The sequence below is a fragment of the Mesoplodon mirus genome (assembly GCF_964341445.2).
Source record: "Mesoplodon mirus genome assembly, chromosome: 4".
Classification (NCBI taxonomy): Eukaryota; Metazoa; Chordata; class Mammalia; order Artiodactyla; family Ziphiidae; genus Mesoplodon; species Mesoplodon mirus.
Genome location: NC_138979.1, coordinates 57047291 through 57119379, shown reverse-complemented (window position 1 = coordinate 57119379; position 72089 = coordinate 57047291). Strand labels below are relative to the sequence as shown.

Here is a 72089-nt window from a genome sequence, read left to right as displayed (position 1 = left end):
AGTGAGTGAATTCCAGGTGGTTGTTCCTCATGCACTGTCCCCACTTAGCTCTCACCTTTGAAGTCCCCCACAAAACCCAAGCCAGCACCAGTGTTCCCAGAGGCCACTTCTCTTTAGCTGGGTGGTGGGTTTTCTCCCACATGCCTAGACTGAGGGTTCCTGGGGACAGGGACCCGGGCTCTTAGCCCTGGTTGTTCCTGCATAAAGAGCCTTCCCTGAGGCCACAGGTGGCCAGGTGCCCATCAGCTGCACAGGCTTCTGGGCTTCCCCAGCACAGGCATTTTAACCTGGGCCTGGAACCCCCAGAAAGTATGTGCAAAATGCAGGGGTGTATGTACAGATGCTCACGTGTGACATCCCAGAAAGGAGGCCCACAGCACTCGCTGGAGTCTCCAAGGGGCCCAGTACCCCCAAAATGTCACAACTACTTCTGTGACCTCCTGTCACTGTCTCATCACATGAGCTGGCCCCGTGTCTGTGACCCCAACCAGACCATGACTCTCTGTTTTCATATTATGAGCACTGCCCTGCAGGCCTGCCACACAGTACTGGCTCAATACACTGAACTGGGAGCTGAATAACTGTACATTTACTGTCCCCGAAGGTGGCCATGTCGACCCCGTTAGGGACCTTTGCCTCTTGTGTCTGGATGTGGAACAGGCTGCCCGAGTCATACGCTCCCTCTCAGCTCTCCTTGAGTCACCAAAGAGATCACATTTGTTGAGTACCTGCTGAATTCCAGGCAAAGGCTGTGCACATTCACCTATGTTACCACACAATCCTCACAACTCTATGAGGTAGATCAGTCAGGGAATTCAGATTATGCTGCAGTAACAAAGAGCCCCTCACAGTTCATGGTCTATACGAGACTTGTCTCTCACTTATGATCTTGCAGCCTGGCTGGGACTTCTCTTCCACTTCATCCTTGTTCTCATTCTGAGACCCAGAGTGACAGAGCAGCCACCATTGGAAATACTACTGACCATGGCAACAGAGCGAAGAAGGTTCTGGAGGGCCTTGCATCAGTGGTTACACAATCAGGCTCAGAAGTTACATACATCATTTTAGCTGACAAATCATCAGCAAGAACTAGTCACATGGCCCCACCCAAACACACAGGTGCTGAGAAACACCTGGCAGCAGGAGGAAAATAGCACGCATCATCCCTATCTTACATTTGTGGGCATGGCAGTTAGAAGCCCACCCAAGAGCATGCAAGGGAGCAGCTGGGCTGGGAGCTGATGCACTTGACCACTGCAAAGCTGGGCCTGTTCTTTGGTACCATCCTGACCCCTGAGAGGGGCTGCCCAGGGTCCAGGAACAGCCTGGAGCTGGCTGAAGAATCTTTAGGGGATAGGATGTGGTCAACAGGCCCTTGGGGTCAAAGCCTTGGTGGGGATGCTCTAATTTGTGGAGTGTTGAGTGAATGATAGGTGGTAAGATGTCACAGACCCCCTCTGTCCATCAGAGGGGTACTGAGTTTCTCCCAGATGTCCAGCTAGAGTCTGACAGTCCAGCTGGGGAGGAGGGATGGATGCAGATGACAGCCCAAACGTCAGTCTGTTGTAGGGGCGAGAGAAGGGGACTAGGTCAATGTGGCAGATTAGACACCTACATCTTCTTTTGCTGCCCCCTCAGTCCTCACCACAAAAACCAGAAAGGGTGACTTTTTTTTTTAAAGTATAAAGATTGGGGAACAGGAGAAGAAACAATGGCAACAAAACTTTGGGAGATAGAAACCCAAGACAATGGAACAGTAACACAGTAGTGTTACTTGAGGAAAGCCAAGCACCCACACAGCTTGCACTGCAGAATCTTTACAAGGCTCAGGACCTGGAGGCTCCAGGAGCTCTGGAGGGGCAGAGGAGAGAGGGGCTAACAAAAGGAGAACTGAGGGAAAGTCTAAGAAAAAGACAGGCCCGGCTTTTCTCTCTCCACATCTCAACAGCTGGGTTATTTTCTTGGGGGGTAACATCACAGGGTCTCTTGATGGGGGAGCACCAGCAGAAGTGGAGGGTAGGGTATATACCACCTGCTGGAGAACTGCGTGACCGTATCATATTACTTCCAACACCACCTCCACCCTAACCCTCTGACCCATTCAGCCCCCGGAGCCCTGGCAGCCAGGCTTCCCCCTCCAGGCAGAGACTGGAAAAGTCTTTTCTGCAGAATCTAAGCTGCTCAAGAAGAGGGGTCTAAAGGTCCTGACATCAGGAGTTCCCCAACCAAATGACCCAGCGGCTGGCCCACAGGGACTCTCATAGCTGATGAGCTCTCAGAGCTTCCAGTGAGCTGGTTAATTCCTCACCATGACATGTGAGACTGCGGCCAGGGGTCCCCAGACACTGAAGAAAGCCCCTGACCTGAAAGACCTCTGTCTGTCTATAAACAAACAAAAAAAGCAACCTGGAGGAATCAGACTCTGCAGTTAGAAGAAACTGCAAAACAAACAAGCAAAAGCTGTCACTAATACCCTCAGAAATATACGAGATTACAATCATGAAACAAAAACAGGATACTATAAAAAAACAATTAATTAGATATAAAAGTAGCTCTTCCTCCTCACCCTTCTCCTCTGCCCCTCCTCAACAGTTCAAAGGTCATTAGGTGGAGCTGGATAACAGGTGTCTTCTTGGGGTCGGGCACTGGGGTAGCGGCTACACAGAGTGTTGAAAACCATGTGAGGTGAGGCGGGTACCCCAACTGAGGGGCAGCCTGGTGAGAGGGGAGGACAGCATCCCTGTGGAGGAAAGTGGCTGCAGTGACCTACAGAGGGGTGTCAAAGCCTGGGTGGGGTGAGGGGGCATCGGTGGTAGGAGGTGGCAGAAGTGGGAGACTGCTTACATAAAGAAGGATTAATCAGGTAAGTAAATATATTAGAGATAATGGGAGGTAGGTTCCTCAGCATCAGAAAAGGGAGTTACAAATATGAAAAGGGACAGAACTAGATGGAACTGGGGTGGTGACTGGAATGAGAAGTTTCAGGTTAAACTAATGGATGGATGGATGGATGGATGGATGGATAGATAGACAGATAGATAGATGGATATAAACACATTATGTACTGATATAATATGTAAACACATATAAATACACATATATCCCCTAGCCCCAACCACAGAGAGGGACTGGGAGCAACAGCGCGCCAATAGCAAGAAGTACACCTAGCACCCAGATCCTGGCTTCGAAATACATTCTCCACTTTGGGAGCCAGGGCTCCTTGGAGAAATGTCTGATTCCAGAACTGGGGCAGAGAAAGTACCAGACAAGCCTGAAACATCTTGTGGTGCCAGAAAGCAAGGAAATGCTCAAAGAATGAGGGGAACGTGCCAAAAGGACACAGGTGCTACCTGGAAGGGACTCCCACTAGGCAACTCTGCAACAATTTGAGCACCAAATTATATAATGTTGGTAACAGATTATAACCCATAGAGCAGAATCAGAAACCTTGAGTCCATACTCATACAAATAAATAAATTGAACAGGATAGTTGCATGATGTCAAAGTACCTCCCACAAAATACTTATCAGTTACAGACGGCAAAAGAATAACATCGCGGTGGAGAAATCTGGCAGACACCACCCTCATCAAGTAATCAAAGTGAATGTCATCAGGAGTTGGACAAATTGAATCCTGTCCATTGGTAGGATGCCCTGAGAAGACAGCGTCAGAGAAGAGCACAGAATTCCTGCCAAGGACGCAGGACCTGAATCTAGTCATGAGAAACATCAGACAACCCCCAACTGAGGGACATCCTCCAACAGCCTGGTACTTCTGAAAATCAAAGAAATATGAGGAGAGACTTGACAACTAAATGCAAGCATGTTTCTGTTCTGGGTATTTTGCTACAAAGAATATCATGGCAAAACATAAAAGGAGGCTGCAGATGAGGTGACAGAGATGTTTCAGTGTTAACATTCTGATTTTGAGGGCTACAGTGTGGTTAAGAGTATGTCCTTGTTTGGAGGAAATAACACAAGAATTCTGTGTACTTGGGGAATCATTTCAGCAACTTATTCTTGATGGTTCAGAGAAAAAAACGACTTGTACTGTACTTGCAACTTTTCTTTATGTATGACGTTGTTTCAAAAAGGAAAATATTTAAAACGAAAACAATCGAACAAGTAACAAAAAATGAGGCCTTTCTTGGCTCAGCAGCCGTGGGAGAACTTTATATGGCATATGTCTTTGTTGGTGCAAGGGCGCCCTCTTGTGGTTTTTATAGTACAATGCAGCACCCCCGCACTCGGTTGGGTCTGGGATTTTGCTACTCTTTCCCAGATATTCACGGCCTCAGAGGTCATCTCATCCAGTCCCCTGTCTCAGGCCATGGCTTCCTCCTCACCTAGATCACCCTTAAAGAATCACAGAAAACAAATCCTGGTCTGAGCTAAGCCCATCTTAAGTGGCTGGGCACTGGCTAGCAGGGAACTGGTTCCTTCTCCAGAAATCCAGGAGTCTGGGCAGGCAGGTGGGCCCCAGGGGCCTGGGAAGTTAGGTTACACGTGATTTGTTGAAAAAAATTTAATATCATACTTTTGTGGTGGAGGAAAATGAAAGCATCCGTCACCATCTCCCTGGGAAGGGGAGTCCAGGACTATGAGTTCCAGGGTCAGGGAGAGGTGGGCAGAGTGACAGCCTTTGATACGTTTCAGGGGCCGTCACCAGGTTTGGCCCATCCAGGGGGTGGGGGGAGAGCCTGGGGGCCAGAGAGCCTTGAGGGTCAGAGAGGCGGTAACTTGGCACCTAGAAGATGGTGGGTGCCTCTCCACACCCTGCTGGGAGGGGTGGGAGCTGTAAGTTCTGAGGTGGCGTCCTGTGCCTGCTCCCCATGTGGACGGGGGCTTGATGGGCTGGTGGTGGAGGTTAGGGGGATGGACAGGGGTCTTCAGTGGCTGTAAATGCAGACAGCCCCACGCAGCAGGGGACAGAGGAGAAAGACCAGGCCCCACGTAGTCATGTGCAGAGAAAGGGGCAGAGACCACGTCAACAGCCACAGACCAGACGACAGGCCAGGCCCTGCCCTATGTCCCCAGACGCCATGTAATCAGACTTGCTATAGGATCTAAGAAAGGGATGGAACATAGGGTGCTAGAGAAATACACAAAATTGGCCCTTATAACGGGTTCAGGAGGCGTGTGGATTCAGGTTGAGCTTGATTTAGGAAAGCAAAGAACAGTGAGGTTTCTGAGATCCAAGTGTAGAGGAGACCTCAGATCAGTCCCTAAACAGGCTCCTCAGAAAGAGACCAAGCTCTTGGGGAGCTGGGGGTGGGGTGCCACAGATATTTGAAGTTAAAGCTTCATTTTTCTTTATCACTATTTTTTTAATTCATGTGAAAAGGGCATACGTTCCAGAAAATAATATGAACGCTCATATAAGAGGTCACCGTACCATTGACCATTTAGGGGTTACCTTCCACGGCCAGGGGATTGAGGACGTGATCTCAAACCCTCACAACCACTCTGCAGAGAACTACTATTACCCAAATTTTCCAGATGGGGAAACGGAAGCTTCCTGGGGGACGGTGGCTCTGCTGAGCTCTCCCAGGTGGGTCAGTGATGGGCTGGGATTAGTCTGTCTGCGTTCTGGCCACTACACCCCACGGCCTCTCTGGGAGGAGACAAAGTCCAGCTCTGTCCCTCATTCCCTGTGCATCTTTGGGACTCGGGCCCTGGTGTGGTAGGCAGGCCGGAGCCTGAAGGAAAATCGGCAAAATGGGGCCATGAAGAGACAGTTTGTGGAGAGGTCTGAGGATGCCGCCCTGTGACAGTGCCTGGTGGTGGCCTGGAGACTGCTGATGGTTGAAGCTGTCAGGACGACAGGCTGGATGTGGGACAGGAGGGGAGTAGTGACAAGCTGGGGCCCACCCAGCACCTCCATGTGTCTGGCCTGACCCCAAACCCTGGACTTCACTTCCATCTTGCAAATCTCACCGACTCAAACCCTGCAGGGAAGGGGATTCTGGGAAAGGCAGTTCTGAGCTAACTGGAGGGGAGCGGAGGTGCCAGGTTGACAGCCCAACCCAGAGCAGTGACCCGAGGGCCTCACCTCCCCTCTGGGCGTGCCGAAGTGGGGAAGTTGGTGTGGCAGCTGTGCATCTTTGGGAACCGTCCCTCCCTGCCGCCAGCCCCTCGCACGTTAGACACAGACACAGGCAGCCTGTGGGCGCCTCCTGCCCAGGGTCTGGGGCCACAGCAGATGGCCTGGGGGCGAGCGCCTGGGTCTCTGGCTCTAACATCCAGAAGGGAAGAGAGGCCGGGGGGTGGGACTCTATGGAAGTGTCCTTCTCCCACTGGCTCCCTGTCTTGTCTCCTCTGCTTTCCGCCTGTTGCTGAAGGGGCCTCCACGCCGCCCAGAGGGTCAGAGTCCTCCTTCCCTGCAGCCCCTACCCTGGGTGAAGGACAGAGAGGGGAGGCCCCGCAGAGCTGGCCCTGCCTGGGGACAGGCTCCGGGGGCCTGGGCGTCTGCTTTCTCAGAGCTGGGTCTTCTCACTCAGCCTTGTGCGTTCTCTTCCCGAGGAGAAGCCGAAGTCCATCACCCCTCTCTCCCACCAATCCCTCCCTGCCCCAAACATGCCCCGCAACTTTCCCCATGAAATTAGCCAATTGGAAAAAGTACCTTTTCCACGTGGCCCGAGTGGGCAGCCCTGAGCAGAAAGTGCTGGGGCAAGAGTCACGATCCAACCGCTGGGTGGCCAGGAAACTTTGGGTGCGTTTCCTCCCAAGCTCTGGACTTGGGTTTCCCCCTGGGATGGGCAAGAGGGTAGCTGCCTCATCCACCTGTCGGCAGGATTGGGGCACCAGGGAGAGCCCAGCCCCCAGCGCAGCGCTGAGCACGGGGTACACGCACAATAGAGCACCAAGGATTGTTAAAGAAAGAAAATGCACTCAGGGCTGGCTGGGGGGCCTGCTGAAGACGGTGAGACTTGAAAGGCTTCCCGTAGAAAGAATGGTGGTAGAAGGAGTGGTGGCTGGTCCCTGTGTGGGCCCTGCAGGGGTGAAGGCACAGGGAACCATGGAACGATGCTCTGGGTCTGGGAACCTTGGGGAGTGCGTAGGGGGAAAGCAGCTGTTAGCAGTTCGCATGCCACCCGTGTTAAAGAAAAAGCGAAGTTCTGGGCTCTGGAGCGGGGAGAGGGCACCTAAGGACAATGAAAGGCCTCAAGAGAGAAGCTGGGACGACAAAGGAGAACGGTAGTGACCATGAGTATCGCGCGGCGTCAACTACAAACACTCACAGATACAGTTTTTTCTCAGTCTTCCTCACAACCCTGTGAAGCAAGTCTTATCAGCTCCTCAACTTCATTTTCGAGACCATACATTGCAACCCCCTCTTTTTATAGAGGAGGAAACCGAGGCTCAGAGGGGGCAGTGATCTCCCCAAGGTCCCCGTGGCAGCATCCAGACTCCACCCCTCGCCTGTGGTTTGGAGCCTGTGAGCCGGGGAAGCCGGCGGGGTGAAGGCTGGGAGCTGCAGTGAGCTCTGCGGGCTTGGGTGACAAGGCTTGGGCTGGAGTGGAGGTCTGCCCTGCGGAGCCCCCGGGGGTCCAGTGGTGACCCTGAGAAAGATGGAGACTCGGTGGGCTGGGAGGCAAGGCGGACACCTGACAAAATGAAAATGCCAAAGCCATCCTGCCCGACTTCCTGCACCAAATTGCTCAGTGTGTACGCAGCCTCCTGTGGGGAGGCTGGGGGTAGAGCTAGCCCGAAGGGTCTGGCAGCAGGGTCTGATGGACAGAGCTCCGCTCAGACATTGCCTCTGACATTGGGTGAGAACTCTCTGTGTCAGACTTTTTCACACAACTCCATTCCCCCAAGAGGACGTTATAATCTCCACTCTACAGTTCAGAGCACAGAGGCCCTGAGAAGTGAAGTCACTTGCCCAGGGTCTCAAGAAAGTGGTAGAACTATTCCTCAAGCTAGGATCTTCTGTCTCTAATGCCATCTTCTTTCCAAAACATGATCCGTAATTAATGAGAATTGCTGACAACTGAGTAGGAGGCAGGTACAGTGCCAGGTGCTTTATCTGGATTACCTTTCATCTATATGACCCTCCCTCATCTTATGGAGTGGGAATCTCTGCCTCAGAGAGGTCCAGCCCAGATCTTCCTCGACTTCAAAGCCCGTATTCTTTCCTCTATAGCTTGTTTCCCAAAGCATGTTGCATGGGATGTCCATTGCTGTCTCGGAAAGGGCGGGGACGGGCAGATGTTGGTGGACAAATGTCTTGGGAAGCATTGGGTTAGACAACCATCTTTGCATTAAGACTTCTCGGAGGCTGTAATAATCTATTTTTTGAATCTCTGACAGTGGAAACTGGTGTGCTCCCACTTACTTGGACCCCCTTTTATCACAAAACATTGTATTAGTTAGGAATGTGCTGAGCTGCAGGTTGAGAAACAGCTCCCCAGTAGTAGCCAGGAACCAGCACAGAGATCGGCAGTCCAGGGCCGATGTGGTGGCTCAGACACGGCACTGGGGATCCAGTCTCCTTCCAGCTTCCTGCTCTGCCATCCTTAACACGTAGCTTCCACCACCCACCGCCCTGGTGGCAAAATGACTGCAGCCCTTTCAGGCACCACAATTACACTGCAGGCAAGAAGAGGCAAAGAGCAAAGGTGAACTGAACCTTTATATCCCAGAAGCTCCCCCAGCAGACTTCTGCTACATCTCATCAGCTGGAAGCATGTCGCATGAGCAACCTAGCTGCAAGGGAGCCTGGAAGGTTGAGCAATTTTAAGGGCCCATTATCAACCAGATGGAATTGGAGGTCTCTGGGTGAGGAAGAACAGGAGAGTGAATACCATAAAACTCCTGGGACTGGTGTTCCAAGAAACTGTTTTGGAAAATGCTGCTCTTCCCTCATGCCATCTCCCCGTATTGTTCTGCCCAGTGACAGTCAACTCATTCTTTAAGTCCTACAAATGGCCCCTCTGCAGCCAAGGCCCTCATATTCCTCCACCTCCTCCCCACCCCTTGCTCCCTGGCAGGTGACGTGGTCCTAATCAGTCCACTGCAAGTTGTGCCAGGGTGAGGAACAGGGATGTCCATCTCCCCTGTGGATAGGATACCTACCCTATCGGCTGCTGGAGGGCAGGGACATGACCCACTCATGTCTGTATCTACCATACAGCAAGCCCTGGCACAAATGTCAAATAATTGCATGAATGGCCCGCAGAAGAAGAAAGTGGTTCAGGATGCTGTGCTTGGTTAGCTGAAGCAGGCACCAATCTAAGCTGCCGTAAACGGAAAAGCAGGCATTATAATAAGGATCTGGGGGGGTGCTTCTGGGAACAGAGGGAGGAGATGTGGTCAGGGCTCAGAAAGGGATGCTGCGGAGTCCGGAAGGGCACTGGGATTCCAGGCAGCCTCTCTCCAGGTGGGCTGCTTCATCCACATGCTCTGAAGCCTGGCCTTTTCTGCTTCTCTGTCCAGGGGGCAGAAATAAGACGCCACACTTCAGCTCCCAGTGAGATCAGCTCCAGATGCAAGCTGACCCTCTTAGCCCAAATGCCAAGCCAGGGGGAAAGACTCTGATTGGCCCAGCTTGGGCCAGGTGTCACCCTGGTCCCATCAACTGTGCCCCTCAGCAGCTGGGGGGAGGGGAGGTGGGGCTCATGTTATACAATGGGTGGGAGGGATAGTAAAGGCAGACACCGCAAGGTGTGACTACCTGAATTTAGACTATAGCAGGGGTCAGCAAATTATGACCCAGGTGCTAAATCCAGCCTGCCACCATTTTTATAAATAAAATGTTATTAGAACACAGCTATGCTCATTCATTGATGTACTGTCCACAGCTGCTTCTGCAATAAACTGCAGAGTAGAATAGTTGTGCCACAGACTGTGTGTCCTGCAAAGCCAGATATTTACTATCTGGCCCTTTGCAAAACAAGTCTGCCAACTCCCATATTACAGGGAGGAGCTTGTCTGTCTAGGAGCTTGTGGGAAACTTGAGGGCAAGGATGTGTCATTTAGAGCTGCATCCCAGAAGGACACAGCACAGGTAGCTGGGTAAGCAAAGGAAGGAAGGAAGAGAGGGAGGGAGGGAGGAAGGGCAAAGGCAGAAATGGTTGCCCTCGCTGGTTCCCAGACCTCTTCTCTGGCTTTTGAGCAGAACGGAGGGATGTTGGGGAAGGGGGTTTCTCCCTCTTCGTTCGCTCAGCCCCCCACCTGCTCCTAACTGAGGTGTACTGGTACGAGCCTGATTGGGAATAGCAGGTGCTGGGACGTGGTGAACATTAGGGAATCGTCACTTGGTGGCTCTGGAGCTGCCAAAACCAAAGTGTGCTGATGGGCCAGATGTGCACTCATTACCATCCGCTCTTCCTCAGAAACGTTGTTTTTTTTTTGTTTTTTTTTTTGTTTTTTTTTGCGGTACGCGGGCCTCTCACTGCCGTGGCCTCTCCCGTTGCGGAGCACAGGCTCCGGACGCGCAGGCTCAGCAGCCACGGCTCACGGGCCCAGCCGCTCCGCGGCACGTGGGATCTTCCCGGACCGGGGCACGAACCTGTGTCCCCTGCATCGGCAGGCGGACTCTCGACCACTGCGCCACCAGGGAAGCCCCTCAGAAACGTTTTAAGGGAACATTTGCTTGTGGAGGAAACACAGCTGTTCCCAGGGAAACGCATTTCCCTCCTTTGGGCAGAGGAGTGGGGGAGGCGACCGTCAGGGGAGGGACACTGGAGACGCCTCGGGTGTGTGGCAGCGAAAGACTCTCTGGCCGGTCAAGGGCAGGGGTCCGTGAGGACAGCTCTTCAGAGGCTGGACCGTCCTAGTATGCCCACCGTGACTTTCTCCACACTCGTGTGCAAGAGAATGTCAGAGAAGGAAGCAGAGGCCATCTCTCCATATCTCAGAGAAGGAAGGAGAGGCCAAGGGAGGCCATGTGACCTCAGCCAAGGCCACACAGCCAATTAGTGACCGATCCCAGCCCCAAACCCAGCCTCTGTTCTCCAGGACCACTGCTCTCACACAGGCCTGGCTCCATCCTCGCAGCTCCGTCTGCAGCGTATCCCTGATCTCAGTCTTAGAATCTCTGTTTCCCAGCCTGTGTGTGTTTCTGTCCCTCCATCTCATTGCTAATTTCCTGTCTCTCTGTCTCCAACTCCCCATCCCTGGGCCTCTGTGTTTTCCACTTGATTTCACCTGTCTCCCTCTCTGCCCTTCTCACGGTGTCACACCGGCATCTGTGGGTGAGTGGCTCTATTTGGTCCTTCCCGCCCATCTCTCTCCCTGCTTCTCCCTCTCCATCTCTTTATGCCCGAGCCACCTGGGTGACGTCTGTAACATCTCAGGGTCTGAGGCCAGGTCTGTGTGACTTTGCCTCCTTGGAGTTGCTTGATTCCTTCCCTCTAATTCTCTCTCTCTCTGGCATCTCTTTCTGTATATTTTCAGAATAATGTTTTTCAAGTTGTGTGTTATGACCGTTGGTAGGTCATGAAACCAATGTATTAGATTGTGACCAGCAATTAAACAAGCAAACAAAAATAAAATAGAAATTACCAGAATGTGTTGAACATACTATCCTGTGAATTGTTTGTTTCAATTTTCTATCAATACATGACTGTGTGTACTGGGTTCCAATATAAAATATTTTCATGGGCTCCCCTGGTGGCGCAGTGGTTAATAATGCACCTGCCAATCAATGCAGGGGACACAGGTTCGAGCCCTGGTCCAGGAAGATCTCACGTGCCACGGAGCCACTAAGCCCGTGCGCTGCAACTACTGAGCCCGCGAGCCACAACTACTGAGCCCATGCGCCACAACTACTGAAGCCCGTGCACCACAACTACTGAAGCCCGCGTGCCTAGAGCCCGTGCTCCGCAACAAGAGAAGCCACTGCAGTGAGAAGCCTGTGCACCGCAATGAAGAGTGGCCCCTGCTCGCCACAACTAGAGAAAGCCCACGCGCAGCAACAAAGACCCAACGCAGTCAAAAATAAATAAACAAAAAATAAAATTAAAAAAAAAATAAAATGTTTGCACTATGAGATTTGATAAAACATTTGAAAACCACTGACTGGAGATGCTTTGGCCGCAAGTGCAGAAATCTCTAACTGAAACAAGCTCAACAAGATTTATTATCACCACTATAAGAAATCCAAGGGCAGGGCCCCTCCAGGGCTGGTTAATCAACTGCCAGACAACATCATAGGGAGTCAGGTACTTTCCTTTCTCCCTTTGCCTTCAGCGATCCTCAGTAAGCCAGCTCACTGTCCTCATGGTCACAAAGTGGCTACTGGGGCTCCATCTACCCCTGACAAGTCCATGAGAGAATGAGGGATTGTCTGGTGCCATACATTCCTTTTTAGAAGCCAGGAAACCTTTCACATCTCATTGGCCGGGACAGGGTCACATGTCCACCCCTTAACCAATCACTGGCAAAGGAGACAAAGCTCAGCATGATTGGCTTAGAGTACTCAAGAGGGAGTCTCTTCCCTGCTCAGAGGAAGGTGGACACCAGAGGCCTTGGGCCTTCTCCCGCCAGGATGAAGAGGGAAAAGTCTATGGGCTGGGCTGTCACCCATATCTGCCACAGCCTCTCACTGTCCCCTCTGCCTGGGTGCTGGCCTCAGTTTCCCTCCTAGTCCTGAAGGGACACCATGGTAAGTGTGGGGTAACATTTAGAGTCTCTGTATTTGTTTTCTAGGGCTGCTGTAACAAATCACCATAAACTTGGTGGCTTAACACAACAGAAGTTGATTCTTCCACAGTTCTGGATGTCAGAAGCCCAAAGCCAAGGTGTCTGCCAGGGCACACTCCCTCTGAAGGCTCTAGGGGAGAAGGCTTCCTTGCTCTTACGGCTTCTGGTGGCTCCAGCTGTTCCTTGGCTTGTGGAAGCATCCCTCCTGTCTCTGCCTCTGTCTTCACATGGCCTTCTCCTCTCCTCCCAATGTCTCTCCTCTGTGTGTCTCTTATAAGGACACTTGTCTTTGTATTTAGGGCCCACCTGGGTAATCCAAGATAACCTCAGCTCGAGATCCTTAAGTTAATTACACCTGCAAAGACCATTTTTCTCAAAAAAGGTCACATTCACAGGTCCCTGGATGGGGACATATCTTTGGGGGCCACTATTCAGGCCACTCCAGGGCCTCTGCTCACCTCAGCCCAGCCCAGCCCCAGCTCTTGCAGGGACAGGGCCTGGAGTCATAGACACTCTCCCACTGGCCCCCAAGAGGCTTGACCTCTGAGCTGCAGCATCCTCATCTGCCAAACAGAGACCTGAATGAATAAGTAACTGAGGCAAAAAGGCCTGGCAAATATCAGGAGGCAACATGTTGTCCTAATGCTTCTTGTCCCTTAAGAGAAAAACCAGGTTGACATTCCCACCCATTTTCCATGGAACTAAGGCCGTTTTGGAAACTGAACTGAGGCAGTGGGGCCTGGTGAGCTGTTAGTAAAACACCCCCAGTTCCCCTGTGAAGCTCATAGGACCTTATTCAGCCTCTGGCTCCCAGTCACTCCCTTGAGTCAAAGCATGAGGTCTCCAGAAGGCTCCTCTGATAAGGCTGCACCTGTTACCTGGGAGGGGCTAACCTAGCCACAACCACAGCTAGGGTAGGAGTGAGTTACTGCCCCTCAACCCTGCCCGAAGCCCCACAGCTCCCCAAGGGTCCCCATACATCGGACTCTAGCAATCATTCTAATGGTTCAGGTAAAGTGACTGAAGTATATTCATTCAGTCAACAAATATTGATTGAGCACCTATTTTGTGCCTATCAGGCACTGTTCCAGGCCCTGGGGATCATTTATCAGTGAACGAGACAAACATCTCTGCCCTCATGGAACTGAGGTGTCGCACAGAGAGGTTAAGTAATTCGCCCAGGGCCACATGGAGCTAAATGACCAGAATTGGGTCCCCAAGCTGTTCACCAGTGGATGAGTCAGTCGTCTTCTAGGAAAGCCTCTGGGAGGAATGGGATAATGGCAGCAATGTTGGGATGATGTATAATAAAGAATTTGGCTGGCCTTTGTCCCCTGTCCCTGGGAGGTGATTTCTAACCCCTTGGAGTTTCCCCAAGGGTAGGGGTGTCTCCATTATTCACTGTGGGTCCCTCAGACCACACCTGTTAGTTTATGCTAACGAGGTGATCCACGGTGGGCCTCTCCATGGTTTATGCTTCCGAGATGGCTCAGGGTAGGGGGCTGGCTAGATCAGAAGGACCAACCATGTGATTGGAGGGTTGGGGTTTTCAGTCAGTGATGTCAGCCCGACCTGGGATGGGGGCAGGGGCGTGGGGGCGTGGGGTCGTGGCTGGAGATAGAGTTCAGTCACATGGCCAGTGATTTGACCAATTGTGCCTGAGTAATGAAGCATCAGTAAAAACTCTGGACACCAAGCTCAGTGAACTGCCCTGGTTGGCAGTACGCTTTGAGTTGGTCACCCTTCCATGCGGAGGGTAACATATGTAACACATCCCTGAGGAGGACAGCAGCTTTGCATTTGGAACCCTCCCAGACCTCGCCCTATGTGTCTTTCCCTTTGGCTTGTTTGGATTTGTAACCTTTTGCTATAATGCAACTATAATCATCAAAAAGAAAAATATTTATGATTCCACAAATGAAGTACCTAGGGTAGTCAAATTCATAGAGACAGAGAGTGGACGGTGGTTGCCAGGGCCTGGGGTACAGAGTCTCGGTTTTGCAACATGAAAAGAGTTCTGGAGATGGGCTGCATAACAATGCGAATGTACTTTACGGAACTGTACACTACCCCAAGCCCCGCCCACACTCCTGTACACTACCCCAAGCCCCGCCCACACTCCGTCTGTTCCACTCACTCGCCACTTGACTCCCTCCTTTCTGTGTCCTTTTCAGGGGTAGGGGTGTGTGTGTGTGTGTGTGCGTGCGTGCGTGCGTGCGTGCGTGTGTGTGTGTGGGGGGGGTCATTCCCCATCAAAGCTGTGAGCTCCTCTAGGCCTGGAACTACACTTTCTACTATTTTGCTGCTTCCATCACCAAAGGGTTTCTTTGTGGATGAACTGAACAGCCTTCCTTTTCCCAGTCCAAAGCACTGGCCTCCAGGGGGCCCCTATGGTGGTGCAAACTCCATCTTAAGAGTTTGCTTCCTTGGCTTGGTGCAGGATTGTCCTTTGGAGGCACCTCTCATGGTCGGGCACAGGGAGGAGGAGAGTTTTCAGCTGCAACAGACTGCCATGGCAGCCCCCCAAGCTCACCACCCCTACCTCCGGTCCTGAGGCCACTGGAAGAGATCAGACCCTCCTTCCAGAGGGTGGCCTTGTCCCCCTGGGGATGTGGACTGTTTAATTAGAACACCTTCGGTCGGAAACGCTCATCCATTTTCGGGGAATACAGACACAGGCTTTTAAGGACATGCCATAAGTTTTACAGTTATTGGATTTTTCAACATGTTTACAAAAGCAATATTGTTAAATAGCCAACGGCCAGGCCCAGTTGTTTTTCCTCCCGTGCCTTCTGACGACAGGAAAGCATATTATCTCCCCCAGCCAGCTCCCAGGAGGTGTGTGGAACAGCATTCCATTTTGATGTCTGTTTAATTATCCATTCAGCCAGGCTTACACTAAAGCTTCTTCTCCTTTGTTCACAGCCAGATCTGTTCTGGAATGCAGCAAAGAGCTCCTTCCCCATTCCATACCCCCTGCAGTAGCTCCTGCAAGCAGCTTCACTCAAAGAAAATGCCAACCTCCTAAGAACCTGTCCCTTTGGAACAATGGATCCAAAAGGGGACGCAGGTAGTCTGGGTGACCTTGACACTTGACTTCACATCCCTGGGTCAAGGGCTCCTCCTTGTTCAGAGAAAGAAGATTGCTTTGGAAAAGCCTTTCCAAACCAGGCTACTGGACACCAGAAGCCACTAGGGAGGTTTTAAAAATAAAGGTTGGGCTTTCTTGGTGGCACAGTGGTTAAGAATCTGCCTGCCAATGCAGGGGACATGGGTTCGAGCCCTGGTCCGGGAAGATCCCACATGCCGTGGAGCAACTAAGCCCATGTGCCACAACTACTGAGTCTGCGCTCTAGAGCCCATGAGCCACAACTACTGAGCCTGCATGCCACAACTACTGGAGCCACGCGCCTAGAGCCCATGCTCCGTAACAAGAGAAGCCACCGCAATGAGAAGCCTGTGCACCATAGTGAAGAGTGGTCCCCGCTCATGCACAACTAGAGCAAGCCCGCGCACAGCAACGAAGACCCAACACAGCCAAAAATAAATAAAATGAAATTAAAATTTTAAATAAATAAATAAATAAAAATAAAGCTTGCCATGCCTGGCACTTTCAGATTCTGATTTAAAGGGCCTGGGTCTTCAAATCTGGATTGTTTTTTAAAGCCCCCCCACCAGGTGATTCTGATAAACTAACAGCCAGATTTAGAGGCTTTTGGACTGGAAATCTCTGCCTGCCTCTGACCCTGAGGTTCTGTGATGCTCTCTCTATCCTGGTGGAGGGGAGGGTGGGAGACCTGCCTTTCCTTCTTCTCTTCATGCCAGAACAAAGAGGAGCTCCACAGCCGCTCAGCTGGCTGAGCTTGAAGAAGCTCACACCTGGTGAAAAGTCATCTTGGGGAAGCATCCAGGTGGACAGGGCTCCAGAATCATCCAGTAGCTATAAATAAACTGGGAAGTGCCTATGAGCTGACGCCAGGGTTTTGTGAATGATCTTACCGTGGAACACCTGCACTGGCTTAGCAGGCATCTGAAGGGCCCGGAAAAATGTATCCCTGTCCAACTTTTGTTGGGAAAGCGCCTCTGGATAAAGGTGGACTCCACAACTATGGCTGGCTTGGAGAGAGGAGATGGATGCAGAGAGGAGGGTAAGGGGTGGAGAGCTGGAGGTGGGAGCCCCCTCCCACTCCCCCAACTCCCCAGCCCAGCAGCACTGGTTTGTCCCCAGAGAAGTCGCGGATTCAGCTTCCCTACCCATCCTGTCTAGAGCATGGGGACAACCACAAGGGCAGTCACACTCAACCTAAGGCTTAACCTCACTACGGCACTTAATCTGTAACACACTTGCCATCCATCATGTCCCTCCGTCCTTACGACACCTCTGTAAAGGAGGAAGGGCAAGCCCATCTGACAACTGAGGGGATGGAAGGGCCAAGACAGGCCTGAGTGACTTGGAAAAGATCACAGGCTGCCAAGTAGAGGAGCAGGAATCTGCCCTCAGATCTTCTGATTCCAGGTCCAGAGCCCACAGCCTCCTCTAGTATAATACACCACTTGGCTGTCATCTTTCTCAGAGTGTTTCCACATACGTGACTCTGTCTGACTAACTGAGGTAAGCGGGGAAGGTTTCAGATCCTCAACCAACAACTGAGGAAACTGAAGGTCCAGGAAGTTAAAGGGCCCACAGAGCTGTACCCCTTGTAAACCAGGAGCTATAAGCTGGTAACGCTGGCGATGGGGATGGGTAGCAGAAAGAACGTAAGGTTTTGAATTGCACTGTAGCTCTTATAAGCTGTGACCCTGGGCAAGATATTTACATTTTAAGCCTTGTCATCTATGTTAAAGGATAATTTTTTTTTTTTTTTTTTTTGCGGTACGCGGGTCTCTCACTGTTGTGGCCTCTCCTGTTGCGGAGCACAGGCTCCGGATGCACAGGCTCAGTGGCCATGGCTCACGGGCCCAGCCGCTCCGCGGCATATGGGATCCTCCCAGACCGGGGCACGAACCCGTATCCCCTGCATCGGCAGGCGGACTCTCAACCGCTGCGCCACCAGGGAGGCCCAAAGGATAGTTTTTTAAATGTAGAATTTTTAAAAATGTAAAATAACCACTTTAATACAAATGTAAAGATGAACAAATGTCAAAAAGATTTTATTTAGCTAATTTTTTTTTTTTTTTTGCAGTACACGGGCCTCTCACAGTTGTGGCCTCTCCCATCGTGGAGCGCAGGCTCCGGACGCGCAGGCTCAGCGGCCATGGCTCACGGGCCCAGCCGCTCCGCGGCATGTGGGATCTTCCCAGACCGGGGCACGAACCCATGTCCCCTGCATCAGCAGGCGGACTCTCAACCACTGCGCCACCAGGGAAGCCCTTATTTAGCTAATTAATGAAGGAACCAGTAAGGTGCTAAATACTGGTTCAAAGGAGAATTCAAAGACCTTACACACATAAGGCAATCTGAAATGAAGTTATAAACTGGTGCAAAACTGTCAATAACCTCAGGGCAATAGTCATTGGCATTCCAACAGGCAAAATTTATTTGCATCCCTGGACAAGAATCATTTGCATTATTATCAGTTTGCTACAACTTCTGGAGTTGCAAAAAAGCTCAAAGACAATACAGTAAAGAGGTCATCCAGAAAGGAGCCAACCAAGACGTCAAGCAATCTTTTTGTTTTTGCTCATTTCAAAGACTTTCACAATTTTTCCTAACATAGTAAAATGGGGATGAGGCAAAGGGCTGTTGGGAGGATTACACAAGATGGTGCGTTTCCTGCTGGCGTGATGCAGATGCCTGGTAGGGTTCCCTTCCCTGCCCACATCAAGGATCTTCCCTTCTAGGATGGCTTCCTGATTACTCAAGCCCAGAAGCTTTCTTGCTCTGCTGAGTCTGGTACAGGGGAAAGGGACTGGGCCTTGATGTCACCCAGACTCAGGGTCTGGTCCTGGCCCTGCCACATCCTCGGGCAAGTCATTTCTCTGCTCCTTCGGCCTCAGTTTACCAGCAGTAAAAACGAGGAGCTGGACCAGATGACCTCAAAATTTAGCTTGATAAATCTTGACTGCACATTGACTTACCCAGCACAGCCAGAACTGTGGATTTTCTGAGACCAATTCATGGCATAGTTGACAAACATGGACTTTGGAGCCACACAGATGGATGTGTGAATCCCAGTTCAGTCCCTACTATCTGTGTGACCTTGAGTAAGTAGCTTAACATCTCTGAGCCTACACTGCTTATCTGTCAGATGAGGTTACAACAGGGGCTCCAAAGGTTGCTCTGAGGTATGTGCTACCACATAGTTAATGCTAGGTGTCAGTTTCCATTCTTCACTTCCCTACACCCACTGAGCCCTGCTTTGGATCACAGGGTCAGATATCCCCTGCCTCTGCCCATGGTCACTCAGTAGTTCCAGAAACAAACCCTCCCTGCGTTCACCTCTGACCATGCGTTGCAAGAGCGACTACACTTCACTCCAGCACTTGGGCAGTTGAAGTCTTGCCATGGATCTAGGCTGAGGACACGGCTAATGCCAGAGGAGAGAACTCAGTCCTTAGAGGGGGCAGGCAATGGGCTGGGAGAGGTCCCAGGAGGTAGAGCTCACTTTGGCAGTGGTGCTAGGGTTGGCTTCCAGGACGAGGTGACCCTTGAGTGAGCACTACAAGACTTAGACTCAAGAAGGTGCTTCACGGGCACAGGGGCCACTCAGACAAAGACTCTTCGACCATCACCACCCTGATGACCTGCCTCCCCTGCTGCACTGTGAACTGCATGAGAAGCACTGTAAAGAATGCACTTTGCACCCCCAGCGCCGGCCACAGGGGAGCTGCCTCACAGCGTTTGAGAAATGAACAAGGGGGCGCACGCAGAGCCCACACCCACATATAAATCAGTGGTTCCCAACCGGGCAATGTTGCCCCCAGGGAAACCAGGCAATGTCTGGAGACGTTTTTGGTTGTCACACCTGGGGTGGAGGGGTACGAAGGGGCTGCTGGCCTCTGCAGGCCAAGGAGGCTGCTAAATATCCTCCAGTTCACAGGACAGCTCCCACACAAAGGTTTCTTCAGCCAAAAACGTCGAGAGCGTCAAGGCTGAGAAACCTTGGTGTGTGGGGACAGTGAGCACATAGGGACACAGTACTTCCAGGGGATGCTGGGTGGTGGGGCACTGACAGCATTTACTAGAGAAACCGAGACCCGAAGCGAGTGAAGTGACTTTCTCTGGGTCACACCACAAGTTAGCAACAGCCTGAAAAGACAGGCCCGTCTTTGGACGCATCAACTAGGGCCTTTTCTGTCACCACGCCCCTCACAGCCTCTTCACCCCTGTTGTCACGTCTCAGCATCATCCTTGCCTCACCTCCCTGATACAGTTTAATAAGAACACTTCATTAGCAGTGTCTTGAAAAACACCAGATGGCTCAGATCTTTGAGACTCTGAACATGTCACTGACTGCAGGATTCTGAGCCCTTTTCCCAGGCCTGCGTTTGTGGAAGTATTCCCAAACAAGAATTAACTTCAGAAAAAATGTACATGTTACCAAATAAGTAAAGGCAAGCAACAGTGAGCTAGTAATAAGACACCTTGGGATGTTCATGATGCTGGATTTCTGGACAGTTAAATTGGTTAATGCATCTCCCTTTGGCCTGGGGATCAGTCTTGGCAACAGTCAGGGATACGGCGGCCACCCTGTTACACGTTACAGCTTACATGCCTCACTGACATCACTGAGGTCCCGCTCTCCAGGTAAGAGCCTGATTCATGGATGGCAGAGTGGAGGAGACAGATGACTCTGTGCCCACTATTCGAGCTGCCTGGCAGGCCTCACCCTCTCTTGCACCCTCTCATTTGCACGCAGAGCCCCCCAAACAAGCAATTATATACATGCAAGTGAAAGTAATTTACTCAGTTAAATATCTCCTGTCACTAATTCATTAATTCCTGTAATCAATTATTTCCCGTAATTCGTGCGCGTGGGGAAAATCCTCACGTCCTGTCTCCGTGGGGAGTTTCATTTGAGAGGCCACAAGCGGTTGGCATGGCCCAAGGAGGACTGATCAGAGTGGGAAAGGGGGATGGTCACTGGGCAGAATGTGTGCAGCAGACATCTGAAGCGGGTGGTTTCCTCTCTCAGGGCCGGGGTGAGGCTCAGAGCTCATGAGCATCATGAAAACCCGGCCTGGGCGGCACCTCTGTGAATGAGATCTAGCTCCCCTTTCAGTTTCCTTGTCTGTTAAATGGGAGCTAATAACCTTCCTTCCACCCATCATCTCTTCCTCCCCGGTGTGTACAGACTCTGGGCTGGGCACAGGGAAGATAACTGCAGAAGAGGAAGAAAGAAGAGGGATGGAGAAGGGGCCCAGCACGGGGAGGCCCCAGAGAGAGGGTGCAAGCTGGGTGAGTCAGGTGAGAATACTATTCAGTTGGGACAAACCCTCAGGCCCAGGCCCCACCTGCGAATTCATGGCCTTCCCCTCGGGCCCTCAACACCCATGACCTGCCACTCTCGCAACCAGGCAGTAACCAAGGCCAGGCTTTCCCCTGAGGTCCCTGCCTCCTGGGATGTCATGTCCTCCTGGATCTGTGGCAGCCTTCACACCTCTCATACTCCTCCTTCTACCATCTGCGTGTCCCCTGCCTTCTCATGGTTGTTGATGTTTTCACTGTATTATCATTGGTTAATTTTCACACGCGCTCAAAAGCTAAGCTGTATCACTACACACTCATTAGGATGGCTATTACCAAAAACAAAAACTGAAAATAAACGTTGATGAGGACGTTGGAGAGACTGGAACCTTTACATTGCCGTTGGGAATGTAAAATGGTACAGCCACTGTGGAAAACAGTGTGGCAGTTCTTCACAAAATTAAACATAGAATTAGCACTTGGTCTGGCAATTCTAGATATATACACAAAATAAGTGAAAGCAGGGACACAAACAGATATTTGTACACCCATGTTCACTGCAGCATTACTCACATTAACCAAAAGGTGGAAATACCCCAAATATCCATTGATGGATGTACAGAGAAACAAAATGTGGTATATACATACAACAGAATATTGTTCAGCCTTAAAAAGGAATAAAATTCTAGGGCTTCCCTGGTGGCGCAGTTGTTGAGAGTCCGCCTGCCGATGCAGGGGACACGGGTTCGTGCCCCGGTCCGGGAAGATCCCACATGCCGCGGAGTGGCTGGGCCTGTGAGCCATGGCCGCTGAGCCTGTGCGTCCGGAGCCTGTGCTCCACAAGGGGAGAGGCCACAACAGTGAGAGGCCCGCATAACGCAAAAAAAAAAAAAAAAAAGGAATAAAATTCTGATATATGCTACAACATGAATGAAACTTGAAAACATCAGTGAAATAAGACAGACACAAAAAGACAAAGATTATATGATTCCACTTATTTGAGGTACACAGAATAGTCAAATACATAGAGACAAAAGTATAACGTAGGATACCAGGGGCCGGGAGGAGAGGGGGATGGGGAGTTATTGTTTAGTGGGTACAGAGTTTCAGTCTGGGAAGATGAAAAGAGTTCTGGAGATGGATGGCTGTTATGGTTGCACAACAATGTGACTATATTTATGCCACTGAACGGTATACTTAAAAGTGGTTAAAATGATAAATTTTATGTTATGCATATTTTATCACAATTTTTAAAAACTGAAGAAAAAAAATAAACCTAATCTTTGAGCTCCTTGTGGGCAGGGCCTGTATTTTTTACTTCTTTGGACTCTGTTCAGTGATACCAACAAAGGCAATGCCTGTGTTGAGAAGGGGAGGAGAAAGGGAAGGGCATTTCTGGGTCAGCGGCCCACCAGGTTCAGAGATGGGAGCTCTGGGGTCCATCCGCTTCTCTGCCACCACAGCACCCATCTCCCATGGGCCCTTCTTCCAGATCCGCGGTCCTGACTCCACCCTCTCCTGGCCTGAAGCAGGCACTGAAGCCACACATCCCAGGCCTCCATGTACCCTACCAGACCTTCCCTGCTCCAATCCTGCTGACCTGGAAGGCCACATTACTCACCACTCCCCCGTATCCCTCTGTGCTCAAATCACACCCAAAAACGTTGTTCCTAGTTTTGCCATATTCTCCCCACCTCCATGTGCCTTTGCAAGGACCATAACTTGCAAAGTCAAGTCTGGAAAGTCCTGCCTTACCTGCTACCTGGTAACACCCACCTCATCCTTCACAGTTCACACCACACCTGCTCTCTGAGGCCTCCCCTGAACTCGTGTGCCCTCTTCTGCGCTCCCACAGTGCCCAACTCAGCATCTCAGCACCTAACACCCAGATCTGTAATTGGCTGGACGGCGGGATGGTGGAGCAGTCAGCACCGACTGGATCCATCCCTCCTTTTTCTTCCTTTCTTAGAGCCCAGGTTTTGTTCAGTTGATCCCTTTCTGCCTGGCCATGTCAGTGACTGCAGCCAGAACCACGGGGCAACTCCAAGAAGATGAAGCCTAATTAGTTTACACCAATCACAGTAACCCATTCCCTCCCCCGGTATTGGCTGGGGAAGGGGCATGTGATCTAATTCTGGCCAATGAAATGTGAGGGGAAATTTGCATGTTTCTCTGCGCTTAAAAAGACGTGGGACCGGGACAAGAGGAAAGAGGTCCTTTTCCGCCTCTGGGTCTGCTCGTCAGTATTTGTCAAGTGAAATTGCTGCAGCCAGCCTGTAACCCTGAGGAACGACATCACCTACACATTGGGGGCGGGAGGGCAGATAGATGCGTTATCAGGCAGGGTTCAGGCAGGAGGTAGGAACCATACCAGTTATGTTAGGGAGAATTTATGGTGAACAATTGTTTAACTAGAGAATGTTAACTAAGCAACAGAGAGGATAAAAAGGGAGGTAGCAAGATACAACTTTTAGGGTTGGGAGAACAAAGGAAAGAGGCTGGAATCCTTAAACACTTACTTAGAGGAGGGATGCGTGGAGCTGAAATGCAGACCTCTGGGAAGGGGCTGCTGCGTGCCTGGTGCTGGCATCTCTGAGCTTGAAGGACGAACCCACTGGGGCCTGGACCCAGGCTCTGAGGAGGGGATGCAATGACGCTGTATCTGCGAGAGTCAGAAGAACAGCAAATTCATTCAGCCTTCAGAGGAATGGCCTCTGCCGTGGTGAAGAGACCTTGCCGGAGCGATGCTGGCAGGAGTGGGAAGCTCTCGGGAAGGTAACAGGAAGTCCTTCCTCCAGCCTTGCAGGCTCCCTCCAGCGCCCACTATTGACGGACTCTGACAGGGAGCAGCTGGCAAAGCAAAAATGGGGTTGGTGGCGTTCCAGTCCCTGAGTCACAAAGCGGAGTGTAGGAGGGTGTGTCCAGAGCTGAGACAACAGCCTAAGAACTGACACAAACGGAGAGGGCCTGAATCCTGGTAAAAAAAACAGGGAGGGGCTTCCCTGGTGGTGCAGTGGTTAAGAATCTGCCTGACAATGCAGGGGACACGGGTTCGAGCCCTGGTCCGGGAAGATCCCACATGCCGCGGAGCAACTAAGCCCGGGCGCCACGACTGCTGAGCCGGTGCTCTACAGCCCGTGAGCCACAACTACTGAGATCGTGAGCCACAACTACTGAAGCCCGCGCGCCTAGAGACCGTGCTCTGCAACAAGAGACGCCACCGCAATGAGAAGCCCGCGCACCACAACGAAGGGTAGCCCCTGCTTGCCGCAACTAGAGAAAACCTGTGCACAGCAACGAAGACCCAAAGCAGCCAGAAATAAATTAATTAATTAAAAAGAAAAAAACAAAAACAAAAAACAGGGAGCTGCCCTACCTCAGATTTCCTGTCATGAGAGAAAATCACGTCCCTGGGCATAAGCTGCTCCTGGTCCTGTAACTGACCCAGCATGTGTACAGCCACAGCGCTGCTTTAGCTCTGTTCCCCCACATGGCCTAGTGCGGGCCCTGCCGACTGAAAACATTGATGAGGTTCAACTGAAGCCCCGTGCAGCTAGTGTGGTGCCCAGGGGCTGGGACTCTGACTCCTGGGTTCAATCTCTGCTCTCCATATGCCATTTCAGGCCCGCTTTCACCGCTGCCAGCCTCCATTTCCTCATCTACACGATGAGGGCATTAAGAGCAGGTGTCTCATTGGATCCTGGTGCAGACTTAGCCAGAGGGTCTGTGTCGGTGCTGATGCGCGACCCCCTCACATACACTAAGCCCTCTGTTGGCTACTGTTATCAGTCTTCAGCTCACATGCTGCTATTTTGACAAATGGGCTTCAAACTGGCTCCCAAAGAACCCAGTTCCACCCCGCGCCTCACAGGTAGAGCCGGGCTCCGTGCCGTACCTCCCTGGCCTCCCTCCCGTCACTGGCTCCATAAGCTGCCTCGTGCCTGCCCCCAGGCCGCCTCCCTGTGTCTCCGGGTCAGAGAGACACCTTCTTGTTGCCATGGCTCTGTCACATGTGCTACATGACCTGCAGATGCCATGTCTGCTGTCAGCCTGGACTTCCTTTCCTTGCAGCCACATATGGTCCGGCTCTGTATTCTGCTGCCCTCCCAGCAGCTTGTCCTCTCCCCGTCCCTGGACCCTCCATGGCCCCCATAAGATGGATCAGGGTGCTTACTTCCATGGAGTTGCTCTTCAGCAGTGTATTGATTTCCTAGGGCTCTTGTGACAAATAACCACAAACCTGGTGGCTTAAAACACCTGACATGTATTCTCTCTGAGTTCTGGAGGCCAGTCTGAGATCAAGGTGTCAGGAGGGCCACGCTCCCTCTGAAGGTCCTAGGGGAGTACGCTTGTCTCTTCTGGACCTGGTGGCCCCAGTCATTCCTTGGCTTGTGGCAGCACCTGTCCAATCTCCACTCTGTCTTCTCCTGGCCTTCGCCTCTGTCTCTGTGTGTCTGTTCTGTCTGTCTTTGGATTTAGGGCCCACCTCAATCTCAGTCCTCACCTTAATCACACTTCTACAAAGACCCTATTTCTGAATAGGTCACATTCTGAGGTCCCAGGCAGGTAAGAATTTGGGGAGGACACTATTCAACCCACTGCAAGTGGCAAGGTCCACATCCAGAGAGGAAAGCGGAAGATGGAGCAGCAGCTTCCCCGCCCGGACAAAAGGGCTCCTTCTGGAGACAACTGTCACCTGTGAGGCAACCCCAATATTTCAGACCCTGTAACCACCCAGGCCCTGGCGGTCAGCGGCCACTGCTGGGCCCTCTCAGGAGGTTATATGATGCCCCCCTTGCATCTCACCTACAGGTTGCTGGTAAGGTCTGTCTGTCAAAGCACACACTGTAAATAAAGCCTTTTCCATTTGGGGCCCAGTGGCAGAGCAAAGGGAAAAGGAAAAGAATTAAACAAAGGCAAAACCTTCATCATCCACAAAACAATACGCAAAAACCAGGGCATTCCTCTGGACCATCGACAAATAATCCAGACCACAAAAATAATACATTAGACAGCTTGTGTAATGGTAGCATGTGAAAGACCGTGGAACTTACTAAAATGAATTTTCTTCATTTTAGTTTATTAAAATTGCACTCATCTATCTCCCCTGTTAAATATTTTATTTTTTCATATTAATGGCTGCAATTTCAGCCTGTGCCTGTTTCTGTCATTAACACTGTACAAACTTAATATCATTAGTAGTTTTTCCCTTAATTATGTGACTAGAGAAGAAAAACATCAAAGTTTCCGTGAAATTGGAATAGTATATCTAAATTGCCTCATGTTTATTTTAACATTAACAGTAAGTGAAGCTAATGGGCTTTTATATTATTAAAAGCACTCATTTGTGTCCTGCCTGTTCTAATATATAACAAAGCTTTAAAAGATGTTAAATAATTAGTTATTTAATAGGGATGGGTGGAATAGATCAAGCAAAAGGAAACGTTGAGGGTAACCAATGCACACAGTTGAGGGGTCTGTCACTTTTAGGCCTTTCAGATGGGATTCTCCCTCTCCGCAGGTTCCGTGCCCCACTGTTAATGTGAGAGCTCTAATTTATATCGACCCTGGAGAGTTGAAGCGACAAAATCTATTGCTGCAGCCTCGCAGAGGACACACGTGTGGGAGGCGATAATGTTTGCAATTATTTCTGGGCAATTTGCATCCATAATTCAATACCTGCAAAGGCCCATGTTAGGCTGGGGCTTGGGAGGTCCTCTGCAGGTGGGAGCCATGTAGCTGCTGTTGGGCCACTTCCTCCCTTACAGCCTCCTCACTGCTTCCTGGTAGCAGGGTTTCCTCGGCTTTAGAGGATGCTGATGGATGGAGGCATTGCTCTGCATCAGGAGCCCAGGGAGACTTAGGGAAGGACTCTGGCTGGTGGATCTAAATGGGGTGCCAAACTGTGGTCATTCTCCGGCTCAAAAACCTGCAGCGGGGGGCTTCCCTGGTGGTGCAGTGGTTGAGAGTCCGCCTGCCGATGCAGGGGACACGGGTTCGTGCCCCGGTCCGGGAAGATCCCACATGCCGCGGAGCGGCTGGACCCATGAGCCATGGCCGCTGAGCCTGCGCATCCGGAGACTGTGCTCCGCAACGGGAGAGGCCACAACAGTGAGAGGCCTGCGTACCGCAAAAAAACAAAAAAAACCCTGCAAGGACTCCCTGTGGCCTGCTCAGTCCAGGCCAAGCTCTTTGCTTGGCACTTTAGGCCCCCCTTATCCGACCCTAGCTCTTGCTCTTTCTAACATCTGTACTCTGTACCATCCAGTTGCTTTCCCCACTGGGCCCAGAACATGCCAAGTTGTCCCATCTCCTTGCCTTTGCTCAGCTGTTGCCCTTACCTGAAACCACATTCATCCTTTCTTCTGTCTATCCAAATTCTAAGCATTCCTAAGCATTCAAATTCCAGTTCCTCCATTAGTCCTCTCTCTGTCTCCTGAACTCCTAGAGCAGGGGTTCTCAAACTTGAGCATGCATCAGAATAACCGAGGGGGCTTGTTACAACACAGATTGCTGGCCCCCGCCCCTAGAGTTTTTGATGCCATAGGTCTGGGTGGGGTGAGAATCTGCATTTCTAACAAGTCCCCAGGTGATGCTGATGCTGATGATCTGGGGACCACACTTTGAGAACTACTAGAGCATATGCAGCCAATCAGGCACTGTGCTTGTACTGGCTTGAAAGGTTCTCTGATAATAGAATGCAGCCAGGATTTGTCTCCTCAAATAGACAGCAGGTTCTTTGAAGGCAGGGACTCTGGGCTACTTCTTTATATCCCTCGAGACATCCTTAGCTCAAGGATGGGCTCATGGTGTTTGAGCCAATGACTCCTGATGAACAGATTGGCTAGTTACCATGAGTTTCATTCAATCCTTGATGAAATCTCCATTTTACAGGTGAGGAAGTTGAGGCTTAAGAGAGATGAAGTAAGTCACTGAAGGTCACATAGCTATTAAGTGACAGACAAGATTTGATCCCAGGTTCATATCCAGAGCCCTGGCCAATGTTTCTTAGTTGAGTGATTTCAGACATGAGGACTTGGGAGGACAAAGCACCTGTGTTAGAAGGAAACTGACTTCTTTTATCACTGCTGTGCTAAGGATTTGGGACTTCCAACAGGGTTGTATCTAGTAATGGGGAAAAATTGAGATGATTTCCCTTCTGTGGACTTAGTGCTCCTTTAGTCTAGGGCAGAATACACATGGTAAACTAGCTGCTACTCTCCTGCACTCCTTCAGTCAGCTAATGCACTTGGACACCCTGATGTAGGGCAAGTCTCAGAATCCTTCACACTGCACCAACTGATTGGCATTTCTATGGCAGGATGAAATATATTTGCCATTCATAATCTAGTCCAATTTCTCCACCATGCTGGTGAGAAAACTGAGACACAGAAAGGAAATGCAACTTGGCTACACTGCAAATTAGTGATGTGGATTAGTTATCTCTTGCTGCGTAACAAATTATCCCTAAACTCAACAGCTTGAAATAGCAGATATTTATTGACTCATAGTTTCTGTGTGACATGAATTTGGGAACAGCTCAGCTGGTTGGTCTGACTCAGGGTCTCCCATGTAATTGCAATCAGGATGTTGGCAGGGGATGGAGTCATCTAAGTCTTGACTGGGGCTGGAAGATCTGCTTCCAAGGGAGCTCACTCACTTAGCTGTTGGCTGACAGTCCAAGTTCCTCATCACATGAACCTTTCCGTAGGCTGATTGAGTCTCCTCATGACATGGCTTCCCCCAGAAGAAGAGATCCAATAGAAAACAAACAATGAGGAATTTACAGTACCTTTTATGGCCTGGTCACTGAAGTCACATATCATCACATCCATTTTATTTGATTTGTAAGAAACAAGTCACTAAGTCCAGTTCACATTCAAGGGGAGGAGAATTTGGTTCCATCTCTTGAAGGGAGGAATACCAAAGAATCCATGGACATCACATGATGGGACAGGGTCTAGAACTCAGATTGCCCAATTTTTTTCAATTGGGAAATTAGTCATGCAAACATACATTAAATACACATATACAGTGTAAAGCAGTGTAATTATAAAATGAATACCTGAGCAATCACCACCCAGATTACTAGACCTAGAACTTCGTCAGCACCCCTGAACTCCTGTGTGCCCCTTTGTGATTACAACTGCTTTCCCCCCAAGATATAACCACTATGCTGACTTCTATGCTTTTTATTTTCTTGCCTTTCTTTATCATTTTACCACCAATTGTGAGCCACTAAACGATATAGTTTAATGTTTTCTGTTTTTTGAGCTTCATGTAAATGGAATTGTACTGTAATGATTCTTTGGTGTCTTGCTTCTTTCACTCATTACATGTGTGAGTTTTATACATGCTTTGGCATGTAGCTGTATTTTGTTCTTTTTTTTGGTTGTTCAAAGGCCTTCTTTATCTTTAATAATACTTTTTGCCTTAACGACTATGCTGTTTGATATTAATATAGCTGTACCAGCTTTCTTTCAGTAAGAATTTGCATGATATGATTTTTTTCATCCATTTGGATGTATTCTTGCACTTTATATATTTTTCAAGTATTCTTTAAGTAGCCTGATAATCTTCAGTTTTTTAACTGGAACATTTACTCCACCTACATTTAATGTAATTCCTGATATATTTGGATTTATTTCTACTACATTATTTTGTGCTTTCTATTTACTCCACTTTTTCTATAGTTCTTTTACTTTCCTTTCTTACCTTTTTTGGATTAATGGAATATTTCTGACCATTCAGAACTGCTCTTTTAATTAGTTTGAAAGGTATATCCTGTTTCTATTCTTTCAATAGTTAACCTAGAAATTACAACAACATGTGTTCAAAATTTATCAATAGCTACTATTAATCAATAATTTTACCCTCGTCCTAGACTCTACAAGCATCTGAGAACACTTTAAATCCATTTTACCTCTGATTTATGTGTTTTTATATTTTAAAGTCTATATTTTAAAATCTCACACAACACTATTATTATAGCTTAAAGCAGTTGATGTTCATTGAGTCTTATCTACACAGTTACCAGTTTCTGTGCTCTTTACCTCTTTATACACTTTAGTTCCTCCTTCTGGGATCACTTTCTTTCTCCCCTCAGTACAACCTTTGGCTTTGCCTTTAGAGGCAGCACTGCTAATGGCAAGTCTTTTTCTTCTTTTTTATCTGAAAAGCCCTAATGTTACTTTATCCTGGAAAGAAATTTTCACTGACTACAGAATTCTATTTCAGTGGTTGTTTTAAATCAACCTATGCTAAGCTATTCTATTATTCTGGCTCCCACAGTTGCTGCTGAAAGTCAGCTGCTAATCTAGATATTTCTTTTGAATAGATTGTAACCTGTATTTTCCCTTTTCTGGCAGCTTTAGAAAGCTTTTCTTTGTCCTTGGTGTTTTCCAGTTTCACTATGATTAATCTACATGTGAACTTCATTTATTTGACCTTCACAGGATTCATTCAGCTTCTAAAGCTATCAATCAATATCTTTCTTCAGGTCTGGAAATTCTTAGCCAGTATTTCCTGAATAATTGCCTCTTCCCCATTCTCTTACTCTTTTCCATTTGGAACTCTGATTTCATGTATATTAGATCTTTTCATTTTATCTCCCATACCTCTTAATTCCTCTTTCCTATTCCCCATCTCCTTTTCTGTCTGTTGCATTCATCTTGTTCACTGATTCTCTCTTCTGCTATGTCTAATCTGCTATTATACACATCCACTGAGTGTTTACTTCAATTATTATGATTTTATTTCTAAATATAATATTTCCTTCTTTTTAGAATCTAAGTTTCTTTCTCTTTTTTAACATTTTTCTGTTCCCTGAAGATATTATCTTTTTACTCCTTTCAAATAGTAAGCACCATTGTTTTATATTTTGTATCTGATTATTTCAATATCTGAAATCATGTAGATCTGTTTCTGCTGTTTCCTCAGCTTCTCATTTCTGGAGCCTTGCTTCCTTGTGTACTCGGTTATTTTTTTGTTCATTTTCCTTGGAAAATTATTTTTGGTAATTTTTTGAGGTCTGGGATGAGAAGATCTGTGTTTACTTCTGCCAGGTACCATAAAGACATTACCAATCCAAGACACTTTGTTTTGTTTGTTTTTTAATAGACAGATAGATTTGTTTATTTATTTATTTATGGCTGCCTTGGGTCTTCACTGCGTTGCTGCATGTGGGCTTTCTCTAGTTGTGGTGAGTGGGGGCTACTCTTCATTGCAGTATATCAGCTTCTCATTGCAGTGGCTTCTCTTGTTGCAGAACACGGGCTCTAGGCATGCAGCCTTCAGTAGTTGTAGCACACGGGCTCAGTAGTTGTGGCACATGGGCTCTAGAGCGCGGGCTCAGTAGTTGTGGTGCATGGGCTTAGTTGCTCTGTGGCATGTGGGATCTTCCTGGACCAGGGCTCAAACCCATGTCCCCTGCGTTGGCAGGCAGATTCTTAACCACTGTGCCACCAGGGAAGCCCAGACACTATGAATTAAGTTCATGGCTATAGTTATTCTGACCATTCAGGTGATAGAGACTCAGGCTGCAAATCCACTTTTCAGGAATGGCTCTTTTCCCACCTGCCCTGCTCAGAATTAAGGCAACCCTTCTTACAGTCCCTGGGTGTGCAAGGGAGTAAGGCAGTCTTTCTTCTGATTCACACTTACCCTGAGGGTTTCCCTTTGGAGTCTCACCTTTATGAAGGAGGACATCCTGTCAATATTATATTCTGCATCTCTGGTGAGCCCTGAGTTTTATCTTCTCTCCCCAGATACCCTCAGCCACGTCAAGACCGAAACTAAAGTTTGTTGGTTGGGCAAATGCCCACAGGGTACAAGTATTATAGCTTCAGTGCTTTCGGAGTTTCCACTCTCACTTAGCTGTTGGCCTTGTAGCTTCTTATCATCTTGTCAGCTCTTTAATGCTTTTAAGAAAATATTTTTCATTTTATTCAGCATTTCTAGTTGTTTCTACCATGAGGGTTGATCTAAATAACCCAACCTGCCATTAGCAGGTGTTTTCTCAATCAAAGAAACCAAAACAAGAAATGGGATGGTCCAGTCCAGTGGGTGGTGGGGTGACTGGGTGGTAAGGTGATAGGGTGGTGGCTGTTTGTCAAAAAGTCCTCCTGGGCTGGCCCTAGCTGCCCTGTCTGCAGGTGCCTGGCCTGACTGCTCTGCCCCGGTTTCCTAAAGCACTTGTCCTACTTCTTGCTACCATACTCCAGCTCTTTCTTATTTAAAACCCTTGCTCCTCAGGGTTTCCAGAGGCTACCTTCAGCACTGGCAGCACCCTGGCAGCTGGTCACAGGCGAGCAAGGAACAGGAGGGAGCCTGGTCTTCAAGGCCAGAGCCAGGCCTAGGGGCTACGGCCCTGCCAGCCTTGACTCCAGCTTGGAGTGGCCAGGAGAACAGGACTCTGCCAAGGTCTGAGAAAGCACCTGCAAAAGGAGTCCTCCCCCTGGAGCCCCAACTCAGGAGATGAGCCCTCAGCCGGAAGTGGAGAGCCAGCACAGAGGCCCGAGGCTGGGCCCGAGGTGCCACCGTCACTGAAGCAGGCAGCACAGGCTGGGTACCAGTGCCGTGTCAGCTTCCGGCTCTCACCACATCGATCATCCAGTCCTTAAGACATATTAAAATGGATTTAAAAAGACATTTTGCATTTTGTCTCCTTAACGCCCACATTACTGCCACACATCGGCTTTTGTTTTAATTAAAATCGGTTTTGAAATCCTCCATGAAACTTCAGTGGGATTGTTAAAGGCGGCAATTTCCTTATCGGCAGTGCATCCCCACAACATACTGTAATAGTTATTTTGCAACAAAGCACAAATCTTATTAATTTAGCTCAATCAAATCAGCACCACGTTAATTTATGGGGCTGTAAAAATCTGGCAGTGCCGCTCTAGATCAAGGAACTTAGGGCAGGCAACACACCAAGTGGGATGTTTATTTTGTACAATGGTCCCTAACTGCATTTCTGTGATTTAAAAGCTTTCCAAGGCGTGCGATGATAATATTACATGCATATAGAATTGTGTGTTTGCTATGCCTCATTACTCCCCACAGAGACCCAAAGTCATTTGGTATTCAACTCCTACCTAAAATATTTCCTTTTACATACAAATATTTTTTCTGCTTTAAATGGCTTCTCTATGTTAAATTTTTTTTTTTCCTGGGGCTGTGAAGCAAGATCGTTTCCTACGTGGGATTCTATTTTGGTCCCGTATTGATCTTTAGTGGTGGTTACCTCCTTTCCTCCTTTCCCTCTGGCCAATCCCTCCAAATTCGAAGCAGGTGAAGGTTTCCCTGGGTTTGATTTTGCATTTTCTGCCCTTCCCCCATCTTGTTTCCTGATTCCTGCTTCCTGGTTTACTCTCACTGATGTCTACTTCAGTGACTAGGAATGCTTCTCTCTTGCTCACATCTTAATAACAAAGCTTCACAGGGGCTTCCCTTGTGGCACAGTGGTTAAGAATCCACCTGCCAATGCAGGGGACACAGGTTCGAGTCCTGGTCCGGGAAGATCCCACATGCCGCGGAGCAACTAAGCCTGTGCGCCACAACTACTGAGCCTGCGCTCTAGAGCCTGTGAGCCACAACTACTGAACCCACGTGCCACAACTACTGAAGCCCGTGTGCCTAGAGCCCGTGCTCCACAACAAGAGAAGCCACCACAATGAGAAGCCCGTGCACAGCAACAAAGAGAAGCCCCCACTCGCCACAACTAGAGAAAGCCTGTGTGCAGCAACAAAGACCCAAAGCAGCCATAAATAAATAAATAAATAAATAAACTAATTAATTAATTAATTAAAATTAAAAAATAACAAAGCTTCACAGTAATAATTATAATGATTTGCCAGGAGATACAGCATAGCAGCCAGTGGAGGATTTGAAAGGCAGTGTGGGATGGAGAACTGCAGCACTTGTGGGGTAGAAACGGGGAGATGGAGGCTCAGAGAGGGCAAGTAACACGAGCAAAGTCACACAGCAAGTTAGGAAGAACACTGGACTCTGGGACTCAACCCGGATCCTCTGAGCCCCAATTTTTCCGTTAATAGAATAAAGACCCTAAGAATTCAAGATGGTCACTCACATGAAGGGCCTAGCACAGGGCCTGGCATACAGGGGGTCCTCAGCAATGTTAGATACGGGTATAACGGTACTGTCCTTCCTCCACCCCAGGTCCTGTCTTTCAAGTGCCTGGATCTGAATTGCAGAGCTCGATGATGCTCAGGCATAAGCTAAGGGCAGCTGACATCTCACATGCTTATGCCTGCAGAGCTTCTCCAGTGTACAAAGATGAGTCCACCTGCTCCAAGAAGGCACACACCTGCTCTGAGGATACAGACTAGGCACTGAAATACAATGTTAACTGATGGACTCAAGACAACCTGTCAGGGCTTCCCTGGTGGCACAGTGGTTAAGAATCTACCTGCTGATGCAGGGGACACAGGTTCGAGCCCTGGTCCAGGAAGATCCCACATGCGGCGGAGCCACTAAGCCCATGAGCCACAGCTACTGCGCCTGCACTCTAGAGCCTGTGAGCCACAACTACTGAGCCCACACGCTACAACTACTGAAGCCTGAGTGCCTAGAGCCCGTGCTCCGCAACAAGAGAAGCCACTGCAACGAGAAGCCCGCGCACCACAACGAACAGTATCCCCTGCTCGGGGCAACTAGAGAAAGCCCGCACGCAGCGATGAAGACCCAACGCAGCCAAAAGTTAATTAATTAATTTTTTAAAAGATTATTAAAAAAAAGACAATCTGTCAAAAGACAGGCGTGAAACCCCATTTAATAGAGAAAACCGAGACTGGCAGTAAGTTTGGATGACTGCTCTCGGGTCAGACAGCTGATGGCTGAGGAGAGATTCCAACCCAGGACTATGGACTCCAAGGTCAGTGCCCTTTCTAGCACACTGGCTGCCTCGGGCTTCCTGGGTGGTCCACAGGAGCCCAGGGAGATCGTGGCTGAGGCTTGGGCAGGAAGCAGGTTTCCTGTTGGTGGTATAAACGGCTGCTGATGTGACAGCATTTAAGAGGCCCCAGAAAGCAACCCTGGTTCCCTTCCGGACTGTGGCCAAGCCTTAAAGAGAAGTGTCCTCTAGGTTAAGTCTGTGCTTTTCCCCACATATGTGTTTATTTATTTTAATTATATAACCCACACTATTCACCAACGGTCCTTCTCTGTCCCATTAGTGAGCATGAGTTTCTGGTTAGTCTAGACAGCGGGAGAGCTCCCAGTGCCTGGCAGGGGTCTTTGTGTTGGGGGTGGAGACTCCAATGTGTGACTCCCAGATGCCATCGTATCTTTAGTGATGAGGACATGGAACTCACTAACTTCAGAGACAGTCCACACCATTGCTGGACAAAGCTCTGGTCTGAAATTGACCTTTCCTGGTGGAACCCAAACCAACACTGTCCGTAAAGCGTTATCACTTCCTTATGAATGGCCAGGCATGCACTCTTGATCTGCCCAATGCCAAGAGCTTCCAGAGTCACCTGGAGAGGGAGACTGTGACAGCCATGCCAAGCGCCAACTCATGAAAGTTAGCTGAGGCCAAGAGAGCTGTCTCTATGGACCTAGGCAAGTAAGGTCCCATGTCCTAGGAACGGGGAAAAGCAAAGGTGAAGTTACAGGAGAGAAGACATGGGAGGGGGTTCCAGGCCTAGGGCAGACGCATGTGCTGCGTGCTTGGCCCCGAGGCCTCCAGCGAGGAGTGGACTCAGAAAAGTCACAGCCAAGGGCCCGAGTTCTAGGCAAATCCAAACCCTCTGGTTAAGTTCCAGAAAAACACCATCAAGAAGGCAAGATGTGAGCCGGGGTGAAGCTGCAGAGGAGGCTTCGTGACTGGGCAGTGACGTCAAGACTGAAAACTTCACTGTTGGCTTAACTCAACAAGTACTTTGGAAAACCTGCTATGCGCCCAGCACCAGGCAGGCTCTGGAGAGAAGAGGAAGCAGCAGGCGTTCTCCATGCAGACCCGGTCCTCCCGGGGCAGCCACTGGCCACAAGTCTGCAAGCTCCGGACCCACCCTTTGTCCTGCTGAGAGAGTCAGTCCCCATTTCCTGCCGAGTTTGGTTCCTCTGTCTGTGCTGGCTTTGGGGGCTGGGCCCAGGAGGAAATGGAAATGTTCGCAGAAGACGCTGCTCTTTGGACAATCCTAGCTCAGCCTCGGCAAACAAACGCTAAGCCTGTGCAGGGCCGGGTCCCAGGCTTGAACCAGTCTGGGAGGCGTCAGTCACCACAGAACAGAGGCAGCAACTTGGTTGCTTTCAAAATGGCTTCTCTCAGATGAGGCCACAGTGAGGTCATAGAGTACCTTTGTGTGAATCTGAAGAAGGCACCCCCTTGGGGCAGACACGGCCCCTCAGGACCTCAGACTGGTGCATGGATCACAGGAGAGACTTCAGCCTTTATAGCCCCCTGGGCTGGGCACACTTGTGCAGTGAACAACTTGAACAACTGTAGTGGGTGGCTTTGCCCCAGACCCCAACCACATGGCCAAAACCTCCAGACCTTTGCAGTTATTGGTGAGAAGATCCAGGCCTCTGCTCCCCCTAGATCACCCCAGATCTAAGCCAGGACTCCCCCCAAAAGAGGAAGAAAGCTCTAGCCCTTCCACCACCGAAGACCAACTCACTCAGAAACTCAGCATCACTACACGACCTCTTCCTTCATTCCTTCATTCCTCTCACGGAGGGACAGGTGGACACGGCCGGGAGGAGAGGAAAGACCCCCGAAGCCCCTTTCCGCAGTCAGGGCCAAGCCTTCCCCTTCTCCTTGCTGCTCTTTAAGAAGCTTTCTAAAGAAGAGGAACCTCCTGAGGTAGCAGATGGCGGATAAGTAGGAATGGTAAATAGTTTTAATTACTGCATAATGTAAGTGAGACAATAAAGGGGAGACAGTGGAAGCAAGCTGCTGCTGCTGAGGCCCTAAAACTGTTCTGGGGCCCAATTTGTCTGGCATGTGCTGTTCTCAGTCTTGGGAGGGCTTTAAACAGAACGCCGAAAATATTAATTGCCTGCCTCGCTGGCCCATCCATCTTCACAACTGAGTAACACGCTTTTTTAATTTCAGGGGAATCGTTTTCAAACGGGAATCATGCAAATGAGTATTTTAGCTATTCATTTGTTTTACTGCGAGCGCTTTGTGAGCAAATGGCCTACAGCTTGCAATGAATTAAAAGACATGGGCACTGGAGACCGATTTTTAATACAAAGTCTTGACTCGGAGACGACCCCGACCAGCAGCACAGAAAATGTTGGCATAGCAACTTTGGGCATTTTCATGCAAATTGGCTTCTATATAGATGATACGAATGCAATGTTTTCCTTCAACTAATCATCATAAAATTAGTTTCACTATATTTAAATGCCTCCACTTAATGCATTATATCCATATGCATGAAATTGCCTCTGCTAATGCAGTACATAAAATGCCAAAGATACAATGACTAGCCAAATTGCAAGCAGTTATGTTATCTCCCATAAAAATGACTCCCCTCCCCCCTTCTTTTTTTTGTGAGTGTGGGCGTTATTGAATGTGTGGGAGCCAATGGCATCTATCACAAATTGCTATTAACACACAGACTCACACACACACACACACACACACACACACACACACACACACACATCCCAAAGTCCTCTACAGTTAAGTAACGTTAAGGTTGTAACACAATCTAACAAAAGCCAGACAACGTCGGGGCTGGGCTGGTTGTTCTCACCTGAGTTAGGCAACCTCCCCTCACACAGAGCCGGTAGCCAGAGGAGATAGTGGAGCAAAGAGCACTTGCCTTATCTTGGAATTAGGCCCAACAGGGGGTGGTGCCCTTCCCCACGCCCCAGTCAGTCATTGAATTGGGAGGCCTGAGAGGGATGTGCCTGAGCTAATCTGGAGAAGACCCGCTGGACCAAGAATTCAACTGGAAATAATCCAAGAAGGAGCCACTGGTGGTGAGAACAGCCCCCGAAGACTGGCCCTGGTAGCCTGGAGAGGTGTAAACGCTGGAGGAACATGAACAAAGTCAATAACTGAGAAAAGACTGGTGAGGAAGGAAGAAAAGTAACATCCATGGAACCCTTATGTTCTGGGGGCTGCACTTGGCACTCGACACCTGTCGTGTCATGTCATCTTTACAACAACGGTGAAAAAGTCGGCACGATCATCGCTGGTCTTGTGCACTCTGAAATGAGTCTTGGTGAAATTGAGAAACACGTCTAAGGGAATTATGACCAGTAAGCACCAGAGGAAGGATTCAAACTCAGGTCTCTCTGATTCCAAAGCTGGACTTTCCTTTGTGCCAGGCTGCCCTCTGCAGGGGACATTGAGCAATGGCAGGAATGAGCTCTTGGGTTTTTTTTTTTTGTTCCAAGAGGAGCTGTCCTCCTCACCAGCAAGGCAGGTGCTGTGAGGGTAGGAGATAATAGTTTTGGGAGTCTTTCCTTCAACACTAAGGCTTGATTTTTCCTTCTGTTTCTGCTGAGTCCTCAGTATGGACCCCAAATTCCCCAGGGTCAAGAGGATTAGGCTTCATGTGGACAGAGGGCATCACCAACTAATTGGGTCCCTAACCTTTCCAATCCACCAAGAAAGTCAAGGTTCTTCTCCAAGCCAGCCTTGGTGGATTTGAAGTTTGGCTTAAATATATGGGTGCTAGTCATGTCCAAGGTGGGCGTTACAAGGGAGAGAAGCAAGAGGTGAATTTGGAAAAATATAAGCCCTTCCTTCCCACCTGGAGATGGAGTTCCACCTCAGGAATTCTCCAACTCTCATTCCTTGGGGGACTTTGTGTTTGGCTTGAGTAGGGTTGGCATTTCCTCACAAAAATGCATGAGGTTGTGGTGGAAACAGTAATGGTGGTTTCTCAAAAAGTTAAAAATAGAATTATCACATGATCCAGTGATTTAATTTCTGGGTATATACCTAAAAGAACTGAAAGCAGGGCCTCAAACATATTTGCACACCCATGGTCATAGCAGCATTGCTTACAATAGCCAAATGGTGGAAACAACCCAAGTGCCCATTAAGGGATGAATGGATAAATAAAATGATATATCCATACAATGGAATATTATTCAGCTTTAAAAAGGGAGGAAATTCTGACACAAATTATAACATAAATGAACCTTGGAGACATTGTAACTGTAGGTCAGTCACACACACACACAAAAATTGTATGATTCCACTTATATGACGTACCTAGAATGGTCAAAATCATAGAGAGAGAAAGCAGAATGATGGCCATCAGGGGCAGGGAGGAGGGGGGAATGGGGAGTTAGTATTTAATAGTTACTGAGGTTCAGTTTGGGAAGATGAATGGAGTTCTGAAGATGGATGGTGGTGATGGCTGCACAACAATGTGAATGTACTTAAAATTACTGAACTATGGGGCTTCCCTGGTGGTGCAGTGGTTGAGAGTCTGCCTGCCAATGCAGGGGACACGGGTTGATGCCCTGGTCCGGGAAGATCCCATGTGCTGCGAAGCGGCTGGGCCTGTGAGCTATGGCCGCTGAGCCTGCGCGTCCGGAGCCTATGCTCCACAACGAGAGAGGCCACAACGGTGAGAGGCCCGCGTACCGCAAAAAAAAAAAAAAAAATTACTGAACTATGCACTTAAAAATGGTTAAGGTAGTAAATTTTACATTATATGTATTTTACCCAATTAAAAAAAGGTTTTTTTTTAAATGCATGAGGTAGGAAGACATCTTCCCCAAGACCCCAAGCATGTCACAGAATTCAGGGGCTAAACTCTCTGAGTAGCCTGAGGAAGAACTGAGGACAGCTTCCTGATGGCTCAGGACCTCCCACCTCTTGTGAAGCACTTCTGTGTTCGATACAGGCTTGTTGAATTAAATTAAGTGGTAAAGTGAGGGAGACGCTTAAGAGTAACAGAATTAACTGAGGTCTAACACAGATCGGGAACTCCTCCAACCTCCTTAAGTTGACCCATTTTCCTTTCCTTCTAAATGTCTCCCTCTTGGTTTCTGTCTTGTCTGGACAACCCCTCCACCCATCCCCAACACACACAAACACTCCTATTAACATGTCTTTCCATTGGTCTTTTTTTTGTTTCCCCTCCACAAGTGGTTTTTCTCACCACCTGGAATTGTTTATGGCTACTGTGACTCTACAAACGCTAAAGCAAGTTGGCATGCTCGCTTGTAATTGGAATGTTTCGTCCTTTGCATTGCTATCCTTACCAATGCTTATCTGTTAACACTGGTCCTGTGATTCCAACAGCAGCCACCAGGTGGTGTGTTTTGGAAAACCCAACCTCTATCAATTATGGCAAATACCGCCTCTGGCAGTTGTAGTGAGATTTGCAGGTAGGATGCCTAGGTGGCAATTAACCAGGACTTGAGGGGACACAGCTGTATTCAAAAGCCAGCTCCTTTCAGTGACGGCAAGGGGAGCTGCTCCTGAGGACACCCCACAGCTCTGGCTGCTGTCATGTTCCCTCTGGTACCCTTAGCTCCCAGAAGAACCGGTGCAGCATGATGTCTTCTTGTACATAACCTGCCTTTGGTGCAGGGCTACACACTTCAGTCCTAGCAGTCCTGCATGGGCTGGGTCCCGAGATGAGAGCAAATGTTCCAGCTCATTCTGTTTCTACTATCTTTTGCAGCTTCGGTTTTTAAATCGTGCTCTCGTGGAAAACCTCTTGTGGTTTTGTTCTTGGCACACTGTCCCTGACGTAGCTTCCTTTGCCAGTACCTACCATGTCTGTACTTCCTCCTGCTGCTCGTGGGGGAAGCTGGGTCTCCTGCTGCAATGGAATCATGTCATCCTTGGTCTGCAAAGTTGCTGCTACCCTTTATATAACTTCCTTTTGCAACCGATAATATTCCTCTAGTTTACAAGCAGTTAGAAAAACAGAATTGGAGACCACTAGGAATTAGCGGGGATTCACTAGGAAAAGCCATGCCAAGCGCACCTGATTTCCCTTCTGATGGGATGCTTTACACATAATGCATTTTGATTCCTGCATTTTGTTTTTCTTGTTAGCCTTTGAACAAAATGGAGAGATGGGGCAAGATGAGAGTTTAGATATACAGATTCACAGCTGGTTAATCAACCCCACACAAAGAATATGGCACAATTGATTGGGAGGAGTCCTCTGGTGAAATATCGTAGGGCCCATCCTTAACTCTGTTCTACTCTACATTTTACTGCATTGAATGAAGACTCTTAAAAGCAAACTTTCCACATTTCCAGGCATGGCAGAAACACTTGAGTGACAAAATATAGGTTGGAGGGCTTCCCTGGTGGCGCAGTGGTTGAGAGTCCGCCTGCCGATGCAGGGGACATGGGTTCGTGCCCCAGTCCGGGAAGATCCCACATGCCATGGAGCGGCTGGGCCCGTGAGCCATGGTCGCTGAGCCTGTGCGTCCAGAGCCTGTGCTCCGCATGGGAGAGGCCACAACAGTGAGAGGCCCGCGTACGGAAAAAAAAAAAAAAAAAAGATATATATATATATATATATATATATATATATATATATATGTTGGAAAAATATTTAACAGCCTAGGAAAAATAGGCTGAATGCATTATGTTGACATTTAACAGACAAAAATGTAAAGTTTTCCATTTAAGTTCAGTCAATTGGCTAACCATAGGATGGGAAATACTTGGTTTGACAGCAGGTTCTTGTTGAAATTCTCCGTGGTTTTATTTTTATTTATTTTTCTTTTAAAATTACTTTATTTATTTATTTTTGGCTGTGTTGGGTCTTCATTGCTGCGCACGGGCTTTTCTCTAGTTGTGGCGAGTGGGGGCTTCTTTGTTGTGATGTGCGGGCTTCTCGCTGCGGTGGCTTCTCTTGTTGCAGAGCATGGGCTCTAGGCAAGCGGGCTTCAGTAGTTGTGGCGCGTGGGCTCAGTAGTTGTGGCTCACCAGCTATAGAGCGCAGGCTCCGTAGTTGTGGTGCACAGGCTTATTGCTCCGCAGCATGTGGGATCTTCCCAGACCAGGGCTCAAACCCATGTCCCCTGCATGGGCAGGCAGACTCTTAACCACTGTGCCACCAGGGAAGCCCCTCTCTGTGGTTTTAATAATACATAAGCTGATTCCTTACTAAAGATGGTATATAGCTGCTAAAGGAACTAGCGCCAGCTTAGGTGGTATTAGTGCCAGTGTGGTAAAGATGGTGGTGGTGCTGGACCCCCTAAGTTCTCTGGGATGAGTGACCAAGATGGTCAGGATGCTGCAGTCATTTGCTATGAGTAACCTTCTAGCTTGAGCTACAGAAGGAAACTGGGACAGATCTAGTCCCTGGTGGACAACTTTGAGGGAAAGGACCACATCCTTCTCACTTTTTCATCCCCAATATCCACTAAAGCACCTGAGAGATGAGAAGGTGTGGTTATATCTGTCGAAAGAATGAATGCATGAATGATTGGAGGGGTCAGAAGGCTTTCTTTGAATGCTGGAAGGACTTGCACAGGAAAGAGGAAGTCAGGGCCCAACTATGATGGGGGCCCAGGGATACCAGGGCCCCCTTTCTTGTAAGCCCAGCCACAAACCCATCTGTGACAGTCCATTCCTAGGAATCCAATGATAAGTACTTTGCATATCGTATAGTGGAAGGAGACGTCCACTCCTGGGTTTAAACTCTATCACTCCCTACGTAAGCCTGGGCGAATCAACTTCTCTGTGCCTCTTTCCGTAACTCCCCAATGGAAGTAAAACTACTGTCTCTTTCATAGGCTTGTTGTGAGGATTAGAAGAAATGGATTATGTGAGGAACCTGGCACATAATAAAGGCTCCCCCAAAACTGTGCAGAATGAATGAATTTCCTCTGAACACCTCTCATGCACCCACTGGTTTCCATGAATAACAAAGACCCCTCTGCCCATAAACTCTGCTCTTTCTTCAAAGGCAGAGCTTCGCCTTATCCATGAGGAAATCTCCCTGACCACACACAACCATAATTCTCCTTGCCTCTTCTGGTTCCCCAACTCACTGTCTGTTCCACACCCTGTTCCCTGACTCCGCTGGGAACTGGGGGGCAACTGCAGGGATGACCGTCTGAGTCTGGGCAGAGTGGGGTGGGGAACAGGATCCTGACTGGGGACTCAGGAGGCCGGGACTCTAGCCCTGGCTGCTAGAGAATTGGGCAATTCCAGTCTCCACTCCAGGTCTCATGAAAGGTTCTCCAGACTGCCCCTCACACGTGGTGATTCCCTGGGATACTCTGGCTCCATGGTGTTCTTTGTAACTACAGGTAAAGACGGGTCCTTGGCAGAAGGGGGTACCTATGTGGGCGCCATTTTTACCTTCCAAAGAAGACTCAGGTACTTGGAGTCAGTGACACACTGCCCCCCCGCCCGCCCATCATATTTGTCCACATATTTTCTTAACTAATGAGGAGATTCAGTTCTTTAAACCCCTTCAGCATGCACTGATGTCCCACATCAGAAGGACGTCCTCTGAGGCTCCTTGAATCTCCTGCTGGTTTTCTCAGAAGTAGAAGTGCCCTGGCTTTGAGTCTCTCATTTCTGGGGACCTTGGAAGGCTCCTTTCCCTCTCCAGGCCTCATTTTCTCCACCTATAAAATGAAAGGATTCGGGTGGAGGCGCTCTGAGGTTCCTATCAGCAACAATGCCAAAGTTATTCTTTCAGTGTGGCCCTAGCCCAAGTAACTGAGGCAGAGATATCAAAACAGGATCTGGGGTTAGTAAACAAAGCTTATTAAATGGAACCCTCAATTATTCTTCCAATCTCAATCAAGAGACCCAAATAATCTGACATCTAAATTTGCTCTAGCAATTTCCCTGAATTTCTGCTGTTGATTAGTTTGGGTAGCCAGTTAATGGGGTCTGGCACATTAAACCCATTCATTTTGTTTTCTTCAAGGTGGGCTCCATCTTGGAAATCGGAACCAGGAGGTAATGGCTTTTTTTTTTTTTTTTTTTTTTTTTTTTATGGCTGTGTTGGGTCTTCGTTTCTGTGCAAGGGCTTTCTCTAGTTGTGGCAAGCGGGGGCCACTCTTCATCGCGGTGTGCGGGCCTCTCGCTATCACGGCCTCTCTTGTTGAGCAGCACAGGCTCCAGATGCGCAGGCTCAGTAACTGTGGCTCACGGGCCTAGTCGCTCCGCGGCATGTGGGATCTTCCCAGACCAGGGCTCGAACCCGTGTCCCCTGCATTGGCAGGCAGATTCTCAACCACTGCGCCACCAGGGAAGCCCCAGGAGGTAATGGTTTTTGATGTACTGTCAACAGGAGAGCCAGAAATTCTCACGCAATGTCGTCACTGCCTGGGATCCCACAAGGACAATGACATTGAGAATGAGGAGGAAGAAGGATGGGGAAGAGGGTGCCCAGCCATCACTGGGTATGGGCGGCGTGGGTGTCCCGTAAGACACAGCTGGCAGTGGCAGAGCCCAGGGTCAAGATGGTTGGGATCTGGGGTGTCCAGGGGTGTCATGGCAGGGGAGCGGAGGGGTCGATCATGGGAATTCACATTGGTTCTGAGAGGCTGAGCCAGAGAGGAAGCGGAAATCCTAACTCCAGAGACCAAGTTGACTTGCCACCACCGAGAGCCGGCAGATGTCAGAGGCAAAGGCTCAGGGCCCGACTGGCTCAGAGTATGTCCATTCATGCAACAATATTGATTGAGGACCTACTACATGCCAACCACTGTTCTAGGCACTGGGGATACAGCCATGACACAAGGCAGAAGAGCCTGGCCTGCACAGAACTAATTCCAGCTGGAGGAGGCAAAAAACAAAAAATTACATAATGTAATGTCAGGTAATGACTGATAAGGCTCATAAAAAATATCAGGGCAAAAGAACGGAGAGTGATGGGAGCTGCTGTGTTAGACAGGGTGGTCAGGGAAGGTTTCTCTGAGGAGGGGACAGGGAGCAAGGACCTAAACATAGCAGGGAGTGAGCCATGTGAATATCAAATGAATTTCACCAAAAGCTGCTCTTGTCACCAGGGGTGATAGAGCAGCTAGGATTGCATTCAAGCTGTGAGCATCAGAAAATCCAGCTAATTGTGGCTTGAGCAGAGAGCATTAATTTCAACTCACTGTAAAAGGGGTGCAGTAGGCAGCCCAGGGCTGGAACAGAGGGTTAAAGGGGCCTCGGGACCCAGGGTCCTCTTCTCTTTCTGTTCTGCCATCTTTAGCGTCTGGCTATTGTCCTCAAGGTCACGGGGCAGCTGTTCACCTCCAGACACAGAGGGCCAGCTCAAGACATGAAGGGGGAAGAGGAATAGGCAAAAAAGGCCAAAGGGACATCAGCTGGGTCTGTCCCCATTAGCCCCACCCAATGGCTTCTGTGTCTTAATGGCCAGAACTGGGTCACATGGTCATCTCTGCACCAGTCACTGGGAGAGAGAAGGGGTTGTGTGTGTGGGGACTGGGTTAGCCAGTCAGCACCATCCACCCTGGGTCATGTTATTAGGACCTCCCAATGTGAAGGGTGGCTTGCAATGGCTTTAACCCTGGGTCATCTTAAAGGCTCTTCTCTCCTCTGATGAGTAGAAAAGCCCTGTAGGGAATCAGGAAACTGATTTCCAGCTCTACCACAAAGCTGCTGGGTGCCCTCAGGCCAGTTGCTTCCGGTCTCCGGGTCTTGCTGGAGCAATCATGAGGCTGCACTTTGCTTTAATGGTCTAGGACTCCAAGTGTCACCCCTGTCTCAGCCACCCATAAAATCTGCAACTTAGAGGCCCTAAGAACCCAGCTGGGTCCAGGAGTGGCACACAGAACGGCCATTTTACCAGATAAGACACAAACTCTGAGGGACAACCCAGCTGGCAGGGCTGGGACTAGGGTTAGGAGACTGAGGCCCTCACCTCTGGGAACACAATTTAAGGAGGCCTCGAAAACCACAATAATCAAGATACACGATATTTTAATGTAATATTTTAAAAAATCAAAATCAATGCAAAAAAGTCTGTAATGAACAAAATCTCAAACTTTTAAATAAAGACAGTATCAGTATTACTGACTGTCCCCTTGGCTCCAGACTCTGATATGGCTCAGCATGGCATGGCATTGATACTAACCCCATCTTTATTTTTTTTTTATTTTTTTTTTATTTTTTTTTTTTTTTGCGGTACGCGGGCCTCTCACTGCCGTGGCCCCTCCCATTGCGGAGCACAGGCTCCGGACGCGCAGGCTCAGCGGCCATGGCTCACGGGCCCAGCCGCTCCGCGGCATGTGGGATCCTCCCAGACCGGGGCACGAACCCGTGTCCCCTGCATCGGCAGGCGGACTCTCAACCACTGCGCCACCAGGGAAGCCCCCCATCTTTATTTAAATTGTGTAATTTTGTTTATCATCATTTTTTTACATTCATTTTCATTTTTTAAAAATATGTTGCATTATACACAGAGGACTGGATAAAGAAATCAATACAGGGACTTGCCTGGTGGTGCAGTGGCTAAGAATCCACCTGCCAATGCAGGGGACACAGGTTCAAGCCCTGGTCCAGGAAGATCCCACATGCCGCGGAGCAACTAAGCCTGTGCGCCACAACTACTGAGCCTGCGCTCTAGAGCCCGCGAGCCACAACTACTGAGCCCATGTGCCACAACTACTGAAGCCCGTAAACCTAGAGCCCATGCTCCGCAACAAGAAGCCACCGCAATGAAAAGCCTGTGTGCCGCAACAAAGACCCAACGCAGCCAAAAATAAATAAAATAAATAAATTTATTTTAAAAAAAAGAAATCAATACAATGTGATATTGTGTATCTTTTAAAAATGAAATGAGAGAATACATAATTCCTTGAAAGATTTTTTAAAGATTTATAGCTAAATGAAAAGTAGATTTTAAACAGTAATTAATTTGATCTTATTTTTGTTTTATTTAAATGTATTTAGGGCTTCCCTGGTGGCCCAGTGATTAAGAACCCGCCTGCCAATGCAGGGGACACAGGTTCGAGCCATGGTCTGGGAAGATCCCACATGCCGCAGAGCAACTACGCCCGTGAGCCACAACTACTTAGCCTGCACTCCACAGCCCACGTGCCACAACTACTAAAGCACAATTTCTAAAGCCACAACTACTAAAGTTCGCGTGCCTAGAGCCCGTGCTCCGCAACAAGAGAAGCCACCACAATGAGAAGCCCGCGCAACGAAGAGTAGCCCCTGCTCACCGCAACTAGAGAAAGCCCGCACACAGCAACGAAGACCCAACACAGCCAAAAATAAATAAATATTTTAAAATAAAAATAATAAAATGAAGCTGAAATACTGTATTAAAATGTATTCAATAAGGAAAATATAAACAATGGTTATCTCTGTGTGGTGTAATTACAGATGATTTTATCTTGTTTCTTACTCTTTGACAGTGACAAGCATTATTTTATATTGTTATACATAATAAAAAACCCCAAAACAAAAAAAATAATAATAATTTAAAAATTAAATAAATAAAATAAAATATGTTGCATTAAAATATTATTTCATGGCTGAGTGTTTTGGCACCCATTTAAATTTTGTACCCAATGCAAAGGCCTCACCCGCCCTACCCTGGTCCCGACCCTGCCCCTGAAGGCCTTTAGGGAGCCCTTGCTGGACAGTGGCCAACCTGCTCAGCCAAGCATTTACCACGTCTGGGGACTTCGGGGCCACACAGTGCACATGTGTAATTTTTAGCCTTTTGCCATGAGGTGTTTGGATCAAAGGCCCTGGTATTTCTTTAGTATGAAAAACCAGCTGTAGCCATTAAAAATTTAGTCCCACAAATTAGTAGCTCCTCTCTGAGGTGCTATATTTATTTAATCATAGTAGATTTGGGCCAAATCCTCTCCTGGGGCTTCCAGCACCTGCCTACATACCCCTAAGGAGTTTGTCACTAGGACCATGCTATGGGCACAAAATCCCCCTGCCTTTGGCTCCCCCGGCCCGCTGGCTCACAGGGAGATAAAACACCTTAGCCTCATTACTCAGATGGCTAATTGTGAACTGATTTAATTAAAGTATACAGATATTTCCCCAAGTTAGTTACATTTCATATCACTCCATTAGGGGTAATTGGCTGGAATGAGGAGCTGCAGAGAGAGAGGCTGGCCAGGTGGATGGGGAGTCGGGAGCCCCCTCCATTGGTGCGTGTCTTGCTGACTGACTATTGGGGCCATCTACGGGTGTTCCTGATGGTACAGGGTCACTGAGAGAGCCACCTTGACTCAACAGCCTACTGGGGATGTCCCTGGTTCATTTCAATCACATGCACTGAATTGCTCACAGCCAGGGCTGGGAACCTGGGTTTCAAGCCCACTCCAACCCTTATGAGCTCTGGGACCTGGAGCAGTCACCTCACTTGCCTGAGCCTCAGCTTCTTCCTCTGTAAAATGGGAATAATAGTAATGCCCACCTCAAATGATTGGTAGCAGATTGAATGGAACATGCCTGGAAAGCCTTTAGCATAGTACCTGGCACATAGTTAATGCTTGATAAATAATAATAACATTATTTGTGAACAGGTGTGGCTACAGAGTGAAGCAATGGAGACAGTGGAAGAAGCATCTGACTCAGTCAGAAACTTTGGCTCAGGCATGCCCCTAGCTTTCTGTGTGGTCTTGGGCAACTTCCTTCCTTCCCTGGTTTTTACACAGATGGCAAATTAGGGGAAGGAGGCAGAGACTGAGGTTTAGCCACCCTATATCCATTCTCCCCTTCTTTGCTAGCACAGTCCTGATTGGGGCAGCAATGTACTACATCCATATTTCCCAACTTCCCTTATAGGTAGGGCTCGCCCCGTGACCAATTCTGGTCAATGAGATGAAAGCCAAAGTTGTTCTCTTCTTGGATGGGGTTCCCAGGAAGTCTCCTTTAAAAGGGAGCTGACTCATCTGGCAAGCACCCCTTCCACCCTTCTCCTTCTCACCTAGAATGTGACCCTGATGGTTGGAGCTCCAGCAGCCATCTTGTGACCATGAGGTGACCTTAAGGGTAGAAGCCACTTGCAGAGCCACCTGGCTGAGCAGAAAGATAGAAGATGCCATTGTGGAGTTGTTGCTCCAGCCCTGACCACCCTGGATTTTGCAGCACATGAGAAAAAAATAAGCCTTATCTTTTGTTTCGTTTTTGTTTTTGTTAAGCCTTAGCTTTCGGTGGTCTTGGTTACTTGATGCCAAATGCTACTCCTCACTAATACAGCGTTTCCTTCTCTATCAGAATTGTAAAAGCTTGATCTCTGAGTCAAAACTGCCTGCTCACTACCTTTCTGCACCAGGACAGACCCTTCAGACTGTGACAATGTCACATTACCCTCACCCTGACTCTAGCTCCAGTCGGCTCACTCAACTCAGGATCTTCACTACAGAACCAAGAACCCCATATTTCTAGCCTGTAAGTCTCAGAACCTGAGAAGATAAGCGGTAGCCCCTTCTCACAGAGAGAGAGGCCCCTGGTCTACATACTTTCCAAGTGTCTGTATAGGAGTCCATTTGCTGATTGTCCACAGTAGGAGGAGACAGACTGGGGAGGAGGTTTATTTATGACAGCTCTGGTATAGTGGAAAATTCAAGGATTTGCTGCTGAAATATCTGGTTTGAATCCCTATTCTGTTCCTTACTGATTGTTTGACTCTCTAGACTGAATGTTTCTGTTCCCCCAGAATTCACATGTTGAAACCGAAGGGCCAATGTTTTGGTATTAGGAGATGGGGCTTTTAGGAGGTGATTAGGTCGTGAGGGCAGAGCTCTCATAAATGGGATTAGTGCCCTCAGGAAAGAGGCCCCAGAGAACTCTCTAGCCTCTTCTGCCATGTGAGGTTACAGTGAAAAGACAGCCATCTATGAGGAGGCGAGCTTTTACCAAACGCCTAATCCGCCAGCACCTTGACCTTGACTCTCCAGCCTCTAGAACTGTGAGAAATGAATTTTTGTTGTTTATAAGCCACCCAGTCTATGGCATTTTGTTATGGCAGCCCAAATAGACAAAGACAGTGACCTTTGGAAAGTGACCTTTGGACAGTGACTCTCTAAGTCTCTCTGGACCTTGGTTTTCTCATCTGTAAAATGAGCATAATAACAATACTGTACCCATTCTGTAGGGGATGGGGGGAGGAAATGAGATGGATGTGAAATGTACTGTAAGTTGAAAGTGCAGTACACTCATCAAGAGTTGTGATTATTGTCAGAGATCATTTTTTTAGCCAATCTGCATGTCTTTCCTGAGCTCCTTCTCTGAGCCCAGCCCTAGTAGGTATGGTGAGGGGAATACCAAAAAAGCACAAGCCAGTGTCCCCATTTTACAGAGGAGGAAATGGAGGCTCAGAGAGGGTAAGTCACTTGCCTAAGGCCACACAGCTAAAGAGTGGAGGTACTGGGATTTGAGCCTAGCTGTCTGAATCCAAAGACTGCCATGGCCTCACTACACAGAGGTCAAGAGCTATGGCCAAATCCAGCCACCAGCTGATTTTATAAATAAAGTCTTACTGGACCACAGACACACTCATTGGTTTACACCTTGTCTATGGCTGCTTTTGCATTACAGGGACAGAGTTGGGTAGATGCAACAGAGGTTGTATGGCTTGCAAACCTTAAAATATTTACTCCCTGTCCCTTTACAGAAGAAGTTTTCTGAAACCTGATCTATAGCTTCCAGTCTATTTGCCCATCATCTCGCCACCACTGAACACCTCTTGTATGCCTGACACTGCTGGGTGCTGGTGATTCAGAGACAAATTAGCTGTGGATCCGCCTGCTTCCCAGGTTAGCAGTGAGGCTGGCCCCATTTCACAGATGAGGAGACTGAGATCTGGAACCACCGTGATTCCCTTGATCCCCGAGAGACATGTGGCTGAAATGGACCAAACTCCAGTCTGGCACCTCGCTCTGTCCCACTCCACCACGTGGGAACTCTGCAGGCTCCATGGGAAGGGCCCACACACCCACATCAGGACCCAACAGGGGGAAAGGGATGGGGATTATGGAGGGATTCATTCTCCCTCTCCCTCTGTCTCTTTCAACCCCTTCCATCACTTCCCACTTATGGGAAAGCCAGGGTAGGTTACAGCACCTTGTTTGGGAAGGAAAATAATGACACTAATGACCACTAATTCAAGGACAGTTACCAAGTGCTACCATGTGCTAAGCATGGTAGATACTTTCTTCTTTTAAACTTACAGTGACACTGACAGGTGGGTATTATAATTCCCCTCCCCGTTTTCTAGCTGGGGAAATGGAGACCACAGGGTTCGAATGACTCATTCAAGGTCACAGAGTTCACAGAACTAGGAAGAGGTACAGCCAGAATTACAACCCAGGTCTGTCTGCTTCTGACGTCCAGCAGGACACCCCTCCCATCTTTACGTTCAGGGTTTGGAGCTGGGGGACAAGGAGAATGGCTTTGCTCACTTGGAAAAATTTATACGGGGGGAAAAGTTTGTTCCTGGGTCTCTCGGTCATGCTGTTTGGGGGCTTTGATCCTCAATCATGAGCTCTCCTGTTTCCCTCAGTCTCTCACAGGTCACTTCAGCACCCTGGGGAGGCAAGCACCAAGAACAAGGCCCTTCCCAGGAGCATCTGCTCTTTAAAGGGGATTAAACTACAAAGGTAGCAGGTTTTAAGGGTGAAATTTGAGGCCTCTGCTGGCCAGGCACAGGGGGCAAAGCTTTCCTGGGTCCCTGAAGAAACACCCTAGAGGATACACTCTCTGCGCCTTCTTACAAGGCAGGCATCAGGCTTAAAGCCACAGGGAGGCGGCGGCAGTTGTCCCTCTGCCTCCAAGACCTCAGCTAGGTCCTTCCACTTCTCTGAACCTCAGATTCTTCTTCTAAAACAAGAGGATGTTGGGTTAGTGAGCGTTTGCATCCCAGGTTGTGTGGCCTACTGGCAAGCCGGGGGATGGAAAGAGAAGTTAGGTTTCAAAGCTGTTACAGGTGAAAGTGTTAGGAGGGGAGCAGACTCCAGGTGGTCACTTGGCCTCTTGGGACCCGTCGTCACTCAGCTGGGTCTCCATTATCCTTGCCCAAGCACTGTCCCTCCCCATCCTCAGTCTGCACACTTGGGCCGTACTTCTCACTCCTGCATCAAGACAATCAAGAGGGAGCCCAGAGGCTTCCCTGGTGGCGCAGTGGTTGAGAGGCCGCCTGCCGATGCAGGGGACACAGGTTTGTGCCCCGGTCCAGGAAGATCCCACATGCCGCGGAGCGGCTGGGCCCGTGAGCCATGGCCACTGAGCCTGCAAGTCCGGAGCCTGTGCTCCTCAATGGGAGAGGCCACAACAGTGAGAGGCCCGTGTACCGCCAAAAAAAAAAAAAGAGGGAGCCCAGGAGAATCTCTGGGAAAACGGCTCACAATCCTGGTCCTCTGCCTCTCTTCTCTCTCCTCCACTGACAGAAGTCACCTCCACTCGACAGCCAGGCTGGGCACCCGCCCTGTGCCGCTCACAGGACGCCTGAACCCACATCCCCGCCCTGTCTCCACCCCTCGAGTACCAGATGCTCCACCTTGCTCACCACCCAAAACCCCACAGCCCTTCCCAGCCCCTCTGCCCCCACTCACCTCACTGGTGTGTTTACTTAAGGCTGAATTCTATATCTGGAAGTTCATTAATTATTTTGTGGGTGCCCAAATGCAGATCATTTGTGCTTATCCTCAACTAAATAAGTCAGGTCCTAAGAGGTAATGCCATGGGTATTGGAATGTAAACAAACACATTCTACCTCAATAAACATGCTAATTTCCAGCTATAATATTCACAAGTAAAAGATCCATCACGCGGACCCTATTTGGCAAAGGCAGCGGGCCTCATCCGTCAACGAGGGAGGCCCCCGCCAGTTCTCTGCAGGAGGGAAATAGTACAACTTAACTTGCTTGATGACGCCCTCGGGGGGAAACATGAGCCTCACAAATGAGTCTGGAAATGTGATAAAAGGATAATCTTGCATAAATGAGCCTGTATCATCATTACCTGCACCAACCAAGGCCCGGCGCAGGCTTTGAGTGATGGAGTCACATTTCATATAAATGAAGGCCGAGGAGTCTGTGCACCAGGCCAGCGGGAGCTCCCTGTCCTCGCCATGTCCCACTGGCCACCCTTGCCCAAGGCTGCCCCCCAGGATGCGGGTAGGGTCATGCGGAAGCTTCAGCCCTGGCTGGGGCTGGGGATGCTGGAGTGGGAAAAGCAAGGACAGCCCAGGCCCTGCCTGAGCACTAGGGCACCCTTGGCAAATGCTGACATCAGAAGGGGTCTTGGCCCTTTTCATGACCTCATAGGAAAATTAAGGCATCTTTTAGCCTATTTACTCAATAATACTTACTGGCCACCTAGTAAGTGCCAAGGCACTGAGACAGGCACTTGGAAAATCAAAATAAGATGAAGGCTTTGCTTTTAAGAATTTGCTTTGCCTTAGGGAAGCAAAGCAAGCGCTCACAGCCTGCTTGGTCTGTGGTCAAGTGCGGAGGGTATTCAGAGGATGCAAAGACGTGGTGGGCCTGGGTATGGCGGGAAAGGTCAGGGCCACTGGTACATAAAGGAGAGCGGGGCACTCGGTCAGGTGAATGGTGACAAGCCGGGACCCGCCCTCTCCTTGCTGCCCCTCTCAGTGCCCTCCCCATCCCCAAAGCTCTCAGGGACACGGGCCCTGCCCCCACCCGTAGGTGTGCACCTCCGTCCTTGCCTGTGAGTCCTTTTAGCAAACGAAGAGGATGGGGGACAAATGCACACAACTTGTACACCATTGTGGAAAAGATGTGGTGGAGATGTTGATGCTCCTTCCTGATCCTCCCCTCCCAGAATCATGCTGTGGGTGCCCCACACATCCCCCCTGCTAGGAGCGTTGGCAGCTACAGCTGACAGCCACCCTCTTCCACAGAGAATTGCCTTTCGCCAAAGAGCAGCCACCTCACCTGGGAGGTCACCTCCGCCTGCCCCTCTGACGTCAGACTAAGTGACTCAGGGGTACAGAGTCTGGTCCCATGGACTGAAGGGGTTGCGGGTCACACTCTGGGGGGCAGTTCCCGCTCCAGAGCTCCCCGTGGACCAGGCTGAGGCTGGACTCCAGCTGCACCCGCATCCTTGCTGCCCCATCCTGCTTCCCTCTCTCATTTCTCTGGAGAACTTGCCCCTTAATAAGCTGTGTGTGTCCAAACAACCCAATCAGTAAAATGGGCAGAAGATCTAAACAGATGTTTCTCCAAAGAAGACATACAGATGGCACAAAAGCACATGAAAAGATGCTCAACATCACTAATTATCAGAGAAATGCCAATCAAAACTACAATGAGGTACCACCTTACACCGGTCAGAATGGCCATCATCAAAAAGTCTACAAACAGTAAATGCTGGAGAGGGTGTGGAGAAAAGGGAACCCTCTTGGACTGTTGGGGGGAATGTAAATTGATACAGCCATTGTGGAGAACAGTAGGAGGTTCCTTAAAAAACTAAAAACAGAGCCACCATATGATCCAGCAATCCCACTCCTGGGCATATATCTGGAGAAAACTATAATTTGAAAAGATAAATGTATCCCAGTGTTCATTGCAGCACTATTTACAATAGCCAGGACATGGAAGCAACCTAAATGTCCATTGACAGAGGAATGGATAAAGAAGATGTGGTACATATGTACAATGGAATATTGGCCATAAAAAAATAATAATAACAATAATGCCATTTGCCGCAACATGAATGGACCTAGAGATTGTCATACTGAGTGAAGTAAGTCAGACAAAGACAAACATCATATGATATCGCTTATATGTGGAATCTAAAAAAATGTTACAAATGAACCTACTTACAAAAGAGAAATGAGAGTCACAGATGTAGAAAACAAATTTATGGTTACCAAAGGGGAAACGTAGTGGGGAGGGATAAATCAGGAGCTTGGGATGAACATATACACACTGCTATATATAAAACAGATAACCAACAAGGACCTACTGTCTAGCACAGGGAACTGTACTCAGTATTCTGTGATAACCTATATGAGAAAAGAATCTAAAAAAGAATGAATATATGTAAACGTATAACCAAATCACTTTGCTGTACACCTGAAACTAACACAACATTGTAAATCAACTATACTCCAATAAAATTAAAATTCAAAAGAAAGATTTGAAATGATTGCCCTAAGTAGATAAAAATAGCTGCGTATTGTGGGCAATGCATTTTCCTACACCACACAGATGTATACAACATACTTCCTTTAATCATTTGCCAACTTTTTTTCTAGTTATGAAAATAAGAATGATGACAAATAATAAATGCTTTTTCTTAAGAATGTAAACAAAAATAAGCCGTGTGTGTCCAAATCTCCCTCTCAGGCTCTGCTTTTAGGGAGCCCAACCTAGGCACCCCATTTTCCCTTTCAGTACCTGGTGCTTGTGCGCTGTCTCCTCAAAGGCAGACTTGGAAGCAGCCTATCACAACACAGTGCACAGGGGGCAGTACCCCTGTTATGACTAAAGTGCTGGGGGGCTCAGAGAGAGGACAGCTGAATGTGCCTCAGAGAGTCAGGAAGGGCTTCTCAAAGAAGGGGTGAGTGAGCTGGGAAGGGTGTTCTAGGCAGAGGGAACAGCAAGCCCTTGAATTTCCAAAGCACTTTCAAGTATCACGTCACAGCAAACAGCACCAGGGATGTAAAGTGGAAAGAGCTCGCTTTAGAAGCCCCCAGAATCACCACCAGGGGCACGGGGTGGCCAGGCCCTCCTCCTGCAGTAAATGCCTGTTGCAGGAATGAGTGAATGTATGTAAACAAGTGAGCAAAGTCATTGTGACTGTCTCTCCTGTGGACATTTTATCCACCTGCCGTTTTCCCGTGGTGCCTGCTCCCTCACTAGACCAGAAATTCCTTTACAACAGGGACTTTGGCATCAGGGGTGTCACCAGAAGGCCTAGTTCTGCTCTTTGCACAGAACTGATGCTCAGGAAATACTTGTTCCATGGTTTTGCCTTGAGAGGAGAAGAAGCGGGTGTTTAGGTCAAGACCTTCATTCGTTCACCAAACAACTCTGGGATGAGACTGTAGCATCAGTGCCCAAGAAATAAGGAAGAGAAGAAACTACTCTGTGCACCTACTGTGTGCAGGAATTGTACTAGGTGGTTTCCTGTGCCGCCATTTAAACCTCACGATAACCTGGAGGTGGGTATTACAATATCATTGCCATTTTACAGATGATGAAACCCAGTGGGAGCAGATGCCTAACTGACATGTAGGTGTACCTAGGTCCAGAGTCTGTGGTCTTTGCATCCTCTCTCCCTTCCTTCAACCCTATGAGAGTATATTTTAAAAGCAAAGTTGCAGAGGCCTGGAATGGGTTAACCAGATCTCTCTAGAGGCAGAAGATCTGGAAGTCCTCTGGGGATCCCTTTCAGCAGAGAATCCTCTGATTCACGCCGCTTGGGCCCGAGGAGCCCTGATGGGCAGGAGATCCCTGTCCCAGGCTGAGGCCAGCACTCCTGAGGCCCATCCAAAACCATGCCTCTAACAGAGAGACAACCATGCTTCCAGGGATTGTATGATTCAGAACCTACTTTAGGGTTAATGTTCTGAAGGGTGGGAAAAAAAAAAGTATAAATGCTGTTGAAAAACTGAGCTGACGAGCTCCTGGGAAACCTGAGCCATACAAGTCTTAGTCAAAAGTGCTGGCTGAGAAATCGCTGGCCCCTGCCAAGCCCGGCGAATGGAAGCTTGCACATTCCCAGGCTGCGTGTTTCAAATACTTTCCGTGGTTTCGCCAGTGGAGGGCCAGGAGAGAAGAATCTGTCATTACCAACTTGGGTCTGCAAAACAGCTTGGCTGGCGGGGAGCTGTGAAATCGCAGGAGGTGGGAAACCTGACTCAGAGCTTCAGGGATGCGGGAAAGTGCAGCGGGGAGGGGGCAACCCAACCCGACCTCAGACCTGTGGAGGGGGGCATGGTTGCTGGGAAGGGTGGGGGAGGGACGTGATCCTTTGACTCATGATGGTTCTTGCCGGCTCACCACCGTGACCACCCCTCCCTCTGGCGTGACAGCCGATGTGGTTTCCTGAATGTTCTTCAGCAGTCCAAACTGCTGTTGAGCACCTACTAGGTGCCATGCATCATGCTGACTATCTGATACAACAAGCCTAGGATGGTAGCACGCTGGCATCACATGCCTATTTTTCAAACAAGGAAACCGAGAGCCATAAGGACACAGGCATCACCCCATACCACACAAATGGCCAAAACATCAGCTCATCCTTTGTGTATAAAGGGGCTACCATGTGCAAAGATGGCCATGCAAAGATGGAGATGATAAGGCCTTTTTCAGAGAAGGGCTCAAAAGTTTCATAGATTTAAACCAATTGATGTTTTTCAAGGTATCTCTGCATCGACTACCAAAGTTTTCTTATTAAACCGTGTGGAGGAGGAGGGACAAGGATGATTGACAGACCTGACAACAGAGGTGGGGGAGGGGAGGGATGGGTGGCAGGAAGAGCCCTGGGTGACAAGTCTCGGTCCAGCCTGTCGCTAACTCACAGCGTGACCCAGGGAAAAAGTCACTTCAGTCCCTTTGGGTCTAGGTTTCTGAAGAATATGCTGTCCATGCGTGGACAACCTCCTTTTGTAAGTGCTGTTTGCTACACACCACTGTCATCACGCCACTGGCTTCCTCCCGCAGCCTCTGCCACTCTCTGCCTGTAGGCCTCTGGTTGCAGGCAGATGCTGTGCCTACAGGTGGGGGAGGCCAGAAGTGCCAGGAGCTCAGGCCCCCAGGAGCAGCCCTCGACAAAAGACAGACAGGAGTTGGGGGGTGAACACCCAGCCTCCTGTCCCCTCGAACAGGACAACTCTGAAGGTGTGCGTTACACGGAGCCCCGGTCACCTGCAGGGTCCTCTGCACATCAAGCACCCTGTGTTCTCTCCTTTCCTTCCCCCTCTCGCATCCCCACTGGCAGCGCTTCCTGAGATCACCTCCCAAATAAACTACTAGCACCCAAATCTGGTTTCGGGCTCCGTTTCCTGGGAGGAGCCAAACTGAAATACCTTGTCTGTAAAGGAGGAATCCAGGCCAGAAGGGGCTTTAGCCATCATCTGTGACAACCCCCTTGCTGTACATAGAGAGTGACTGAGGCCTGAAAAGGAGGAGCTGCTACTTCACTAGCTGTGACTTTCCCTGCCTCTTCCCCAGGTCTCAGGAAAGCAGCCAGGAGCAGGCCTAGGAGGTAAGGCCCAGGGTACAGGGGCAGTCGGGCACCGATGTCGGGATGCCCCTGGGTTATGAATCCCCTGTTGACCCCTACCCACAGCCTAAGTGGCCCCTCGGGATGCCCTGAGGACAGGGGCCCTGTGGAGGGAACTGCAGAGGGGAGTGGGCAGCAGAAGGCCTGGGGGCCTCGGCCCCCTTCCTCGGCACCTTCACCTGGCGGCCGCCCATCTCCCCAGGCCCCACTCCTCCACTGTGCCTCATACACGTAGGTGAAACCACACGAAACACCCTCTGCTCTCCGGCCTCGAGCCCCCAAAGTGCCACTCCCTCTAGACAATGCTTCGGGGCCCCCCACCCCAGGCCAACTCCTCCTCTGCCTTCCAAGGGGCTCAGGCTTCTCCAGCTCCACGTAGTCTTCCCTGACATCTGCCACGCTCTCACCATCAGCAGTCACCCACTCCCCCTGCCCCTCCACGGGGTCTGGAACACCCTCCAGCACTGCACCCACCGTGTCGTCCCTGGGGAACCACTGTGATGAGTCTGTACTACGTCTTCCCATCAGCTCTCCAAGGGCCAGACTTGGGCTCAGAGACATTTCTTTTTTGTTTGTTTAAGAAAAGTTTTACTAATGTGTTAATATTTCAGCAAAGTTATTGCAACGGGTTTAAAAGGCAGACAGATGCACTATTTTAGGCTATAAAGTAACAAGTTTCATACAATTAAAATATTACATAGAGCTATGGGATTTACTGAATAACTAACAGACCCATAAAAGAAATTAAATCTGAAAGGTTAAATCCAGCATTAGCACCTACAATATCTCTGAAAGTAAAACTTTTAACCGTTTCATTCTCTCCTAGTATATGTCCTTTCTCCCAAATACACTGCTCTCAAACCCCAAAGATGAAGGGCACAGAAAGTCCCAATACTAAGAACACACAGCCAAAAAGAAGAACTAGAAACAGTGACCCAGACTTGAGAGTTTTAGTTGGAAGTCACTTAACTTACTGAACTTGAACCAATCATAGTATTTCTATGCACTGAATAGTGTATATGAGGAAAGTCTAGGAGTCATAAGGTTTGCCAGTAGGGATAGTTTAAAATTAGCAATATATAATATTATTCCTATCAAATTTTTTTCTCTTAAGTTATATTTATAACAAAACGATAATTAAAATATTTATTAACACTTGCTCATTCAGGGACACAGCAGGGACATTTGTGTTTGATGGTTTAGCATCCACTTTATTGTGCTTACTTATTTTTATAAGGAACAAGCAACACATACCACATCTTCCCAATGTTCAAGGTAATGCAGTTAATAACAGAATTCTCAAAAAAAAAAAAAACCCAAAAAACAAAAACCTGGAAATTGCATTAAATACTGCTTTAATCAGGAAGTGCTATAATAAAACAAGTAACATTATACATTATTTTTCCAATGAGCTTCAGTTTGAGGATCTGAACAGCAGAACTTGATCTTTAAGCTTTGAGTCATGGCAAAACTGGTAATTCTCTGAAATCTGGGAGATGCATGAGCAAAACCAGACACAGCCCACCCTTCACCAAAATCCTGGAGAAAAGCGTTTTATGAATTTGGGGGAGCAGGACTGAGCACTGGCTAGCTTACGACTTGCTGAAGCCCAAGGAATGACAAGAACCACTGGCACTGGTGGCAGGTAAGAAATAAACTGTGTTGGGCTGACCAACTGAATATTTTATTAATGGCTTTGAATAAAAAAAGTGAAATGCTTCATTGCATTTTCTCAAAAACTAATCAAAAGATTACAGAGTCCTCCACCCTTTGGAGACACAAAGTGGATGCTGAGCGACTAGAGGTGACTCCAGGTGTGGAATTCTAGAAAGTCAGGCCTTGGAGCGAATGGCACCGTGGCTCTGGCAGCAGATACGAAGGAATGATGCTCTGGAGAGGAGGTGGGGGACGCTCTGCGGTCGGCCGGTGCACAGATGAGGGTCCCAGCTGGAGGTGGGCCTTTAATTCTATGGTTTATCTCCCACTGCTCATGCCTCTGTCTTCATAAATAGTCATTTCAATAACTCGAAGTCCTCTCTCGATGGGACCTGTCAGGAGGAGGCCTTGGGGAGCATAGATCTTCTCATTCTGCTCTTGAATGTACTTGGAGACTTGCTTCAGAACCTTCTCTTAGTGAGTTTCCATGCACAAGAAGTTGGTGTACGCTGTTAGACAAGCCAGGCAGCCTTCAAGATAGGACTGGCCCCCGAGCGTCTCTGCTTCAGCATAAAGGTTATTTAGAGTTCAAACTATTTCTTCAAATTGTTGCCTGTCAATCGGGTTCTCCAGCTCCGCGGGGAACTTGGTCTGGAACTGGCAGCGGGTGCCACTGCTGTAGTCTCGCTGAATAAAAACCTTCCCGGACACTGGTGCCTGCTGCGGCCTCATGGCGAGGACAGGACAGGCTGCGCCGCCTCCGCTGCCCTCCAGCGGCTGTCACACCGCCTTCAGGGACATTTTTATCCTCAGATGCTGGCTCTTATAGCTCTAGAAATGTTTGCTGAGTGAAGAAGTGTAGGAAAATCATTCAAAACTTGTGGAGACCCCAGAATCGTTGTCCTTTCCCCATCTTTGTTGTCTTTTTCCTTGGTTGGTCATGGAAACAACGGAGCCAAGGAGAAGCCGTTACAGAGCAGTGAGAAGGCTGCTGGTGGGGCAGGGGAGCAGCAGGCCAGCCAGGCTCGGTGGGAGAAGGGAGCCGGAGGGGCTGGGCAGGCAGCGGGTACCAGGCTTCACCTGCAGGAAGCTTGATGGGGAGACCAAGGCCAGGGATCTGGGACCCCAGACCAGAGGCTCAGAAGGCCAATTCTGCCACATTACACAGTTCCACGGGCCTCCATTCACTGTCAGAGATGAGCAAGGAAGTGGCCCTGTGACAGGTCCCTTCCTGGGACAATTTTCTAAAAGTGCAGTGATTTTAAAAGCTTTTCTAACTGGAATCCAAACAAAATCCCACCTAGACGTCCAACATGTATATAATTGCCCTGGTTGAAGTGGGGGACACATGGGGTGGAGTTGCCATTCCTCTCGACGATCCCTTATCCTGAGAGTCCCCTAGGGCTCCACAGAGCTGTTTAGAAACCACTAGCCAAGTGGCAAGAGCTAGACTGTGTCAGAAGACCCAGGTTCTAGTTCCACTCTGCTATTTCAGGCTGTGTGACTCTGGACAAGTTACCTCACCTCTCTGGGCATAGGTTTCTTCAACCCCACAATGGAAAAGTTAACATCTGCCTCACAGGGTTGCTGAGAGGCTCAAAGGGGTGATAACCAGGGAAGCTTGGCACCCTACTGTGGTCACACGTATAATTTGTCATCAGGAGGCCCAGAAGGACATGAGAAATTTTGTGTCATCTTGAAAGAGGAGCTCTTGGAGGCGCTAGGCCCTGGGCTGCAGAACAGACACATGGCTGTGAGACTCATGGTTGCCTTTCTTCCTGGGGTTTCAGGCCTGAAGTGCTCACGAGGTGCCCCTTCGCCCCAGACCTCATTACCCAGCCAGCTGGGGCCCTCGCACAGTCACTGCTTCTCTTCCCTGGGTGTGGGGCTGGGACACGTGAGCATGGAAAATTCTTCCCCTCACTGCTCCACCAGCCAAACCCCAGCAAACCTCAGTCCCAGCCCAGGACCGTGGACCCCTAAAGGGAAACGGAAGCAGAGTGCTCTGGCTCCAGGAATCCACTAATGGAACCTTGTTAATTACTATGTAAATTACTTTAATAGCCTGGATCCCCCTCAGACATTGTTTAGGGGTCTCCTGGAGGGGAAGGAGCAGCCTTTCCTTGGCCCAAGACTCCCATGTATGGTTTCCCATAGGGCAGGAATAGATGCACAGATGGGGAACTAGAGGAAAAGATGGATTCACAGCTGCCCCTGGTCCATGGGATCTTGAATGTGACACTGAGATGCAGGAACAGACTCCACCCTTGAAGGCTGGAACTGAAAAGGACCTCGGATGATCGCTAGGCCACCCTCACCCCCTTGCTGCATCCAGGAGAAACAAAAGCCGAGAACAGGTGAGTGACGTGTCCAAAGTCACACAGCAAGGTGACTGGTCAGGCAGGGACTAGTCTCCCACCTCCAGCCCAGGGGTTCTCAAACTGGCACGTGTAGGATGAGCTGGACCCGGGTGTCCTGCCTAAAACATCATATAGGGGCTTCCCTGGTGGCACAGTGGTTGAGAGTCCGCCTGCTGATGCAGGGGACACGGGTTCGTGCCCCGGTCTGGGAAGATCCCACGTGCCACGGAGCGGCTGGGCCCGTGAGCCATGGCCGCTGAGCCTGCACGTCCGCAGCCTGTGCTCCGCAATGGGAGAGGCCACAACAGTGAGAGGCCCGCATACCGCAAAAAAAAAAAAAAAAAATCATATAGTGAGATGTTCCCAGTGTACAGAGAAAAAAAATTAATTTAAAGAGAAGTATTTTCTTGATTTTAGGTTCAATGTATACTTAAAAAAAAAAGATACACTGTCCTAGAGACATGATACATAGTTATATTTTCTTCCATAAATGTGCTTTTGTATTATGGAATTATGTATGTTTGAATGTCATAGTGGTCTATGAAGAACACCATGACCTTACGATCCTCTGACCTGAAGGAAAACCTCAGTCCCAAGGCACTTATTTTTATCTCAATTTTCCAGATGCAGGAGGAGACACAGGGAGATGCTAACAGACTTGCCTCAGGACTTCTGACTGATCTGTGCTCTTTCCACCACACGGCTTATTAGAAGTATGTATAAACAAAGAGTAAATAGGTTCTGGGAAAGGAGGTGGGGAATCACGAGGATAGTAATACTCTGGGGGGGGGGGGCTTCCCTGGTGGCGCAGTGCTTAAGAATCTACCTGCCAATGCAGGGGACACGGGTTCCAGCCCTGGTCCGGGAAGATCCCACATGCCATGGAGCAACTAAGCCTGTGCACCACAACTACTGAGCCTGCGCTCTAGAGCCTGCGAGCCACAACTATTGAGCCCATGCACCACAACTACTGAAGCCTGCGTGTCTAGAGCCCGTGCTCTGCAACAAGAGAAGCCACCGCAATGAGAAGCTTGCGCACCTCAACGAAGAGTAGCCCCCGCTCGCCGCAACTAGAGAAAGCCCGCACACACCAAGAAAGACCCAACGTGGCCAAAAATAAAATTAAAATAAATAATAATATGGGGCTGTTGCCTGGATGATGAGCTCGTGAGGAAGGCGTGTGAGTATTTAACAGGCTTCTCCTGGCTGCTCAGGGCACATGCTCCTCTCTGCAGCACAGGCTGCGTTTCAGCAGGTCTGCTGACAAGATGAGGGCAGGACTGCAGTGGTTTTACCATAACCTTGAAACCCAGTTCCCTTACTGAGTTTATGATTAACCTCTCCATCCCAAACTTTATTCCCTTTCTTGTCCCGCCCCCATTCCCCTCAGGATTGAGGAGTATCAAAGAAAAGGGGGGATTGAAACGAAGCAGGACCCTTCGGGGCCCTCCTGGGTACAAAAACCCCTCCACGTCCCCCGTTTCTTGTTTGTAGAAAAAGGCTTTAGTCTCCTAGGCTTCCCTGAGTTCCAAAGAGCAGACTCAAGCAGTTAACTATTAGGATAACAGAGTCACAGGCTTCCTAATGCCTCCTCAGGGGATATAGGTAACAATCTGATGCATATCTTTGAGTTGTTCTATAGAAACTAAGACTCCCACCCAGGTGGAGGGAGGATGGTGACTACAAGCTAACAACAAGCACTAGACCCCAGACTGGTTGGAACCAGATTTTGATTCCTAAAACATCACCTTGTTACCTCACCATCAACCAGTCAGAAGAAGGTCCACGAGCTGATCATGCTTCCTACGACCCTCTCCCCCTCACACTGTCTTTAAAAACCCTTGCCTGATGGGCTTCCCTGGTGGCGCAGTGGTTGAGAGTCCGCCTGCCGATGCAGGGAACGTGGGTTCGTGCCCCGGTCCGGGAAGATCCCACATGCCACGGAGCAGCTGGGCCCGTGAGCCATGGCCACTGAGCCTGCGCATCCGGAGCCTGTGCTCCGCAATGGGAGAGGCCACGACAGTGAGAGGCCCGCGTACTGCAAAAAAAAAAAAAAAAAAAAAAAAAAACAACCTTGCCTGAAAGCCATGGGGGAGATCGGGTCATTGGAGCATGAGCTTCTCGTTCTCCTGGCTTGGCTCCCTGCAAATAAACCCACACTTTGCTGCAAACCCTGCTGTCAGAGTTTGGCTTTCTGCACCTCAGGCACACGAGCCCATGCTCGGCAACAACGTGTCAGCACTGTGGCCACTTGTGTGACCTTGGCATGTAGCATCACCTCTCTGAGTCTTGGTTCCTTCATCTGAAAAATGAGAATAAGAATACTTGCCTCACAGGACGGCTGAAACAATGAAATGAGATGGTGCTAGACACCTGGGGCACGAAGTATCAGCTTCTCCCTCTTTCTGTCTCCAAGATGTAGATATAAATATTTTTCAATTACGTTCAGGTGTGCCAACTTGGGGTGTGTCACTGGGGACATGCAGTAGGCTATCCAATCTCCCCCAGGCCCTTCCTTGCGATGCCTCTGACCAGAGGCCCTCAGTGCTCAGAAAGGCTCCCCCAGAGCCTCCCTGACATGCCCTGCAGTCCCAGCTCCTTCTGCCAGCCTCTAACCCTCCCCTCAGCCCTGCCAAACACACACACACACACACACACACACACACACACACACCGCTCAGGAAGCCTTCTGTTGCCTCCGGAGCCTGGTCCCCTTGTCCCCATTGCCTCTGACGAGGACACAGGCACCTCCTCCTCCCCTTCTCTCCACAGCCTCAGACGGCTGCTTCAGCACCACCTCAGCCTGGGGTTCTAGGTTCTGAGTATCTCCAGGAATCTACCAGAAGAAAAGGTAGGGCTGTCTGAACCCTGAGCTCTGCCCCTAGAAATGGGAGAATAACACTGTTTCGACCACGACCACAGGAAGGGAGAGGTACTGGGGGCGGTGAAGCCGCAGGGATTGTTAATGTTTGTGATCCGGATAAAGACATAGATACGGATGTTCTGTATAAACCGTGCCAGGCTCCCCTCCGGGTGTCTGATGAGCTGTGCCCCCTGCTGAGGCTGCCCTCTCCTCCCTTCCTCACTTCAGAGGACATTTCCGCGGAGAAACCCCTTCTCCCCGCCAGCAAGCGTGGCTCCAAGTCCCTCCCCCGTCCCAGCACTTCCCAAAGGGTGGTCGTTTCCTGTTCGCCTCCTATCTCTGCACTGGGCTGAGCTCTGGGAAGGGAGGAGCCACATCTCGTTCACCGGGCCTTGGCCTGGTTTTGGCTGCACATAACAGAATCCAACTAAAGCTACTTAATGAGAAAGGGGAATTTGCTGGAAGGCCATGAATGTAGTTTAGGAGGGGCCCAAGGAGCGGCAGCTGGCCTCAGGGAGGTTGAAACCAGAAGCGGGTCTCCCTCGGTCTTCCCTTCATCTCTCAGCCCTGCTTCTTTCCCCTCTCTCTGCAGGATTTTATAACAGAAGTTTATGCTCACCCCCCTAACAGGATAGATCTACCATTTCCAAAGTGAGAAACCAACAGTCCACTGTGCTCAGTTTAAAAGTGGTCAAGAGCTGCTTAGAGAACCATAGCCCTCCCGTTAAGCTCTTCCCCACGCAGAGGTTATAAAAGGGTAGGAGTCAGAGATTAAGGAGTTTGAGAAGGAGGATGTCTGTGGTGCTGGTCTGTGTGGTGTACGTCCTCACCATCATAACAGAAATGCTAAGAGCTACTCCTGATGGCATGCTTATCATGTGGGAGGCCGCCATGCTTAGCACTGTACATGGACGATCTCATTCGACCCTTGCAACAGACATATGAGGGAGGTCCTATTATTATCCCCGTTTTACAGATGAGAAAACTGAGGCTTGGGAAGATGAATAACTCCCTAGTAAATTGCAGATCTGACTCCGAAGCCCTGAGTTATGCTGTGTCCTGTCAGCCTGTGGGTGTGGCACACGGCGTTCTTGTGTGTGTTATACACTACGAATCTGACAGTGTTGATAGGTGTGCACTTACATATGGGCCCTCGGGGGTGCTATGCACGCATGCATGTGTGCGGGCTACGCCTGCAGTGGGAGACTTTGGAGGGAGTCACCCCCATGCTTCCGGGTCTGCCTGGTTCACATCCCAAGCAGTGCTGGTGAAACTTGCCCCAGCCGCTGCTCTTTGGTGACCAGTTTTCTTAATGAAAAATTCAGCGAACAGGACTGGTTGTCAAGCACTGGGGAGGCCTGCACGCTTGGTGGCTTTGGCAAATGAAGCCCCAGGGAGAGGAGCAGTGCCCACAGTGCTCACTGTTCCCATCCTCATCAGGGGGCTCCCGGGAGCCACCACACAAGGAGAAATATGAGGCTTCGAAAGACCCAGGAGACCTCAGCAGCTGCCTTCTCTCAGTCATTCCCACCTACCAGGCAGGCTTCCCCCAGCCTTGTTTGCAGCCCCCCTCCTCAAAGCTGCCTTCAGAATACCGGCTTCATCCCAATCACAGGCCTGCTCCACAAACCTCCATGGCTCCCTGCTACCCCAAACATAAAATGCACCTATACCCTGCTTCCCTCCACCACCTGGCCTCAACCAGCCTTTCTAGAAAACCCGTCCAGGTAGCTGCCAAGGCCGGCACCAGTTTGAGGGGAGAGATGTCCAGAGCGCAAAATTTAAGGACCCCCTTGCTCTCAGGGTCCAGCCCACAGCACTTACCCTGGGTATCCTCCACCATCCCTGGCCCAGGAGCAGGCATACCCATGGGCTGCTCGGGCTGAACTAAAGATGCTGCAGAAAATTCAAGTCTGGTCCAACAAAGCCTCTGAGTGCCAGCCCGGTGCTGGGCTTCCCCGGACGTCCTGTCACTTGGCCTCAGAGCACCCCCGTTTTGAAAGCAGGTACCTCCCCGCCCTGAGTCTGACGCACTAAAGCCACAGAACCAGCAAGCAGCAAACAACGAGCTATAAGACCCCCTGGGTTGAAGACCCACCATGGGGAAGCTGCTGAAGGCCTCTATTACCTTGTTAACGCTCGACATGATCCAGGGAAGTTGGTGCGGCCCTCCATCTTCATTGCTCACAGATCCCGGATTTGCCAACGCGCCTGCTCAATGAAATGTATTTTAACCCCCAATCAATACTCACTGTGCCTTCAGGGACGCTGACGGACATGCGCAGAGTGGCCCCCCGTGCAAGTTCCCAGCTGAAGTCCAGCAAGCCGACCGATGCTCCGCCTTCCTTGTTTCAGCTCACACTGTTAAACGTGTCCTTTCCGTGGTCCGTTTAGTGCTGAGCTCTTCACAATTTTGTGCTTTTTGTTGGTGATTTCGCTTTTTTTTTTGGCCGCATGGTGTGGCATGAGGGATCTTAGTTCTCCCGCCAGGGATCCAACCCATGTCCCCCTGAAGTGGAAGCGTGTCTTAACCACTAGACCGCCAGAGAAGTCCCAATCTGCTATTTTAAATGGCCCCAAGCATAGTGCTGAGTGCTTTCTAGTATTCCTAACTGAATGAAGGCTGTGATGTGCCTTACAGAGAAAACAGGTGTGTTCATTTTCAACAATATGTATTAAATAAGGTATCTGAACAGAAATACACATAAAACAAGGTTAGGTATTGATCAATTGAAAAAATGTGACCAGAGGCTCAAAGAAACCTAATCCTGTATTTTCCCTAGGAATAACGGCTCAGTATTCAGTGTTCCCAACTACTTTACAGACCATAATGAGACCAAATAATGAGAATCAGCTGTGTTTTCATTCTTTGCTGGTGAAGAAACTATGGCTCAGAGAGGCTAAGTCACCCATCTGGGCTTGCACAGCTAGTAAGTTGCAGGTCATTCTGAGAGGAGTCAGAAACGAGCCCTCTGCTTTTTCATGAGTTGGGGGTAAATGCTGGTGGCCTGGGACATAAGTGAGAGGGGCAGATGCAGACTTAGCATTAAATGGCATTATCTTAAGTTCTTTTTCATATATCTTTCGATCCTTATGATCAGATACAAGTGAAAGCCTGGGTGTGGTGCAAGTCAGTCCTTAACACCTCTCAAATCCTTCTGCTAATTGCCCTTTTTTTTTTAAGAAGTCTTCTTTAAAATTTATTTATTTATATATTTTTGGCTGTGTTGGGTCTTAGTTGCGGCACGTGGGCTCTCTAGCTGCCCCAATGGCATCTTAGTTCCCCAACCAGGGATGGATCCTGTGTCCACTGCATTGCAAGATGTATTCTTAACCACTGGACCACCAGGGAAGTCCCTAACTGCCCTTTTTTTTTTTTTTTTTTTTTGCGGTACGCGGGCCTCTCACCGCTGTGGCCTCTCCCGCCGCGGAGCACAGGCTCCGGACGCGCAGGCCCAGCGGCCATAGCTCACGGGCCCAGCCGCTCCGCGGCATGCGGGATCCTCCCATCCGGGGCACGAACCCGTGTCCCCTGCATCGGCAGACGGACTCTCAACCACTGCGCCACCAGGGAAGCCCCACTAACTGCCCTTTTTAATAAAGAAAGAGCAGCCCTCAGGTCCAGAGCCTCCAGCAGGTAGGAGGGTCTAGCTGGAATTTAGTAACAATTATTTTTATACTTGCCTTCAAATAGAATACTTGCCATAAATAATGGGTCATTGTAATGGTTTTTAACTTTCAACAAAGTGATAGAAAGTTTCTTTTCAAACAGATCCGGTTAAGTAGAGGTGTAAATATTTAAAGAAAAATGTTAAGTAAATAATTTTAAGAAAAATGCCAAAGGTGGCATGTAGTGGTACGTGGACGAGGCAAAAATCAGGAAGGTGATCTGTGAATGGCTGATGTTTTGGGGATGCTGGCAACATTCTGTTTCTCAGTCTGGATGCTGAATATAAAAGGTGTACTAAAACATTTAGTGGTTTAAATCATAGTGGCTTAAACCAACAATAAATTAATTATTCTACAGTTCTAGAGGTCAAAAGTCCAAAATGGGTTGGTAGGGCTGTGTCCTTCTGGAGACTCTAGAGGAGAATCTGTTCCTTGTCTTTTCCAGTTTCCAGAGGCTGCTTGCACTCCTTAGCTTGTGGCCTCTTCCTCCATCTCCAGAGCCAACAGAAAATCTCTCTCTCTCCTGCCTCCTTCTTTCCTTTGTAAAGAACCCTGTGGTTACATTAGGTCCACCTGGATAATCCAGGATCATCTCCCCATCTCAAGTTCCCTAATCACACCTGCAAAGTCCCTTTTTGCCAAGTAAGGTAACATACTCACAGGTTCTGCAATTAGGATGTAGACATCTTTGCACCATAATTCTTTGGGGGCCATAATTCTTCCCACCACACGTGGAAGTGCATGTGTGGGTGTGTGCAGAGCCTGCAGAACTGGGCGCTTGGTAACTAAGGCGTCTCCATGCACACAGCATTCCAGCACAGTCAAGCGTGCAGCTGCCATCTGCCGCTGTCCCCTCAAAGCCTCCCTTTGCAGTCTAGCTGCAGCCAGTGAGGTCACCTTTCCCTCCCAGCTGGGATCAGGGCGGAGGGGAGGGCTGGGGAGCCCCGTGCTGGGAGGCTGGGCAGTGCCAGCAGTGGATGGCCTGGGTGGGAAGGCGGCCCCACCCCACCCTCAGCAGTCACTCCGTTCAAATGCTCTTTATGAGCTCCCCCAGCAAACCTGCAGCAGGTTCATCATCTGAAGTCACAGAGAACCATTTGGTCACAATTCTGGGCACCACCAGCCTCCTCCATCGTAGTTTGGCTGGGTTTGGGGGTTTTACAAACTGCTAATCCATCTGTCCTCATGATCACATCATTTACTTTCAAAACTGAGGTGCCCCTTGGAATGCATTTATTGGTAATAATAAAACATGCAGTAACAACAAACTATTGTTTATGTGCCACTTACCTTCCACGTCAGGATCCTAAACCCTTTACACACGTTAGAGCCTTTAACCCTCTTGCTGACCCCACGAGGGAGGTATTAATACTACCTGTACTTTCAGATAAGGGGTCTGAAGCTCAGAAAGGTGAAGTGACTTGCCCAAGGTCCTGAAGTAAGTGAATGGGGGAGCTAGGATTGGGGTGCAGGCCCTAATGGTAACCCACACTGCCCGGTTCCTGGGAAGGGAGTGCCTGGGTGAGGCTGCGACTGGAGATCCACTCCAAGCAAACCTAGGCCTGGCTCTCCTGGGATTTCTCCTCTAAACTGCCCCTTGCCCTGGGGAGGGGAGGAAAAGAGGCCCAGGTTTGGAGCAATGCCTCTGTCAGTTTCAGTGTGAGTTTCACGGTGTACTGCATGGCTTGGGGAAGGCCTGGCCTGGACCCTGTGACCCTGAGGAAGCAGCTTGCTCCCTCTGGGTCTCAGCCCCTCATCTCTAGATCTGGGGAGCTGGACTCAATACCTCCCAGGGCTTTCCAGGGCTGGCCCTACAGGGCTCCCACAGGGACTGTGGCCAGCCAGAGGGCTGCTGGGGGCTTGCTGAACCCTTGGGGTAGTCCCAGAACCTTGGTGACATACATGTATCATCCTCCTCAGGCCATGGGCCCCAGGCTCTGGAGAGGGCACTACCCGGTGGGATTGGTCTCCAGCCACTTTCAAGGATAAGGATAAAATCTTAGACTGGATTAAACTTAATTTTCTTTCCTTAAAAATCAATCAGTATATAAAATATAATTGCCAAGTTGTCTAAAATGCTACAATCCAGATGCTCCCATGAAAACCGCACAAGGACTTTATCAGAAAGACACAGGAGCCAACCAAAAGAATGGCCAGGGCTTCCCTGGTGAAGCAGTGGTTGAGAGTCCGCCTGCCAATGCAGGGGACGCGGGTTCATGCCCCGGTCCGGGACGATCCCACATGCCACGGAGCGGCTAGGCCCGTGAGCCATGGCCGCTGAGCCTGCGCGTCCGGAGCCTGTGCTCTGCAACGGGAGAGGCCACAACAGTGAGAGGCCCGCGTACCGCAAAAAAAAAAAAAGAAGAATGGCCAGAGATGGAACAAGGTAAGCAACCAAATAAATAAAGAAGTACTGCATTATAACCCAAAGTATAAAACATATATCCATGAGTCCATAGTGCTATAAATTAATGATTGAATAAATAAACAAGGAAGACAAGACAAATCTCTGGTGGAAAAAAAATTCCAAATAATTTAGGTAGATACTCCCCCCTCGAGGAAGGAGAACATAAGCCCCCAACCCTTAAGTGTGGGCTGTGCATAGTGACTTCCTTCCAAAGAGTGCAGGATGGGAAGGGGAAAAGAGTAACTTTACAGTGGAGTCACCTCACAGACACTATGTCAGCCAGGTAATCAAGGCCAACATCAACCATGATAAATTATGTTGATAGTATGTACCTTTAATCCTGGAACAGAAAAAAAGATGGTAGTTAAAAACTGAGGAAATCTCAATAAAGTATGGACTTTAGTTCATAAGAATGTATCAATATTGGTTGATTAATTATAACAAGTGTAGCATATTAATGTAAGATATTAATAACAGGAGAAGCTGGGTGTGGAACTTATGGAATCTCTCTGTACCATCTTTGTTATTTTTTTCTGTAATTATAAAGCTATACTAAAATTTAAAGTTTATTTTTAAAATCATGTATTGAATTGTTAATAAACATTAATAATTTAATGTTTAATAAGCATTAAATTTTTTTAACTTTTGTGTTTATTATCTGAGCATTAAAAGTAACATAAAAAGAAGAACTTTGGTTATACAATCATGTACTTTAATCAATTTCTTAGCCATATCTGTTTCTAATATTCTGTCTCTGGTATTTTTCTAAAGAATATGTGTTTTTAAGAAATATGGTCTAAACTAACACAACATTGTAAAGCAATTATACTCCAATAAAGATGTTAAAAAATAAAATAAGCAAAAAAAGAGAAAGAAATATGGTCTCTTTTTTCCCCCTCAAAGAATTGCATGCAATTATCTTCAAAGTTACTATGATTAATAAAATGGAAATTGTTGACA

At 49.0% G+C, this 72089-nt stretch overlaps 1 pseudogene across 1 annotated transcript; it reads right to left on the bottom strand.

Annotated features, from left to right (window-relative positions):
* Positions 1–59337: 59337 nt before the first annotated feature.
* On the bottom strand, positions 59338–61682 carry LOC309803286 (golgin subfamily A member 7-like; annotated as a pseudogene). The gene has a single exon. The product of its transcript is annotated as a golgin subfamily A member 7-like (transcript).
* Positions 61683–72089: the final 10407 nt, after the last annotated feature.